Source organism: Teleopsis dalmanni, chromosome 1 (genome assembly GCF_002237135.1).
Source record: "Teleopsis dalmanni isolate 2A chromosome 1, ASM223713v2, whole genome shotgun sequence".
Classification (NCBI taxonomy): Eukaryota; Metazoa; Arthropoda; class Insecta; order Diptera; family Diopsidae; genus Teleopsis; species Teleopsis dalmanni.
This window is the reverse complement of record NC_051846.1, coordinates 154,268,910-154,340,998: the sequence shown is the minus strand read 5'-3', so window position 1 is coordinate 154,340,998 and position 72,089 is coordinate 154,268,910. Positions and strand designations below refer to the sequence as shown.

At 30.0% G+C, this 72,089-nt stretch overlaps 3 protein-coding genes across 4 annotated transcripts in view; 2 read left to right on the top strand and 1 right to left on the bottom strand.

Annotated features, from left to right (window-relative positions):
• The window catches only part of LOC119666480, a 4,515-nt gene extending 3,920 nt beyond the window's left edge, over positions 1–595 (top strand). The window contains exon 3 of the mRNA XM_038075758.1: positions 1–595. This exon is cut by the window's left edge and continues 2,159 nt beyond it. Coding sequence (XP_037931686.1) covers positions 1–451 — 451 coding nt within the window. The 3' untranslated portion in view covers positions 452–595.
• Positions 596–2,281: 1,686 nt separating this feature from the next.
• Positions 2,282–3,383, bottom strand: LOC119668360. The gene is made up of 4 exons (XM_038077840.1): positions 3,288–3,383; positions 3,129–3,209; positions 2,747–3,075; positions 2,282–2,676 (listed from the first exon to the last, which is right to left on the bottom strand). Exons 1-3 carry the CDS (start codon positions 3,306–3,308, stop codon positions 2,797–2,799), a joined length of 381 nt encoding a protein of 126 aa, XP_037933768.1. The 5' UTR covers positions 3,309–3,383; the 3' UTR covers positions 2,282–2,676; positions 2,747–2,796.
• Positions 3,384–28,939: 25,556 nt separating this feature from the next.
• On the top strand, positions 28,940–61,225 carry LOC119669437 (microtubule-associated protein futsch-like). Of its 2 annotated transcripts, none has more exons than XM_038079328.1 (7): positions 28,940–29,038; positions 43,400–43,572; positions 43,965–44,187; positions 44,253–44,411; positions 44,473–55,893; positions 55,961–60,220; positions 60,304–61,225. In XM_038079328.1, exons 2-7 carry the CDS (start codon positions 43,483–43,485, stop codon positions 60,471–60,473), a joined length of 16,323 nt encoding a protein of 5,440 aa, XP_037935256.1. In that variant the 5' UTR covers positions 28,940–29,038; positions 43,400–43,482; the 3' UTR covers positions 60,474–61,225. The 2 variants fall into 2 exon arrangements, with proteins under 2 accessions (XP_037935256.1, XP_037935255.1); XM_038079327.1 differs by lacking the exon at positions 28,940–29,038 and having other exon boundaries at positions 43,414–43,572; positions 55,961–58,531; positions 58,589–60,220.
• The last annotated feature ends 10,864 nt before the right edge of the window (positions 61,226–72,089 follow it).

Sequence of the window (72,089 nt, the reverse complement as noted above, 5' to 3'; positions counted from 1 at the left end):
ACCAAATGAGAATTCCGGACATGCTGTGGTCTGCTACCCAACGGGCTACTCACTGTATTTGGGTGTGGTGCTACCAGTAACTGTTATTATAATATCAAATTTAATTATTTTTATTATTATCATTTATAATATCATAAGGGGACCTGAGGGCTCAATACGGCATACCGATAAAAAATTAGCTATATCGCAACTGCGATTGTCAGTGTTATTGTTCTTCTTGTTGGGTTTCACTTGGATTTTTGGACTGCTGACAGCCATGAAGGCGGGCATTTTGTTTTCATATCTATTTTGCTTAACTGCAACTATACAAGGCTTCGTGCTATTCATTTATTTCATAGTACTTGATCCTGTCACAAGGCAGATGTGGAGTAATTATTTCCGCAGAGTTTTCGGCATGAAAGCGCAATATGAAAGTTCGACTTATATGAGGGAAGCTACACCAAGCTTTTAGAATTTATTTACTGTAAAATAATATTGTTTTTTTAACTCTGTAAAGAAAAATATTTATTGTTTAATCTTAATATTTATTATTTTATTATATTTCATTTTTATATTGTGTACTTTAGAAGCAAGTCATTAAAGTAATTATTATTTTTTGCTGTTATAAATTTTTTTATTCTATAAAATATGGTAAAATATGGACCGAACCATTAAAACCAAATATTATCCGAAGCATTTAAAAATTATATTGTATATATAATCCATTTTTTTTTTGTTAAGATACACAATTTTGATAAGTCATCGCCAATGTGTTTATTAATTGTAATTTATATATAAACAACTTAAATAAATAATTTTATATTTTTGCTAAATAATTATATGTTTAATAAATAATAAATTTATTTAACTAATGTAAACTAGTGGGAAATATGTTTCTGTTAAATGATTCCTTTAAGATTCAATAAAATATTGGACGAAATTCGGTTTAATAAATTTATGTATTTAAATATATATACGTCTATAATTTTTTTATGAAGAAAATATTACTTATAGAACTTCTAATTGATCAGTATTGAGAATTAATTTAAAATATTGGAAACAAATAACGTGTTATTTAAAATTTTATTTATTTAATCTTATTTCGGTTTTAATTTATATTTAATTTGTATTCATAGTACTTGTCAGGAAACTTAAATAAAATAAAAAATGTATATCTAAAATTGGTTTTATTGGAAATATAGAGGATTTTTTTAAGAGCTATTGGATTTTAAATTGAAAAAAAAAATATAGTTTGATAAAAGTGTCAAATATCTATTATTTGAAATAAAGTTTAATGAAATTCGTGCCAAAAAATATTTTTAGTCAATTAACTGTAACGGAAACAGTTAGAGATTTAAATTTTTTTGTAACTTTTTCCAACACTTAATGCTGTGTATATGTTTTTAATGCTGTGATTGTTTTTAAGTTTGTTGTGATTAACTTTTACGCTTAGTACATTAACTGTAAATACATGCACAAAAAATTTAAAAAAAATTGTAGATTACAGGTTTCAGAAACCTCATTTCAATATAGACAATATAGCCATTAAATAACTGCTATAATAATGCGTAGATTTCTGTGTGAATATTATATATAGCACAGTTTCGTTAAAAACAAAAGACGTTCAAATGATGTTGACTAGATATGAAAAAATCATTCTTCATCGCTTTATTCCAGACATAGTCCCGATTTCGCAGTTTTATACAAGTTTGATTCAATCATAGCATTAGTTTAAATACCAGAACTAGTGGTATGTTTACATCGGTTGCTAATAGATTATTCATAATGTTGGTTTTTAGAAAAAATTAAGATTATACTCGTATATTAAAATTCGTTAATAATTAATTAAATATAATTAAGTTTAAATGACGCCGATGACTATATTTTAAATAAAAAGCACTTTCAATTAAAAAACATTTAATTAATTAAATTTAATTAAGTTTAAATAATTATATTAGATGATTATATTTTGAATAAAAAAATATTTTCAGCTTGCAGAGTCCAAAGCTGTCTTTCAAAGGCAATGAAATGCAAAAGTTTTATTAATCCATAAAATAACTATTGATTATTTTATTTGTTTTTAAATTGTATTTATAAACATTAGACATAAATTACATAAAACTTGGCCCAAAATGTAGCTTTCATTCAATTACAAGGCAAAAAAATAAATAGTTCAAACATCTCTATCATTGCTTAGAAGATCTGCTATTTAAGCCTACTCCGAACCACAACATCTAAATAACTATATTATATTAATAAAATTAAATATATTTCTGTGATTATAGAATATAATGACTTAACGAATCCAATTAGTTTGTGCCTCAATAAACCGAAAGTTAGTATAAAATATCGTTTAGAGTAAGAGTGAAAGAAATTTCACAGCCGTTACATGCTTCGAGAGCGTTTTGAGTGGTTTACAGATCTTTCATTTCATTTCATCAATTGAGTATGTAAAGACTTGTTTAAATGTTCCATTTTTGTTGATTTGTCAACTTTTAAAATTGATAGAATTAAATTTTTTGTATTCCCATATCCGATATTGTCATCGTCTTGAAAAATCAGGTCCCGTCATATCATGTAGCAGGTGCGATAAAAAATGCTTCTACATCTAGTATAGAATACTGTGTATACTATATCTGTCTTTATCTATATCAGAAATGTTTTTTTGCTGCTTCTTTTCAACACAAAGTTTAATAGCTAAAAATTGTAGAATAAAAAAAAATTTTTGCATTAAATTTCAAGATGTATCAAAACTTCCTTGACTTACACAACAGATTAAAAAATCTTTTAAAAAATTGCAATTGCAGATACAAGCCACTAATGTCTAATTTGTGGGGTTTTGTTTCTGTATGCAGTAAACATCAAAATTCCAATAGTACTTCCTATAACCGCAATGTATTTAAAATTAGTTTTTTTAACCACTTTTTGTACAAAATTTTGAATCGCTTGAATGCGTTGTCTTAGTTTGTTAGGGTTTCGTCTATGCGGAATAGGTAAGAACACGTTGTTTATGAGATTTGCTCTATTCTCATTTTCCCATAACTCCCCTTGCGTTACTCTTATATTATTCAACGCATTTATATGGGCTACTAAGTCCTGGGAAGAAATTATTTTTTTATTAATGAAATTGTATCTCATAAGTGACTTACCGGTCTTCGATTTTGTAGAACCCTCAAAAAGTTGTCGACGTCAAAGTTGTCTTCATTTGGTCTATATAACTGAATATTCTCCTGTGGTAAATTGTGTTTAGTTAATTAAATTATAAGTTTAGTTATAGTTACTATCTTAGTTAATAAAAACAAACTTACACCAGCGATTGAATGAGACATCTTTAAATAAATTAAGTTGACAAAATATATATATAGGTATGTATATATATAAATAACGGAAATTTTGTAATTGGGCCAAATATTTATGTAGTTACACTAATGATATATTTTTTACTAACATATATTGTCAATTTTTTTTTATGAGTTTATTATTTTAAAGATAATATTTTATATATATAAAAAAGAATCAGAGATTACTTAGTTTTGAAAATATTTAAATTTCATTCATACAAACCAATCATTACATCCTTGTAGATAGTTTTATAAAATACTAGCTGACCCGGCGAACGTTGTTTCCCCTTGCAATTAATTTTGCTGGCGTTCGTTGCCTTGCTCTTGACTTTCATTAGCACGTGTAATTGTATCCTGGTTTCTTACATCTTCATTGTTTTCTGCCGATCTATTTAACCGACGGTTCTGGAGTAATTGTGAATTCCGAGTCCGTCGACCAATATTTCCTCCTCGTCCACGAAGACGTGGCATTGTTTTTTGTACGATATTTATATCTTTATATATATAATTCTTCTTTTTTGTGTGTTGAATTTTTGAATTTCGCTGGATTTACCAGGAATACCACCACATAACTTAAGATTAAAAATTGGCTCACCTATAATTATGCTGCGGAATTTAAATGCACTTAAGCTATGTAAGGGCAGTTTTACAATTCATTTTAGAGATTTTAAAGTTTTTAAACAAATCAAAGTAAGCATGAATAAATTTTAAATTTTTAATATAAATGTATATGGATAGCAAAAAATAAAAAATTGATTGAAAAGACATTATCCAGTGGGCCAAATTGTGAATCTAAACCTTCCTTGAATCCACTTGAACACACACAAAAAATTTCATCAAAATCGGTTCAGCCGTTTAGGAGGAGTTCACTGTCAACACACGTACAGAAGAATTATATATATAAGATAAACCTATCAGCATTAAGGAATATTCGCAGAGGTTTTGATTAATTTCTTTATGAAATCTGTGAGGTACTATACTTCATAACTGAAGACTTTAGTCAATATTGGTTGTGAAATAAATTAAATGAATTAAATATTCTTTTATTTTCTATATTAGATTATTACCTCCAACTGGTTAGTGAACTCTTTTATTTAATTTTCAATCGTTGACGTGTCTTATAATGGTGTTAATTATATGTAGCACTGCCCCCACTTCTACGGAAGACACTTATAGCATGTATAGATATCAGAGTGTACCATTTACAAATGGTAAAATGCTTTAGATAAATCTTAGATCCTGTTCAAGTTCATAGATGCATGTGAAGAAATAATAGTAGAATCATTAAGACAGCACTTCTTGAATGGGTAGCATGTCAAATGCAAATCCTCCATTAGAGTAGATTAGATTTTGAAACGGTTGGGAATTATGTGGCCGAGTCACTGCATTCTTTGAGGAATATTATGACAAACCCACTTTAGTTTGTTTACCATAAGAACGTAGCAGTGCAAATTGTTATTATGTCCATTGGAGAAATGTTGCCTAATTCCGTAATAAATGGGTAAGCAGTTGATAAGTACCAAAGTTTGAGTCTGGTGAGACTATCACAGTGACATAGAATGTTTTCTGCTGTTTCCTCTTCATTGTGACCAAATCTGTAGCTATTGTCGCTTCTATATTCGATAGATTCGATAGATGTTTTTGGACTCCGTAATCTCCAGTGAGAAATCCTGTGACAAGTCGGATGTTTTTTCAGCATTAGCACCTTCCTAGTTCTTATTTTTGGTCGATTTGGCATGAATTCTTTAACTTGTCTGCAGGCAATTATATTATCCCAATCAGTCTGAGCTACTTTTTCCATCCATTCAGTACTTTTAAGTTTGAAAAAACTCCATGAAGGACCGAAATATGAATCTTAAATCGCAAACCGTGTTTAATACCTTTTTTGCGAAACACAGACTTTAATACTGTTCAGCAAGGAACTATTGCTAGTCTATACTTTTTTAGCCAAAAGTATGTGATCCAGTTTAGATTAACAAATTTTATTTTAAATATTAATTTTTAAAGTCGAATATGTCGCATCTCATGACTGCATAGTACTTGCAGTCCAACAAATTATGTACGGACAATAAACTAATTAAATAAATATTCTAATAATTTCTAAAAATCGCTGATGATGAGTATTGGAAATAATCGAAACCGTGCTGTATGGTCAGCCAAATTTCAATAAATTAATTAAAATTTTTGTTGTTGTTTCTTCATTACTAATTTAAGTTTAATTGTTAAAAAAAACAAGCCTTAAAATATAATGAAGAAATTTGATAAATGTTTTTTTTTAATAAATGAATGATTTTTAATATATTATACAGTTTTTTTGTGTGATATGAGTAATACTGTATGTCAAGGCGCTTTCACGGACAAGACATACTACCCTCACATTGTTGGTGCCAACCTGACAGATTAGTCCAACACAAGTCTTCGGAATGGCTATCTAAGAATGATAGTCTCCGGGACAGTAACTTAGTCTTTAGCAATCCAATCTCTATTCTAAATCTTTGTACTTTAGATTTAAAAGATAACGCTGATTCTGCAATTATTGAAGTAGAAGTCAAATATCTTTATGCATTTCATATTGTATTTTTTATCATACGAATATTCTATTTAAAAGAAAAACTTGAAAAAATTGAAATTTATGTGGAACTTTCACCTTCATTATAGGAAATGCATCAATAAATTTATTATTGCATCTAAGCTCTTAAAGTACGGATTTATTGTCGCATATGTTGGCTTCGTCCTTCTCAAATTTTCGATTTCATGCAGTCACACTTATAGATTTTATCTTTGAATTGCATTATTATTATGCATTTTTATTGAATTTGTTTTTTGCAATGATTTTTTTTGATATATTCCAATAATCTTTTTCCAATCTCTGCAATAAAGCACGTAATCAAAATTTTTTCCTCCGCAATATTTTCGATTCCATTTTACAATTTTTCACCTTTTGTGTTGCAAACCAACTTTTATTTGAATTTCCGTTTTAGCAATTTTTCATCGCAATTGCACATCCTTTTTTTGTTTGACTCTGAGCAATTTTTTACACAGTTTATTAAAGTTCATCCTTCGAGCAGTTCGTTCTCGTATTGTCGAACATGCAATTTGAATGTCATTTTGAATAATCCGAGCGCGTTTCAAAACGATTTATCTGATGTTTCATTAATCGCGCTGAGGGTGTTTTCATATGCAAATGAATAATTTAAATTGGTATTTGTTTTGTTCGAAATTGTTTTAAATCTGTTGGCCAGAGATAAATGTTTATGCTAATTCAAATGATTTACTTAGACAATTAAGTTTGAAATATTTGAATTCCAATTTTCATTTGTATCTCAAAGATTGCTCACATATATGAAGGGAAAATATAAATAAAGATAATGTTTTAAAATAATAAATTAGGTCTCATATGGAGTTTAATACAAATTGTTATATGGATATATATAAGAATATCAGTATTAACATATAGTTAAAGAAGAAATCTAACTGACATACGAAGGGATGTTTGTAATTGAGTTCTTCCAGTCCCTTACGACCTTTATGGTCGTATCTTATAATAGTTTTGTTCTTTCTTATAATAGTTCTTATAACATTAATTTTTTACCTATGCATTTCAATATATTGTTTTTCTTGAAGATTTTAAATAATTTTTTTTATGTTTCAAATTTTTGTTTTACGTTTTAATTATTTATTAAATAATTAAAACAAAAAGTTTTTAACAACAATTTAGGAATATAATAAATTGAATTATAGTAAAAACAATCGAATATAGAAAAATATTTTGTGAAATTTAAATTCATATAATTAAGCAAGTTTTTAAAATATAATTAGAAAATATTGGCCCAAAATAATATAAGTCAAGAGTAAGAATTCTAACAGAAACTGATAATATTTTCTGCATTAAAATATTTAACAAAATTTAATTAATTATAGTTAACACAACAAAGTACAAAAAAATCATTTATTTTCTTGATTAATTTTATAAAATCTTAATATTATATTTAAAAATTGAACTAAAAACATACAATATCCAAAATATATTAAATTAAATAGATATGTATATATATTATATATATAGTAATATATAATTGATAATTTTAATATGTTAAATATATATTTATTAAACTAAAATATAAAATATATTTGATACATTTTATAAAATAAAATATAAAATTTTTTTCTAAAAGTAGTGAACTACAACAACAAAAATTCTTTTATATTTTTTTAATAAATTGAATGTTTAGCTAACCACACAGCTGTTTCGAGTATTGCCATGTACCCATCATTAATAGTCTGGGAAAAAATTCTTGTATAAGTCTTGTAATTGTTCGTAAATAATTTTTTTAAAACTGCAAATACCAGGAATCGAACTCCTGCCCTGCCAAATTTGAAGCTCAGAGTCAGTGCACCTTAACCAATTGACCCAAAGCCGTGCTTGACTTTTATGTTTGTACATTTTTCTAATCTCTTATTAATTTATAATAATATTAATAATAATTATATTAGAAGGTAATCATAAACCAGCTGTAGAATAATTGAATTAATTAATTAAATTTTTTATTATTTTTAATTGCTAAATTTCAATACTATTCTGTTTGTATATCAAAACTATTTTTACAATATAATTAAAAAGTAATAATATAAACAGTGAGTAAGAATTCACGCAGAAACTGCCAGTTATTAAAAAATGACAATATTTTTAATTAAATATTTTTCTTCAAATAAAAAAAAAAGAAAAGTAAAATTTAATTAATTATAGTCAACACAAATATGTAAAAAATAATTATTTATTTTTTTAATTAATTTTATACAAATTTTTATCTTTTATTTTATTAAGTATCAACTCTTGCTGAATATGAGGGTTTTTAACGCTAAGACTGAATTTAATGAATAAATGTCATAAGCTTTAGTGTGCTTCCTCATCACCGTCATCATCGCATGTGACAGTTGACAGTTTGACAGCAAGAAAATTGCAAAAATTAAAAAATAATTTAAAAAAAAATTATTATAAAAATTATATGACGAAAAACAAAAGAAAACCCATGGCAACTCTTACCAAAAGGCTTTCGAATTAATTTCTTTTATGTTATGGAAAAAGATAAAATAGTAAAAAATCAATATATATTTTATGTAACGAAAATTATGTGCTGTGTGGTGCAATTCCCGTTAGCCAGCTCACATGTTAAATTCTTTTCGTTTAACATGTTTGCCTCAATTTATTGTGCTTCTCCTTTTTCCTTTGCCTTCCGCCATTTTCTTTACTTTTATTTGGCATGTATAGAAATGCCTCTGCTCTTATGCGAGTGATGGCTACAACATGGCAAAATGGCAGACAATGAGTCGGCCACACATATGTCGCGATACCGCACTATGTCGTTTACTCGTGTATGGCTGTGTATGGGTGTGCATAGGTATGTGTGTCAATGGATAGATAAACGCTGAAAGTTGCCAAAACCACAGAAGACTGAGGAAAGGCATTTTAATTATCTTTATTTTGGAAAAACATTTAAAATTGCAAAACAGAAAACCACGTATATTTTAGGTCATTTAATTTTGTGATGTGGCATTAGCGCCGCATGTCGAAAATTTAATAGACAAATAAAATGCAATAAGGATGTGTTCAGCTGCTTTAATAAACGAATTGAGAATGATTAAATGAGTACACATTTAAGTACGAAATAAATGGACATAATGTCAATACTTTTAATGGACCATAACACAAAATAAATGCGGACAATAGGCAGAGATTAATGGTATACATTGTCGCAATATAGTAAGCTTTCGAAATGAAGCAGAACTAAACCAAATTTTTAATGTGATGGTAAAATGAATAAGATTTTTTTTATATACTTATTATAGACAATAATGTTACGTTTAAACCACATTTATGGAAAAATAAATATATTTATTACGATCTAAATCTGGAGTAACTATTTCAATCGAATTTCACTTTAAGTACAGTTTTTATTTTCGATTGATCCACATTCAGTGCAATGTATAACACTCAAGATTAATTTATAACACTCTAGATATTTTGCCACAATAACAAGACTACCTTGAAACACTACTACAATAATGATACATTACTCTAAAAATAATCGATTGGGCAACAAAATTTGACAGATCGAAAGTTAATCTGGATTGAATCCAGATCTACCAAACGAAAACGCCATTAACATTTCTAACCAAATGCTAATAATGACATTTTTGTTATTTGCTGTCACATTTTATACTTCCCAGCATGGTACAATATTTCTAATACCAACACTCAAGGACTGCACATCAAGCTGAATGGGTTATACCGCACTTAAGTAAAATTGACGTTTAAAACAGCTTTTTTATAACAGTTTTAGCATAGTTTAATAATTTTAGTGAATTGAGACTTTCACTAAAATCTCTTGAAGCCACTACAAGCACAATATTTTTTCTTTGTCATTTTTTAATATTTTGTATTTTACATTTACTTAGTTATTTTGTTATTTTATTATTTTATGTATTTCAAGTAAATATGTAAAAAGTTTATTTGTAACTTTACACATACACAACCATACAGTGTTCACATATACAAATTTTCAATTTATAGAGTTCATCAATTGCAGCGTGTATTAAAAATTAATGCAGCAAAATTAATCCTCAAAAATTAATCAAATGTGGCATGGACCAATAAGCTGCTTATATTGATTTACAACCTTTCCTGGTAGTTACTTCACTAGAAGTCTGGAATAAGAAATCTATTCATAAGATTTTAAACAAAGTGTTTAGCTTCCTATTCCATATATTTTAGAGAAATTTTAGCTTTCTGATTAAACTATGTTAAGTTTTTAAATTAAGTAAAAACCAGGGTTTTTTGAAAAGTTTTATTTTCTGTTACTTATAACTTGCTTAAGGTGTTTCCGTTTGGCGCATCGGTCTACCTTTATGAATTTTTCCTTCAATTATCGTTTCAAATACCTTTTTCGCTGGAGCATCATAATCCCTTCTCATGACATGACCAAACTAGCAAAGCCTTGTAATGTTAATTCCGTGAATAAAATCAATAACATGATAAAGTTCGTCGCTAACTCGTAGGGGACCAAAGATCTTACGAAGGACTTTAGTCTTAAAAAACTCACTGTGCTGCTTCATTATTTTATGAAAGTTTTCATGATTATGCGCTAAATAGAAAAAAGATAGAATAAGTCACCTATAAAGCTTAAGTTTTGTCTAATAAGACAATTGCATACTAAGCCAATAGTAACACCTTTTGTCAATGGTGATTTTTAGTCAGATCTCCTGGTTCATATCGTTGTTATTTTTATTTTATTTTTTTTTTCAATTATTCTAATATTACTTATGAATACATAATATATATACTACTCTACCATAATATGTAATGAAAAGGCCTAAGACACTGAAACCTCTACTACCCTAGCAATGTATCATATTATCCATTGAGAATATTATCAATTTTTAATCATAAATTAAATTGATTCAGATACTTAATAAAATAACTAAAATTTAGTAATATTATTATTTTAGGTATTTATAACAGTTAAAAAGTAATAATTGTAGTTAGTTTACAACTTTCATGTATTTAGGATATTATCTTTCAAACTCAACGAATGTATTAATGCTTATATGACTATTCATTTCTGTTGACAATTCATAGATCCTTTAGAAAAATTGCGTGTAAGTCCTTTTTGCATCAATTAAAATACTTTGTTTCTTTATTTATATTTATATTCATTATATATAAATTTTAAGCAATTTTTTTATTTAACTTTAAATGAACATAATTTTGTTAAATAAATATTTAAATTCTAAATGATTTGTTTTACTTGTGCTTGGTAAACAATTTAAGGAGCTTTTATAAGTTTTGCATTATATATACATTCAATATAAACTTTTGTCTGTGATTATGCACTTTGCATCCTGCTGCTAGAGGATAAAAAAACCCCTTCTAAAACTTTTCATTTCAACTTTTCTATTAATAAAGCAATTCTCTTTTTAATTTAAAACTTTTATGGTTTCCTGGGTAAAAATTGCACTGGAAATATGGCAAAGTAATTTCTCTTTTAATTCCACACATTTTACCGCCGCTATTTTATAAAACATTTTTACTGCGGCCAGCGTATGTTTTGCATAATTGACTTAACTGTTGAGTTAACTTTAACAGTAGATTAGACAATAAAAGCATATACAATATAAAAAAATAAAATTCGGGAAAAAACCTGATATTAAAAAATACTTTATGGTCTAACAAACGCGCCTGCTATGGTCAAAGTTTCAAAACAACTTGTGAAGCGAAAAATAATACTAATTACTTTTGCTACTTTTTAGTTGAAAAAAAAAATTTTTTTTAAATATCAGTGGCGAAAATATTTAAATAATTTATTTTTAATCATTTTATGTAAATATTAAATAATTTAATTTGCATAAACAAATATATGAAAACAAAATCGAAAATAATTCATTGCATTAACATAAATTTCAAATCATTAAACGCAAAATTTCGAATTAAAGTTGCTCATACGCAGTGTGGGCCGCACTTGCTTTTATGCAGTGCTTTTATTACAAAAAGCAACAAAACTAAACACAATTTTAGCTTAAATTGCAGATTTATGTCCTGCGGAGAATTTTGTTTATATATTGTGTTATTTGGGAAATAAATAAGTATGCGTGAAAATATTATATTTATGGCAAATAAATAAGGAATATAATTTGTGGTCCTTTTTTTAATAACAGCGTTGGTTAACCAAAAATTTGATATAAAATAAAAAAAGTAGAAAAAGTAGAAACAGAAGAACAAAACAAACTTATTACTGGATAGAACAGAAATCCATTAAGAATGTGCATAAATAAACCATATTTTGTATATAGCATTCTATTGGATTTATATAAAGTATGTTCTATAAATTCGTTGTCATATGCAGGATATTGCATATATTTTTATGAAACACAATAAACAAAGAGAATACCGAAACTGAAATTTATATGCGCATAGGATTGTTGGTAGTTATATCACAGTTATCCTTGTAGATTAACATAAAGCAACTTTTATTCACAAACAACTTATGGTCAGTAATAAAAACCTGGATTTTGTTTAGCAATCAGTTGAATTCACATAAGCTTATTTGACAGTTCAATATAAATATATACAATATAAGCAATGTATATATCATATATGTATAATAAACTGTTGAATAAATGTGCAACTAAAAATTATGTTTTTTTATCAATTTTAACTTTCACTGAATTAGTTTAAATATTATTTGCAACACTTGGTTGTTGTTTGTCCAACATCAATTTAAATTTTTCAGAGTTTTATTGGCTATTTTTAAGTGTTATTTCATTTAATTGTTTTATTAACAAACTATTTAAAATTTCATATTTTTTAAATCATATTTTTTTGAATCCATTTTACACAATTACTTCATTAACTTGAAAATACAATACTATTGAAGGAATTTATAATTTACAATCACGGCAGCAGGATATGATGAATATGCATAGTTGCATCATACTGTTGCATCAGCAAGAGTTCATAATAACATATCACGTAATATGACTCTGGTTTTACATATATATGTAAGACCAGTGTTTTTTGTGAAGTATAAAATTAACTGACACATGTCAAGATATTCTTGTTGCTGTTTGGAAACAACTGCTTTTATATTAATAATGTAATAATGTACAATGTACAGCGTATGTATAAGAGTTACGGGGGTATATAACAATATATAATAACTTTTTAAAATAATATAATAATATAAGAGTTGTTCTTATTTTAAACTTCACAACAGTTCTAACTGTAGAAATTTGTTTCGCTTTATTGAGTAATTAAAGAAAGAATTCATTTATAATATGTAATCAAAAACTCAATGCCACACGGAATGGCGGTGTTATAAGAAATGATGCCAGATTTGCCTTATAATAATATTTTCAACACTAACAATTTCTCCCTTTCGAAACACTCGATAAAAAGGATTTTACTGTTGAAACCTAGTAATTTATTCTGAAAACAGTATTCAGAGTTTTTTTTATGAAAATGATTGATGCTTAAATAAATATTAGATATCTCTCCTCATAACTATAAAGAAATAGCCACTTTCAGTAGAATAGAGCTGCAATTTCTAGTAATTTACGTTACTAGTTATTTAAAATTAGAATATAGGTATTCCTAATAAGAAAGGACTACGTGGGTAGGCAAAATATTGTCTTTGCCTAGACGGCTATAAAAGTTTTAGACATATTTTATATGATTGTTCTACTTTAGATTACGTCAGAAGAAGAATAGCTATAGTATTTTTTAGGCAAGTGCTTCAGGAACTTGTACGTGAAGTGCTTATTAGATTTTACAATAAATCATTGTGTACATCTTTTTAGAACACTCAACTTGTTGTAAAGTATTGCTCTCTCTTGATTGATTCTTTTAACCTTTCACAACAGTATTCTATGCTTACGAGATCATTTCTCATGTTAATACAGATTTTGACGATATTTAAAGAGTAACGTCTTCAATGTTTGTGTGAACACTTTTCAATAAAACATTGTTTTTTAAGTAATAGAATCGTCCAAAACATTATCTTTTTTAAAATAAGGTTCCATTGCTATCAAATCTTATTAAAAAGGCATTCAATCACTGCACAATATTCAATTTTTTTTATGCTCAGAAGAAAATACTGACCCTTCAACTTTTAATGGTTATGGTAAAATGAATATCAGACCATATTGAACAAAGAATTTTAGATTATATTAAAATTTTTGCTATATGTAATATAAGTGTTATTGCAATTTTAATTCTCCAGTTAACAAATATCAATCTATTACTTTTATTGAATACCTTTATATCATCGTTTAGTGTAAACAAACCTTTAACAACAGATATTTCGACTTTCAGTAGAAAAGCTTCTGTTCTTCTGTGTATTTTATTTTTAATTTTTGAATTGTAACATCAAAACTATATAAAATAAAATCGGTTCTTGTTTTTTTTAAGTTTTTAACTTTTAATTCGAATGTTTGTTTTAGTGTATTTCTATACGTTCAAAATAATATATGACAGCAATCTGGCAACCACTGTGTGTGGACTTCCTTTTCTCTATTGGCAAGTTTTTCTTTGCGAGCAAGCGTGGTGATCGGTCGGGTCTTCGTGGCATGGCAGTTTTCTTTATTTATATACTTATTTATTCATATATAGTTATTAAGTAAATTTTTTATTATTTTTAATTGTTAATTAAACTAAATTAAATAAAGTATTGGTGTAACATAACACTTTACGTATTTTGGCATATGGCTTTTGCCTTCATCAGTAGAATTCCTAATATTGTTCTATGTTAATATCATCAGTTACATATTTACATAATTTACATATGATATCAATCTGGCAACCACTGTGTGTGGACTTCTTTTTCTCTATTGGCAAGTTTTTCTTTGCGAGCAAGCGTGGTGATCGGTCGGGTCTTCGTGGCATGACAGTTTTCTTTATTAATATATTTATTTATTCATGTAGTTATTAAGTAAATTTTTTATTATTCTTAATTGTTAATTAAACTAAATTAAATAAAGTATTGGTGTAACATAACACTTTACGTATTTCGGCATATGGCTTTTGTCTTCATCAGTAGAATTCCTAATATTGTTCTATGTTAAGATCATCAGTTACGATCATCGGTTAAAATTAATTATTTGTAGAAAAGATATACTATAGTCACAGTGTTACACTTTATGGTTAGTTTAAAAACCTGTTAACTTACAGACTAAGTTAATCTACAATTTAAGTATTCATTTTATAAATACAAGTTTTCAAAGTTTTTATTTTATACTCACAAAGTACATGAAATCTACTTATATATTAAAAAGATATATTAATGCAATAAGAATAACTTCTTTAGTGACAATATTTAAATAAGTTTAATAAAAGTTTTTTATTCTGAACTAACTTAATAAACATTTCTAAACGTTACTTAAAGCGACATTTAAATTTTGTTATAAACAAGCATTTTGATGCAATTTTATAAAGTTCACTTTCCTAAAAGTATGCAACTTTTTGCTGAGCGAAATACCATAAACATTTTCAACTTTTTAATTAAACAGAAAATAATAATGCGTCTCAGCAAAACTTTCTGAAAACCTAATTTTTAGCTAATTCTATTCCTTGTTATTTCAACAAAGAGTAAAAAACATTTTCTTTGCATAATTGCATAAAATTATTTCATTTTCTTGTTTAAACTAAATTTTAACGAACGAAAAATAACTGAAGTTTTATATACGAGTATATAAGGGTATCTGTATATATATTTATGCATATCTAGATGTATTTATGTATAATAACATACAAATTTTATGGAATAGATTTTGTTTATATTTCAATCGAAAAACTTTTACTTACCAATGCCGAAATGGTTGCATATTGTCGACTAAGTTAAGTATCCGAAACAACGAATGCTGATATTTTCATATAAGTTTTTTCAGATAAAATTATAGACAAAAAAAAAACTTTTATATTCTGTTATTCAATTCTGTAGTATTTTCAAGAGTATGAAATATTTTTCTATATTGATTTTCCCTTATAAGCTAAAAAAATAAAATTATATCAAGATACTTGCAATTATCATTTGACACTATGTACAAAAAGTTTCTTTTTCGAAAAAATTTCCTCATAATTAGTACATGTTAATTAGTGCAAGTTTTGCTAATTTCGCACAAATGATGATATCATCAAACAAGTCATGGCATGTAATTAAAACCAAAATATCCGAAATTGTACTTGACTTCTGACTACTTTAATTAATCAAATAGTAGCAGTTGAGATGAACAATTTACATCACATTTACGCTTTGCTAAATACAAAATGATTATAGAAATAAATTTTGGTCTCACCGAAAGTTTTGTGTTAAAATGACATTTGTGGTATCTAACCAATGATATGCTAGATACATTTTCTGAATATGTTCACTGCTGGTAGGGGCTTAAACTTCAAATATAATTTAAAATTATTACGAATATGACATTTATTGGTATTTAATTAAAAGATAATTAAATTGTAATAAATTCTAGCACTAAAGCAAAAAGTTTGCTAAAACTAGACTAACTCACAGACTGAACTTTGTTTTGATTGTTTGGAATATCATATAGAAAAGACACAAATAATATGATATTAAATGTTTTTTTGCGGTAGGGTGAAAGCCACAGTGTGACCCTTGGACTCTCAAAAACCATGTTTTAAGCATAAGAAGATTACAACCGCGTTAAGCAGTTGAAATCCTATTCCAGTAATAAGGATCGGTAAGGAGAGCAGATAGGTGTAGTAGTTAGGGAGGAAAGTGTTTATAGTTGAAGGGAGTGAAATTTACGCAAGCTTGCGGGAAGTCAGAGCTTAAGGTAAATTCGCCTCTCGGAATCATAAGGACACCAATTGTCACTTACTCTCTTCAATATAAGTAAGTAAGAAATGGGAGGGTGGTGGTTGTGCCTCATCGTCACAGGCAGCATTGTTGGGAGGGGTCTACTTGAATGATGTCAAAAGCTTCCCCACAGCGTATGAAATATTTCCTAGCAAGTGAGAGTAAGTACTTATCTATTTTAGTAACTTTGGTAGAGGTGATAACTAAAGAATTACGGTGGTGTTGGTCATATTGTTCGTGTAGTTTACATGATAAATTTATGGTAATTCGAAGACCCGGATCAGTTCCATCTAGTTAATAATTCCCATAATCATAAATGAAAATTTTAATTTTAAAGAAGAATTGAATGCTAAATCTGAATAAAATATAAATAGTGAACATTTTTGATAATATAGTATTTAAGATTTACTTTAAATAAATTTAATAACCATATATAGTATGCAAAGCACATACAAATGTATTTTTTTTTAAATATTTTAAAATTAGTATCATTCTGAAAATTTTAATTTTTAAATAAAATTAAGTAATGAACTCGATTCAAAAATAAAAACTTAATATTTTCGTGATATTATTTTTTTAAAATTTAAATTTTATTTTAATTTTTATTAAAAAACAGTTTAAATAAATTTAATGAAATATTTCTAAAAATAGTGCAATCGGGAAAATTGTAGTTCTTCAATAAAATATATAGATAAATTTACTGATAATTTTCGATTTTAAATAATGATATTGATATCTAGTTTATATTTAGTTAATAATAATAAACTTTAATTAAAAAAAACACTTTTTTTTTTGTTTTTTTAAATTAAGTATAGGTCAATATTATTTAAAAGTCTGAGACATGACCATGAAATACAAATTTTCAAAACGCCATGGATTTATATCTCGTAGGAAAAAAATTAAAATATATTTTTCCGAGAAACAGCTATTATTATTTAAAAAAAAATCATAATAAAAATTTCAGTTAAATCGGAGGTGGTATGGTCAAAACGCATTTCACTTAGAAAAAATTGTCCATTTACAATAAATTATATTATATATATATTATAATATGTTTTATAAAATTTTTGAAATTATTATATTTTAAAAAAAACTGATGTTTAAACTAAAAAGTTACAAAAATCTTAAATAAGGACTTAAGGCATTAAACCTTTAGTGAAATTTATTTAAGCAACGTTGAAATACTTAAAAGATAAAAGCGCTTTCATTATCTTGATTTATGGCTTGACACAATTTTCTCGAAGAAAATACAAAAAATAGCTAATGAGAGAAAAAAAACAAAGAAAAAGTTAACTCTATAATGAAAATTCTGCACTGCATCCACAATAGAGCGACTGATTGAGGTGGAAAGATAGCAGAACAAAAAACGTTAACATTAATTTGTCCCTACAAGAAAGGATATGCTGACACCATAAACAACAAGATGAATTGAAGGATGTTGATCTGGGCACACAGAATATAAGTACACAAGCGGAGCAAGAATAAAATAAAAATTAAAAACAAAAAACTTATATGTTGACAATTAAGTGAATTTATAAACAATGTGCAAGTGTAAGAAATTTTTTTAAGGATCAGAAAAAGAAATCTTCAATAAAAATAAAAAAAATATTTTTCACATACAATATTGATAATGCCAAACTGCAATATTTTATAAAAAGAAATAAAATGGTGTATGTGTCCATAGCATATGCTGCAATGATACAACAGTAACAACAGTAACGAGATATAATAAAGTATTTACAAGATATCCTTTGGCAATGCAGTAATTATCTTTTAAGCATAAAGCGCACTTGTGTGTGTGCGTGTGCATTATTTATTGAAATTAAGCACGCACGCAGTTGTACGTATTCCCCAATACACTTTATACGAGGGGTACATGCATTAAAAAATGCGTACCAGTGCTAATCAGTGAAGCCAGTTATGCATGAATACTGCATGTAACAATAGTAATAACAGCAACAACAAATGACACACACAAGTTTGTACGCACAAGTTCACGAACACAGAAGCACGAACAGAGATAAATTCACAATAATAAATGAATAAATAAAACATGCAAACACTACAAGTGCGCATACATTAAAACTTTGCATATTTACGTTAATGTATGTGTGCACTAAAAATTTAGTAGTTGGAACTACAGCACACATACTGCATGGCAGCATTAATACTAAATGAACATGTATGTGTAGCATTCACCATGGCAATGCCTGCTTGGTACTTAGTACTCGTGCATTTCTTTATTAGGCAAATAAGCGAGCAAACAATTCGCTTCTTTCAATGTTGCCGCTACTCGCTGATCTTTTATATTTTTCTAAGGGAGCATTTTTATTGTCAGAAAGCTGCATTGTTGTTTTTTACTTTTGTTTTTGAAATTTTATTTTTGCCGCTAAGTTGCATTTGTGTTGGTATAAGAATACTTAACAGAGTCTGTGCTGCTTTTTTGCAACATATTTTGTTGTTTTTGTTGTTTTTGTGCACTAACTTCGCTAACATGGCACATATGCTTCTGCTATCAGTTAACGTTGAATGTTGACGTGAATGTTGATGCTTATGACGGAAAATTCCTTTGAATTCGACTTTTTTTTCGAATGCAGTTTGTTAGTAAAACGTCTGAGTGGCTTCATTCTTTTCTCGCTGTTTGTTTGAAAATCTTCACAATTTGGCTTCTTATTATTTTAGTGCAATTGCTGAGCACTTATTTAAAGCTAAATTTAAAAATGTTTAAAGATTTTAATAATTTTTTTTATAATAAAATTTAAATATGCACAATATTTCTATAAGTATTTAAAGTGTATGAGGTTTTATTTTATTCGTATAACTGATTTTAAAAGAAATTTTGTTATTAGAGTATGTTTTATGTATAAACTTACTTAATTTTAGTTCAGTTCAGTAGCCTCCGTCAGCTAGCTAGAGCAGTAGTCTATTGTCGCTAGTTGACTGCACCAAGTGTCTTACTTAGTTGGCCATTATAGACGTTACTCGTCCCTGAGCGCGTCCAGTAACCTTTGTCAGCTAGTCCGAACAGTGGCTTGCTGTTGCCAATTGGCTATGCCGAGTGTCTTTACTTACTAATGTTTTACTTACTTACTTCGTTGGCCATTATAGACTTGAATCATCGCTTACAGCGTCTAGTACCCTCCTTCAGCTAGCACGAGCAGTGGTTTGCTATCGCCAGTTGGGTAATTCTTTACTTATTAACTTAGTTGGCCATTACAAACATGAATCGTCCCAAACCGCGTCCAGTAACCTCCGACAGCTAGACCGAGCAGAGGCTTTCTGTCTCCTTACTAGGCTTACTAACTTAGTTGGCCACTACAGACATCAATCGTCCCTGATCATATGTAGTAGCCTCCATTAGTAAGCCCGAGCAGTGACCAGGTGAAGGCACTCAGTATATAGTACTCAGTATATAGTACTGAGTGCTTTCACCTCGTTCTTCCACCGAAGAAACGTTTTTAGCCGGAATGTTTTCTTTTATTCGCATGACTTGACCAAGCCAACGTAGCCAGTACATTTTTATGCGCTTAACTATATCAATGTCGCGTAAAAGCTAGTATAGTTTATCGTTTCAGCTAATACGATACTCGTTGCTGTCGCATGAGGAACCATAGATCTTCCGAATAATTTTTCTCTCAAATATTTCTAACATTTTCCTAACACTAATGATAATTATCCAAGCTGCTGCACAATGCAGCAAGCCAGGCCTGATAAGAGACTTGTTAAGCATGATTTTTGTTTTTGGAGAGAGAGAGCGTTATATCTCAATTATCTACTTAGCCCGAAGTAATATCTGTTGACAATAATGTTTCTTCCTTACATCTCTAAACTCACGTTATTTTTGAGATCTATGCTGTTCCCCACATAAAGAAAGTCTTTCACAACTTTCAAATTGAAGTTATTAGTAGAGACTTAAGTCTCAAGGAGCATAGGAAATTTGTTTTTTGACAGAAGTACTTTGTTTTTTCCTCATTTACCACAAAATCCATTTGCTTCGCTTGTTTTTCTAAGTATGAAAAGGCCGCATTGAGAGCGTGAGCGTAAAGGCAATACAATATATATACTAGTATGTAGCATCACTACATACTAGTTGTAATTACAAAACTTGTCTGCTTAGCATTAAATAAAGTTAATAAAAAAAAATAATATTAAAGTTAGCTTCATTTATTATTAAATATTTCACTCTATATTCTGTATGTGGAAGTGTTTTTATAACACTTTCATATGCTGTACATTTTCGCCAATGAACTCTTGCATTTTATATCCTTTCACATCCTTATGCTCTACACGATTGCCGCTCATGCATATTAAAATGTTTACTTTATTGTAATTTCATTGTTTCATGTTTGTTACCTGCTGCTTTTATTCACGCCACGCCACTGTACCTGCCTTTTTTTCATCACATTAATATGCAAAGTTGAATTTATCTTAAGTTTACTTATGTATGTTACATGTGGAAGAGTGTGAACATGTCAGTCTTACCTGGAAATTGTGTTAAGGCATAAACTTCAACTTTTGCACTTATATTAAAGAAAACATTAATGTTTATGTGACATTTTTAGCACAATGTTTTCATAAACGCAACATTATTGTAAATCGTGCGATTAAATAAAAATTCGAATTACGGCCTTTACTTTATTTTATTTTAAATTTTATGAAAAATAAGTGCATTATAAATCAATAATGTAACACAATTGTTAATAATATTTTTATTATATTGTATAATAACGCAAAATTAGAATCTTATTATACTAATTAGTATTAGGAACAGAATTTATGCCTCTAGCGGACTGCTGTAAGCTCATATATATTTATTGTTGCTACTAAATTATGAATATTTTGTATAGCAAATTGAAAAAATAAAAAATAATAATAAATGAAAATCTACTACTACTTCTACTACTACTATTTAAAAGTGTTCACTCATGCGTTATTTATACGCACACAGGTATGTTATTATTGCTGCGCTTACAACAAATAAGAAAAAATGTGCATATTAACACTAGTTATTATTTAAGCGTGTTACGATACGTTATTACCATACGAGTATGCAGTCAAAACGGAACGAGCATCAGAGTACAATCAGAGTCTGATTAAGTCAGTCTAAAAATCAATATTAATAAAACTGAACCCCACATATATTGCAGTTTCTTGGACATAAATTACTTGAACAATGTTGCCAAACCAGGATCATGCTTTATATTAATATGTGTTAAATTATTTAAATTAAAAATACGAACAATAATTATTTTATATCTTATAAACAGAAACAGTTTTCATTCTATTTTTATTTTACAAAAATTCAGTTTCTGTCAAGTTAATACAAATTAATGACATTTGCTGACAAAGAGTTGCCATCTCTTTAATAATTTTTCAAATTATCCTTCAATTTAACATTATATACGTATTGAAATTTCAGAAATATTCTCAGGTCCCCTAATCTTGTGCTCACCCGTATATTGTAGCAGTGAAAGACTACATTTTTTCGAGCGAAATAAGGATTTTTTCTTTAAAAAGAATTAATACAGTGGCTTAATAAGGCTACCATACAATTATCCTTTTATTTCAACAGAAAGTAATTAATAATGAAATATGCCAGTAAGTAAACTGCCATTACTTTTTGGATGACTTAACTGTTGTATATATATTCACATGTACTAGAGAGATTGATAATTACCTGATTTCAGAACAGGTGGCAACGTTAGAACAAAATTAATTATATTTTATATATCTGACAAGTTTTAAACAACAGCTGTAAAAGTTTCGACTTCATTAGATGTTTGGTTAGCTTTTTGCAAATAGTGCACCTTGGTGATTTTTCAGTTCAATAATAAAATTGCTCGATTTAAAAGGAATAAACAATGATGCAATCAAATTGGAAATGGATTCTGTTTGCGACAACATTGCACCATCGTTAACAACAATAAAATATTGGAAAGCTGAATTTAAATGTGATCAACGTAGTCGTACGAGTGTTTTTGATGAAGACCGTTTGGGTCGTCCAAGAAAGGTCACAACTGAAATAAAAATATTAAAAAAAAACACGATATTGTGTGGAAAGTTTGAACAAAAAAAATCTTGTTTTCATATCAAAATTACATGAATTACGGTACTATTTTTTTCTTTACCCACCGTATTCTCCAGATTTAGCTCCCAGTGACTATTACCTGTTCCCAAATTTGAAAAGATGGCTCCAGGGAAAGAGGCTCACATCAAATGATGAAGTGGAATGGGAAACTTAGGTATATTTTAGAGGACTTGATAAATCGTATTATTTAAAAAGTATACAAATGTTGAAACATTTGTGAACCCTTTAAAGTACAAAGTCATCGTATATTAGCAATCAAATTGAGAGGTATTTAAAAGACTAAAATTTTTTATAATCAGTTCACTGATATAATTTTGCTTGCGATTTTGAAAGTTTATTTGGATTAGTTGGTTAAGGTGCGCTGATTCTGAGCTTCACATTTGACAGGACCCGAGTTCGATTCCTGGTACTTGCAGTCTCAAAAATAATTATTTACGAATAATTAAATACAAGAATTATTTTCTAGACCACTGATGATGGTTATTTGGCAATACTCGAAACAGCTGTATGGTCAGCCAAAAATTCAATTAATTAAAATAATATAAAAATGAATTTTTGTTGTTGTAGTTCACTACTGTTCGACAAACTTTTTTATGAAAGTTTATTTATTAAACTTTTATTTTAGATAGACGATACCTTGAAATCCTATGTATCGGTAAATACTGATTCCTTGAACCAAGAAATTGCTACAAGTATTATTAAGTCGCGTTGTTAAGTAATATTTTTACGCCTTTAAGATGCATATTGCGCCTTGTGTTCTTTGGGTTTGAATCAGTTAGCTAACGAACATTGACTCTGAGCCTTAAATTAGGCAGGGTACGAGTTCAACTTTTTGTATTTGCAGTCTCAAAAAATTATTTACGAATAATTAAATATAAGATATAATTTCAAGATGGGTATTTGGCAATACTCGAAACAGCTGCGTGGCAAACTAAAAATTTAATTTATTAAAAATAAATAAAAAAAATTTCTCCGTTAAAAAATTCACAAATAAAATAATAATTTCCTTTTAATTTTTAAATAAAAATTTTCTTAGAAATACGGCATTGTATTATTGCTCATATTTTTTATTATGTGCTACGCAAACATAATTTTATATTAATCTTTTAATTTATCCTTTCTACGAAATTTAAACACAAAAGCACTCATTTATTAATGGCAATAAAAGGATACACCAAAAGTTAATTTCCCAGTGGACTTGTGGCCAAAAGTTAATTGATGCATTATTCTGGCATACAAAGATTGTAAAATATTAAAGATTCGCTGATTATAACATAATATGCATTTTAAATATTTATATCCTCAATGCTAACGAAAGACGAAAATATCTTTACAGAAAGAAATTTTTATTAATTAAGTAAATTATGGTAAATGATAAGATGTTTTATGACCACGTATTACTTAGACAAATTTTTGAATTAAGATTTTTAGAACAATAGAACGCAGTAAAAATTAATTATTTAAATGTTACTTATTGTATTTGGAATTTAATTATTATTCATATTGTGGGTAGCCTAATTAAAATTAATGTCATGTAAATAAAAAATAAAAATTAACTTTAATTAACTTAATTTTAATTTTTTAATAGGAAACGTTTTGTATTTTTAAAGTATTTAAGTTTTGTATTTTTTGAAGCAGTGCAAAATTCTAAAAGCAACTTAATGGTGAAGCAATCCTCTTGAGGACGACATTGTTGTATAGATGAGTTTTAATGCGAGTGACTTCAAATGCTCTTTTGTGATACTATGTTCAGATACACCTTAATTTCGCAAAAATCTTAATTTCGTCTTCGTTTTAGCGGAATTAGGTTGCTTTTTCCATTCAAAATTCAGTTTTAAGGTTAGACTGAAATTAAGAAAAATTACCTTTAAATCATTGAAACGCCTGAAATTAAGGAATAGTTCAAATGCAACTATGCGTTAGATAAATTTTAACCAAAAGATAAAGTTGAGATAACGAAGAAGTAACATTTTTGACTTTAATAAAACCGGGAAATATTTGAAAGCAGTGCAAATTTTTAAATTTAAATATAGAGAAAGAACTGTAACTGTTCTTTCTCTATGGTAAAATATGGTGTTTGGAGCATGTTATGATTTCTTTAATTTGTGGCAGTATGAACATTTTCGAAATTAACTTAATTTCATTTTTACAAAATTAAGAAAATTTGGCTGCATAGTATCATGCAGTGTTAAAGACACATATTTTTTTTTAACGAGGACTCAAAAGCATCGAAAGCCTAAGTCAGTGCGAAACTTTAATCCACTAAAAACATGTCCAGACGGAGAGTTCCTCCTGGAACTGCCGTAAGGTATTATGTCAGAAAGGTGTCATGAGCATCAGCTCAAATCGTTAGTTATGTCGTCTGAGTTCATAACAGCCCTATTTCTTAAGGTGAGACCTCTCCTGTGGCGCGTTCGCTGGCACGAAGTCATTCAATGGCTCTAAGTTGAGTCATAATATTCAAAGCAACGGTCGATATTAATCACCATGTATCCGGCGAGTTAATCATCTTCAAAATTAAATTTCTCGGGCAAATGGGTTTGCCAATAGCCTCACTCATCTCTGCTCTGGCTTCGTTGACATGTGAACAAGAGAAGAGAACGTGGTTTGCATTCTCAACGACCGCTTCATAGCTCGGACAAAACGGATCTTCTTTGTATTTGAAGCGATGAAGATACTGTTTAAAGACTCCATGTCTAGTTAGGATCTGAGTGAGATGGAAATCCACGTCACCATGCGTCCTGTGGACCCACACGTCAAGATTTGGGATCAGGGTATATGTCCACCTCCCTTTCATCGAGTCATTCCATCATTGTTGCCATGTAAGCATGGTAGTGCTGCGTGCCTCATCGTTCGTCAATCTACTGTGTCAGATCTCTCAATGTTCGTAGGCCTGTAGGTCAAGCGGCAGTATACCTGCTACAATACATGCAGCATCGTCTGATACAGTGCGAAAAGCACTGATTACACGTAACACGCTTAGTCGGTATGTACTTTTTACCCCTACAACGTATAAGCTCATTCGCATAGCAGAAGTCCAGATGGTAGCTGCATACAATATTACCGTGCTGGTGACTCTTGCCAGGAGTTTACGCTTAGTGGTTCGTACACCCGAGGTATTTGCCATGAGTCGTGATAGGGCAACTGTGACTTTAGCCGCATTCTCATTTACCGCCCTTAGATGGTCTCTAAAAGTAATCCTCGTATCTATGAGAACACCCAGGTACCGTAGAGATGACTTTGAAAGACACATATATTAATTCGTATATGTTAATTGCTTCATTAAATTTTTATTGTCCACAAACACCAACGAAGTATTGTATAAATGCAAGACTTGGCAAGAAGTTTGAACTAGATATCAGTAACAGTACTACCAACTTAAAAAACAGAGTTGCCAGAATTCAGAAGTCTGCAAATTTTAAATAAAAATTTCATTTTGTCAAAGTTGTATATAAAGACATTAAATACATAAAAGTGTTAAAAGTTTAATAACTATATATAAGATTTAAAACATATTTTGTCTAGTTTTTTTATGTCTTAGACATAGATTTCGTTTTGTAAGCAATTTCTTTTATTTTTGTTCACTTCCTTTTGTACTCAACAAAGTTTCATAACGAATTCAATACGCAACTTCATATAAAGATGAAAAATTTAAGTTGCTACTGATTTATTATATCTTCTCTCCTGTGACGTAATGTAATCATGTAAGAAATATAACATTTCTTTATGAAATATTTTTCAACAAAAAATAAATTGATTATGCATGAAGTAATTTAATAAAGCCTTACGTACGTGAATGAGCAGAATATCCTAGTAAAGTCCTTTAGGAAAATATACGCAAAAGTAATTGAATTAAAATTGTCGGTAAGAATCGTCAATTTTTATTTTACGCATTTCTAAAATTTTTGTATATGATAAATGTATACTTTTCATAAGATAATTTAGTTTGTGATCATATTTAAATATATATTGCTAAACTGTATTAACGAATATTGGTGAATAATGTGTCTTTTAATTTTTAACGTTATCATAATGAATAATTATTAAACAATATTTCAAATTTTTTTTTTTACAAAGAATATTTGCATTAATATATCAATAAAAAATAGTTTTAATGTTGACCTTTCTTAATTTTAAATTATAATTATTGATATTAAGTTACACTTACAAAGTAAGCAGTGAAAAAATACTATTAGACGCGAAATGAAGAATATTAAGTTTAATGGCATCTAACCAGATATTTAAGAGCATAAAATACATGATAGTTGTTGGAATTAAGAATAATTATATATTAATATTTTTCCTCAATGTTGCATTTAAAATATCTTTAAAACTTCTTCGTATTTGCATTCACTGAACATACTTTTGTTTAAATTTTATCAAGACAATATACAATTTTAAAGCAAATAATTAATGCAAATCAAAATCAGAAATTTAAAACGTTTTTATAATTACTAAAATAAGTCTTTTGTATGTACATATTTGAAACATTCAGTTCTAGGTCAGTGTATTTCAGTTTAAAACATATTGCGGACTGGGAACATATTTAATGTGCTTTACTATGATAAGTGAAATAATTAATGTGTTTTGAAATGTTCGTTACTAACGTATTCATTCGTAGAAAATAATATCAGTAATTTACAGGTGGTTAAAAAACTCTGTTTCAGACTTATTAATATAATCAATGAATACAACTGCTCTAGAATTCTCAGTGTAGCCTGCCTTTTCTTAGTTTATATATAGCAAGTATATTCCGCAGTAATGAGCAGTATAGCCTGCAATAATTTATTACTTTTTCATTTATTTCTTATTCGTAATTATCTTTTTCTTTTAGTTAAATATTTTAATTCAATTTTTTTTTCTGTGAATAAATAATTTCTAATTTTAAATTTGATGTACTATAACAAGAAATCGATTTCAAATGGAAAAGGCAATAATAGTGAGAAAATTTTATGTACAACTATTAATATTATATGTGAAATATATTATAATATATATGTTTAAATATATATATATATGTAAATATATATACATATATATATATATATATATTCAATTATCTTTGTTCTTTGAAAACATTTATTTTTTTATTGTCTATATGTAATTTTTAATAGCTAAATATCGAGTCTTGTCCAAATACAGAATAGCGTATTAACGCACTAAACCAGCGGTATACAAAAACTACGTTCCTCAAATTTGGAAGTTTGTTCATTTCTTTTTATTAATAAATGAACTACATATATCCTTAATATTAAATATTATATTAAAATGAAATTGTCTAATTATTATTACAATATATGACGTTTTCTTTTCTAAGCAAATCACAAAAGAACACAGGCTTATTTCAAAAATAACATATGAAACAACAACACTGCTCGCTTATTTAGTACAACCTTTTTGAAACCGCTTAACTAATAAGCAGCTCAAATTACATGGTTGCCAAGACTACAAACTCGTCTATTGTGAACGATTTTTGGAAGTACATATGAAATTTCCAGTTCACTGTCAACGAATGATTTCGTTAATTATTCGTATTTCGTGTCGACATTGTTTGTAACAAATACGTTTTTTTTTTATTTATTATTTTACTGTTAAAAGGCATGAAAATTATATTTTATATACAATTATGTAAAAAAAATATTCTCATCAATAATTTCCAAAAATTATTATTCATTTTCGAAATTTTAACTTCAAATTTTATTACGCGTTTTGCATATGTAAGCCTAACATATTTTCCGTTTTGTCCAGAGTTGCCATCGAAAGTAGTGCTTATTTTATTTGTTCTTTTGCGATTTGCTTACAAAAGAAAAGGCCTATTATTATTATTATTTTTTAACACGAAGCTAAACATATTTAGTAATAAATAAATATAATATTACAATATTTAATATATAATTAATATATTAATTATATTAAGTCATTTTAAACTAAACTAAATTAAATAAAATTTATTTAAATGCACAAAATAATATAATATAACTTAATATTATTATAATATCCTTTAAAAAAAAGAAACTGTTAACAGCTCCCCCTTCATTAAAAATTATTTCACATTAAAAACTAAAAAACGAAAATGACATTAAAAAAGACATAAAAATATTTGCTGCTGTCAACATTTTTATTTGAAAAAAAACTCATTGTTTAAACGTTGTCATTTGCAGGTTTCCTCTCATGGGATGTATCCGATTGTCATGTCGATTTGGAAGAGGAACTCAATACAATTACACAACAAGCACCCGAGGGAGAGGAAGCTCGTTATGGTAAGTGAAAATAAATCTTAACACGTTTCACACTTTTTAGATTTTTTCTTTTTGATTTAATTCCTGTTGCAATGATGTATGAAGAGAAACGCTTTAAGCTAAAATAAAGATTATTAAAAGTTGAAATATTGTGGGAAAAATATTTCAAAGTTAATCAAAGATACGTGATATCATAATTTAACTAAACTCGTACTTTTACTTATCGAACATGAATGGGTAATTTTTATTTAATAGTGAAAAAAAATTTAAATACTATATATAAATTAAAATTTACTGAACGATGATTATTAACTGGAAGATATTAATCATGTTATCTATAGGTGTATTCTTTTGACATAAATGTTTCAATAAAACACGTATCGCTTAAAAATTAGTCCACTTTCCTGAAACTGCTTAAAAAACAAGACATTCGCATTACAATGGTGCTAAATCTTAAAACTGATCTATTGTGAATGAGTTTTGGACGAAAATGGAAAATTCCAGTCAATTGACAGACGAGTTTGTTTATTATTTATGAATGTTGCGAGTGTTTAGAGTAAATTGAAATATTTTGAATAAGTTAGATTTTTTAATAATTGTAATTTTAGTAATTGTGAAGAAGTCATTGGTTAATTATTTATTAAGAAATTGTTAATTTATGTTCCTTAAAAAATGCAATATATGAATAAATACAAACCACAATCGTTATAATAAAAGCAAAAAATTTGTAAAACAGTTGTATGAAAAATAAACAGTGTCAAATATTGCTAATTCAGCATTATCTAGTGATGTTAGAAGTTTGAAAATTATATAAACGAATTTATTGACAATCTCGTATTACCTTCTGAAAAGCTGGACCTATCAAGAATTCCAAATATTTGGTCAAGTGTCGTTCTTGTATTCTCCTTATTTCACTATTTTTCTCCGTTATCATAGATAAACATGTATTTATCAATTACAAATTTGTTTAAATTTTTTTTACTTCTCATATGTTTACTGATTTAAACAGTGATGCCAAGTTTTTCTTAAGCAACCATAAGTTGTTCTATTGGAGCACTCATGTCAAAAGAATACATCTTATGAAAGCAGAAATTATGACAAAAAACGCTTACAAACATAATTACAATTTTATGAAATGCAAGATACTATTGATAGAGTTCCATTTTTCCCAATTTTCCAAGATTTATTAGAAAGCTTGTGGTAAACAGGTTACAGTGCACCATTTAGCAGTTACCGTCTGTCCGATCATCAGAAGAATAACAGTTAAGAAATTTTTGCAGATAAAATACATTGACAATATTACAAATGAGATGAGTTAGCACGTCCTATGTTTCATATCATCAACTATTAGTTTATATCTAGGTCTGGAATCAATCTACATTACCTGTTACAATTATATAGAACGAACCTCCAATTTTTAAATTTTTGAAAAATATGTTGAGGAAAATCCACATGATAGCTAATATTCGGGATACAGCAATGGCATTTAAGCAATAAAATAATTAATAATTATTATATTTGTCAATTTTGAATCTTCATTAGTTATAGATTTCGGTTATCCTGTGTAAAGTTTACATTACCACACAAATATATCCTATTTGAAATTTTCGAAAGCACTTCGAGACAATCACAAGCGATGGTACATTCTCTCCATATGCTCTGTAGCACTCGTCAAATATTCTGCTGCCTTAAAATGATGCCAAAATCAGTAAAGAATGGAAAACAGAATTTCTTGTTATAATGGCAATGCTATTTGTATCGACTCTTTGCTAAAGAGTTTTCAGTATCTTGTTTCCAAACTTCTTATAAAACATTGCAATGCTATGCCAAATCAGATGATGGTTTTGATGATTGTTTAAATTGTCAAAAATTTATTCCACGTTACCAACTAAGCAAAATGTTTTTATTACCTCCGTATGCTTTTATATTGATAGTAACTATTCATTCAAGCTTGTAGGTCATCTACAATATACATATATACTTCTATACCAATAGTTCGCAACCTTTTTTTTTGACCAAACACACTATGATATTGTTTTTAATATGAACCACAAAGTTTAAGAATAAAAACTGTATCATTATTTTAATATGCTATATGCATCTCTGGTAATGTATAATAAATTTTAGAAGTGCATAGGTGCATTATATAGGCTATAAAATAGATGTATTATTATTTGAAATTATTTGTGCTTATTTTCTAATAAGGGTGGTCTCAGTGGACAAATATAAGCTATGTACCAATAACTGTCCGCAGACCACCGGTTAGGAACCACTGTTCTAAGCGGCATGATCTATAGTTCCTATCTGTAGGTACTATCGGTAGACTCTTCGGCGCTGCTATAATTTTTTTTTTATTGTGTTACGAAGATTCACTAAATTTTTTTTCCTATTTGATGGAGGTATTGTGATGATGGTTGTTGATACCATTTAAGAATAATTGTTTATGATATTATTTTTATGTTTTTTTTAATAGTTTATGTTTAAAGTGGAAAACTGGTACATATACTTATTAGTTTATAAATATATCTTCCCCAAGATTTTTAATAAAAACTAAAAATAGGTTTATTGTGAGGTCAAGGCCACTATTGTATATATATATATATATATTATATAGTACAATATAAAATTTAAAATTCATTTTTATTTTAAATATTATTAAATTTTAATTTTTTTTGGTTTTTTTTTTGCTCTGAAACGATGTGTTGAGGTTAAAATATTGAATTCATGTTGGCGTGAAAAATTTCACCAAAACACATGTGCACAAGTGGAGCATATTACTCACACACACACGCATAAAATGCTTTATAAACGCACACACATGCAACGATTTAGCATATGTTAATTTCAATGGTTAGTTGTCGTTTGCTGATGGCGCGGTCATATTTAAAACATAGCAACGACATTTTATGGTTTACAGCACATTTAAGCGGATTTGCTGCTGGGTTGGATGAGCAGCAGGAGGAAGCATGTTTAAAAATTTATTCTTTATTTTTCTGTATTTTTTCTTAAAATTTTATTTTATGTAAAAACATTTTTAATGTACTTGACATGAGTTGCAACTGTCAAGCACGCGTTTTGCTATATTCGCTCCTACATTTTTCCAAGTGTATTAAATTACCTACAAGCTAATAAGCCACTTAAGTCACTTGTTTGCCATTTTGCTCTAATGTGCTGCCACGCTACTCAAAAAATGAAGCACAAACAAAATCCAGAACTTTCGCAAAAGAACTCAAGAGGTGCTTCGTTTTGTGCTTTTTCAAGCAAATAATTTATTCAAATTATGGAGAGCCTATTTAATTAGCACTGCTAAAATATTCACTTTTCACATTCATGTGACCAAAATTCTTTTTAAAATTTATTTATGGAAAATATATAACTTGGGTGTGTGAAATAGTTTAAAAATCTAATTAAAACCAGTTTAAATTGCAATATACGCTCCGACTATTACTTGCAGAAATATACTATAATCCAATGCATCCATTGAATCACTGTAGGCTAAACGAAACTTCATCTATTCTGGGCACCTGAGTGTAGAGTGCATGACTGTCTTATAATTACAACCCTTATTACAAATATATGTATTTATCATTTGTATTTTTGAATAATACATATACATTATGGTGAATATGTATCATTCACCAACGGAGTGTATTTTACATATAAACATATCTATAAATATAAAAGTTTAATAATAGCAATAAACTAATCTCACGACCATTGGAAAACTTGCTTACTTGGTTGACGCATACAAATTTTTGTCTAAAAGTGTTTATCTCCTACCAGTTTTTTTACTCTGGTATTGTTAACACTTGTGGGGTGTATGACACTTAACTAACATTTAGTAAATTTTCTTACTGTTTAAAAAACGATACACTACACCATCCCGTTTTGTGCGATAGGTAGAAAGCACCGAAAATCACAATGTGAGACTTGAACCCACTACAATCACCTTAAAGTTGCGTTCAAAGGATGCAACCCCATTCCAATCAACGGATGCAATCCAATAATGAAGGGCAGAGAAGAGAGTAGGTAGGCTTAGTATTTAGCAAGCTAAATTTATTAAAGCCAGAAAGCACGGTGGTACTTGTTTAGAAAAGGATGTCTTAAAATGTGAAGGGGGTGGAGTTGGCGCAGAATTTGGGAGTGCGTAGCTAGGTGTAAGATCTACGCTCGGGATTATAGTGGGCCTGGTAGTAGAACGGAATGAGTGGCGGATGAACTAGCTTATCTGAAATACAGTGAGTAATGATATGGAGGGGGGGGGGATCGGGGTTAAGCCTTATGGTCTCAAGCAGCACGGTTGGGAGAATGTATACCTGGAGGACGTCTAGAAAATACCGACAATGTGTAAAAGGTCTCCTAGCGTGTGAGAGTAGATACTTGTCTATTTGCGTAACCTTTTCAGAGCTGAAGATGAACGAGTTGTGGAAGTTTTTGCCACATAAGAGAAGCTTGTAGTTCCAATAAAAACAACTACTAAATAAGAACTAGTGTTTTCATGAAATACAAAAGTTTTTTTTTCATCAATCTACAACAAAAATAATTAACTTCGAATTTCCAAATTTGCATGACAGCACTCATTCATTTAGAGTTCTTAGTCAGTGTATTTGTGTAAGGTGTATTGGTCTATTTGTTATTCTACCTGACTTACTTTCTGATGACTCTCTGTGAATTAATCATAAACTGTCTGTTTGTGCGCCTCTCTGTTTGCATATTTATCTGTTTGTCACTATCAATTTATCTATCAAAAAATAATTTGGTAACATCATCATTTTCCGAGTTTAGAGCGTTTTTATGAAACAACTGCTGTTAATGAATTTATGTTCTCCAAATTATTTTAACATATAAATTATGTTGAAATATTACAAACTTGACAATATATGTCGAAAAAAGTTGAAAGTAAATAGTAATTAATTGATTTGTAATAGAGCTATGTATTCGTATGACTGGGGCATTGATACTTCATAAGAGGTGGAAAGCATATTATTTTATTTTGTGATAAACATGATAATTTTCTAATTATTAAAATTGCAAAATAATTAATTTCAAACCCATAAATACTTCCGGTTTATTTTTTAATATTATATATCTCCCATTCATTTGCAAATATCATATTGCGCCATGAATCCTTAATTTTAATTATTGAATATTATTTAATTAAAGTGTCAATTGATAGCACTTAAGCTACAATGCCATAATTATCAACACTTAAACGCAGCCAAGCAAAAGAACAAATTCCATGCAATCGTAATGAATGTGAAGTCCTTTTGAACGTACAATTCTGGGAAAACTATTCAAACGTGTGGGTGTCGTCGGTTTTGTCGAGAAGTATGCTTTTATCTTTTCATTCATATGTTTTAGTGTATGTATGCATGCAAATGTGTTTGTATTTGTAGGTATTTTGGGGTTGAGAATAAGGATATCCTCGGCTTTCACAAATTCGTTCATAAATTGAAAATGAAAATGAGAAAAACATGAAAGTGGCATACGTACGTGTGCTGATAAGTGATAATAATTGACAGATGTCATAAGGATTTTCAAGGATTTTTCGGTTGGCTTGTTAAATTGACATTAAACAGTAAAATGGTGTACAATTTTACATAATAATAAAGATAAAAATAATTTTTTCTGACATTAATTCAAGTTTTGTGCTTATAAATAGTCATTTCAACCATTTATAATATTTATTTCGCTAGAATATAAAGTTCAAGGTTTATATTTTTGGTTTCAATTGTATTTAATTAAATTAGTGGTTTTTTTTGTAATAATTTCAATTCCCACTACTAAATAAAATGTAGCTTAATAGGAATAAAAATATGTTCAATGTTTCATGTTTTATGTTTTTGTATAATAACTTGATAACAATAAAGTATTCAACATGTTATAATTAAAATAAAACTATATGAATATTACATTAAATGTTTTTAGCATGTCGTTAAATATTTAAATATTTTTACCAAATAAATTTATATAAACATATGTATATCAAAGTGAAAAATGAGTGGAGAGTATTATTTTTTCTTTTATGAAAATGATTTATTAGGCTTAAAAATGAAAATATAAAAATAGGTTAAAAAAAAAAATATAAACTATAAAACACACTCACTTTAAAATAAATACATTGAACAATTTAATGGTGGACTGACATTTCTTTTGTTTCCGCCTTCAATCGCAGAATCCTCGTCAGCAGCAATCAGTGGCGTAACTACAGGGAAGCAACTGGAAGCAACGCTTTCGGGCCCCCGAATTTAGGGGGCCCCACTATAAATTTTTGTATTCATTGTATTTATTTTTAATAAATTCTCAAAAGTGGGACGAAACGTTTTTTGTTGGATTAACTTCATATTGCATTTTATAAAAGATACGTAAATTTTAAATTTAAAGTACATAATATGTATGTACTTCAAATAAAATATTAAACCTATTTATAAAATAAAAAAGTTTTTCTAAGAAAAATATGTGTCTTAATCGAGAGACTTATATGGAAGCTATATCTAGATTTAAACCTATTTGAAAATAATTTTGTACGTTGTCTTTTGCAAATATCAGTACTGTATACACCAAATTCCATTTGAATACCTTTATTAAAAACGGAGAAACCTCATATCTGATTGTTAAGTTTATATCACAGATACAAGAAATAGACGTCCAATTTCAATCAAACCAAATGGCTCCCGAAAAGTATGTGTGTAAAGTTTCGTTCGAAGAGTTCAAAAGCTGAGAGAGTAGTTTGAACTGAAAAAGTATATATATATTGTACTGATATATACTTAATGATATTTCCGACGTTTCCTTTAAAGCGTTACGAAAATCTTGACAAACCTTATATATCCTTTTCACATTTTTTCGTGTAAAGAGTATAAAAAGAGGGGCCCCTTAGTATGTTGGTAGGGGCCCCTTAGTTAGAATTTGCTTACAGGCCTAAAAAATGTAGTTACGCCACTGGCAGCAATGTCAGTTATTTTATTTAATTTATGCTACTTTTCTTTTTTTGGCAGCACTGAACATGCCCTTTCGTTACTGATTTTTGCATATTCATTATTCATGCATCAAAAGTCGACAATAAAATTGTTTCTCCAGCAACAAGCAAAACTGAAGAACGTTTTAATTCAATTTTTCGTTAAAAATGCTTTAAAATAAAAAAAACACTTCAAAGATGTGAATTTGCATGAAAAACGGCTCAAGTGTTTGCTTTTAAGAACTCACCTCAGAAAAATTTTTCCTCTTAAGATTTTCCATTTTATCACCTAGTGAAAAGTTTTATTTGGTAAGAGAAGTAAAAAAATTTAAGTTCATGAAACAGACATGAAGTATTTAAAAGTAAATAAAAAAAACATTAATTTTAATTTCTTATTTTATTTAAATTTTTTTTGCTGCAAACGGTTTTCAGTATTTAATGAAAGTTTAATTCTCAAATAAAAAAATAAGTAATTAAAATAATTTACATTATAAATGTTTAATAAATTTGCATAGCTTCTTTGCACCCAAAAAAGGCGCTTTACATATAGTAAGTTAAAAAATATGCATAACAGATGTCTTTGAAACAAAATAGCTTTGAAACAAAAATAGGCAAGCTCAAAGATTAACTTTCAATTCGTTGAACTTGTGTTTCCAAACAAAGCTGTAGTTTATAAGCTCGTTCTAATTTAAAGCACGGTAAGTGCTTTGGTTGGTGTCACTAATTAAATAAAATAAGTGACAATAAAACCTGGTACTTGAGCATTGAAAGTTTGTGCAGCCTTGGCTTCTTGTGTATAAACACGATTAGTCATCGCTTCTAATTTGACAGGCACTAGTTCTAAGCCTGGCACTTGCAGTCCAAACAAATTATATACGGACTATAAACTAATTAAATAAAAATTCGATTATTTCCAAAAGACCACTGATGAAGAGTACTTGGCAATACTCGAAACAGCGTTGTATGGTCAGCCAAATTTCAATAAATTAAATAAAAAATTTTTGTCTTGCTTTCCTTTTTTGCTATTCGAATCGGTCTAACTTTTAAATAGTTTCTTTCGTCATAAAAAGACACGCCATTATCGGCAAGAAAAAATTTAGTTTAATAAATTTGTTTACATTTACTAATATCATATTTAGACTGCCAAATTTTCTTAATTTCGTAAAAATAAAATTAAGTTAATTTCGAATGTCTTCATACTGCGCCATGTTAACGAAATCATATATTTTTTGTTTACATATCGTCACTGACATTTATTTAAAAAAAAAATGTCACTTTTTACGCATAGATGCATTTGAAATGTCCCTTAATTTTAGCCTTCGTTTCAACGAAATTAAGAGCATTTTCCTTAATTGTGTTCTTACCTTAAAGCAGAAATTTGTATGGAAAAAACAACTTAATTTCGCTGTAAAAAAGATGAAATTAAGGTTTTTACAAAATTAAGGTTTGTCTGAACATAGTATTAAACATTCTGCAACTGTCAAATCCACTATTCTGCTACTATCAATGTAATAGCCGTACCTCATATTTTCTTCAACTGTTCCCGAATTTGACAAAAGATACATTAGTTATTTACATAAGTTCGCATCAAGAATATTTATTAGTTCCATATTTTTTTCAACTATCTCTAAATTTGTCAAAAGATATATAAGTTCAGACCAAGATAAGTTCTTAAATCTATATTTTCTTCAACCAATCCTGATTTCAACAAAAGATATGTTAGTTCACACGAAGACAAGTTCATAACTCATTGTATGGCCTTTAGTAAGTATACTTAGGCAACATATTGGATGGCACAATAAACTTCATTTCGACAAAAGATATACCTATAAGTTCACACCAAGATAAGTTCTGAACTTACTATATGCTCTTTAGTGAGTATAATTTGGCAACATATTGATTTCGCGCAATAGATCTACTAGTCGCAGTGGATATAGATATTTTTCATAATTTTTAAGTTTATAAATCACATAAAATATAAAATATTATATTATAAACAACATAATCTATAGTTGATGAGAATACTTCAATAAAAATGTCACTAAAAATCTTTCAATAATATATTTACATATAAAACTTGTGCCTGAAAAATGGTAGATAATATAATAAAAAACAGGACAGAGAAATAAAGAAAGCACTTTAGTTTCTTTATTCGAAATCGAATGTTGGAAAAATATGAGAAAACAACACGCATAAAAATTCCGCAATAACACTTTACTATTGTCAATGTAAAATGAAAATTTCTTAAAAGTATTCCATTTTTCCTTCTCCAATTTATTTTTCTCACACAAAACTTCAGATACAAAAGTCGTATGAATAAATTTTCTTTTCGTGAAAGCTGCTGGCTACCATTGTTGCGCTGAAAAATATGCAAAGTTTTATGTTTAAAAAAACTACATACGTTAAGTCGCACGCATACTTACCAAACGGTAGAAGCCTTGAAATCGTATCGAAATTCACAGCTATCGTCACATGCAAATGAGAAAAGAAATTTGAATTCGTATGCCCGTCCAGGGATGAATGTTGACGGCTTAGAAAAGTGTCCATGGACACATTTGTTCGTTATGCATTTTTTTTATATTTTTATATTTATTTTCTAATATGCAGCATTCCTTTGTGTTGCTTTGAAATGTGTGAAGTGCAAGCAAATATCAACAGCAAGGCAGATACCATCTTCATACTTGCGAGCTAATAAGCTTGTAGGAGTAAATATTTTATTATTTTATAATATGTTTTATTTATTATTATATTGTAAAAGGATTTTTTTTTGACTCTCTCCAATGAAAAGTTAATTGCATACATTTAGGAGCAAAAAAAATTATAACCAAAAATTTGTTTATTTTGCCACAATTAATATGCCAACCCTAAAATACACATATTTTTGGTTTTAATATAAAATTAATGCCGGAGAAGGAGATCGAAAAAATGTAGACAATTTTAAGGTACAAATATATAGTATAAGCACAAAACTATTTAACCGTAATAAAATATAATAACAATTAAAATCAACAGACATTTCGGAGGCCAAAAACAATAATATTTTATAAAAAATATAGTATATATATGATAATTAGTTCTTCGTTAGATATAGAAACGTATAATTAAAAGTCTGTCATTTTTTTAATTATACTTTCTCACTTTAATGATGAATTCACTTATTTGCATAAAATTAAAACATTTTTTATTGTCACAAAAGAAAATTGTGTGCCTCAAAAAATTTAACAAAAGATTTCCTCAAAGCTTCGACATTTTTATTTAAAGTTTTTTTTTATAACAAAAGATAAATCCTAAGTAATTTATAATTTTAATGACTTCTGCAATTAAGCAAAAAAATACTTAGATAATGATATTTTCTGCAAATAATTAAACTGAAAAATGTAAGAATAATAGAAGCTTATAAATAAAGAAAAATGTTCAATGCAAATTAAAAGAAAAAAGTTTATTCGAAATAAAAATAGAAAAATAATTACAAATAAAATACAGTGAATAAATTGTTAAATCTACGGTAAATATCTAAAAATATTTACTTTTATAATTACGCCATTTTGAACGCCACTTCTCACCTCAATTGCGTTCAGAATGACTGTTAAGGTTGAGATTATAATCGTTAAATGACACAACTTAGCAGAGATTCTAAAATGAAATGCACTGAAATAAAAGCAAATAAAGCCACTACTGTCATTGTTACTTAAAATGACAATTGAAATGCATTTGAATTGCTGTGCAGTGTTGCACTAATCCGAGAAGATAATGAAAATTGTGAATAAAAATCAGAAAAGTAAAAATGCAAATATTTTGCATAAAGGACCCTACAAGACATTAACCGCAGCTCTGTTTGTTGCCATAGTTGAGGTCTTTCAGAAGTAGAAATCATAAATAGGCTTTATTTGCATAATGGGAGTCATTGAAAATATATGAAAAAAATATCATTTATCATTAATTTATATAATGAAATTATTTATTGAAAGTGTCACACCATGTATAAATAGTCCTACTAAATATTATTTACATTAATTGTGAAGTAAACTCTATCACGACACTTATTTAAACAGTGTGTAGCTTATATATGTTAATGGGTAAAGATAAGGAAAACTCAAACAGCCAGATAAAAAGCCAAATAAAACTTAATAATAAAAAACACCTCTATAGATATTTTTCATATTTTTTTACAATTTTATTATTTCTTTTTTCTATTACATTAAAATTATACGAAAATGAAATAAAAACAAAAATTAATTTATCTCAAAATATATGAGTATTATAAGTTCTAAAAACTGTTCCAAATATTTATAATTTTTTATGGTCATGTTATGCATACACTCATGCTCATATTAAATATTAAATTGTGTGTGCTTTTAGTGAGACTAATTGGTTTGACGTTAACAGTGATAGACTAAAGTTTAATTGAATGTTAAGCATGTTAATGAGACTTTCTACTTTCTCATGTAATTCAGCACAGATTTACTTACTAACATATGTCAAATTATACATTTATTTTATATTTAAATAGAATAGTATTAATAGAATCAAATAGTACTAACACTACGAAATTGACGATTGAGATTTGACTGCCGGCATAACATAAGTTCAACGCCACGACACAAGAAAGCTCAAACCTGACCTGAGCATTCGTCATTTGACTGTCTAGATTTATTATATATTTAACTTATCTCCAATAATTTTGTTAGTAATTTACTTATTCTTAAAAGAAAACATGAATAAATATGAAGAGTACGTAACAAATAAACAGACAATATTTTAAAAATCTACTTTTTTATTATAAAGACTTCAACCATTTGCGTTAATCCTTTTAAATTCAGTGAATAAATAAATATGCTTTATAAATATGCTTCACCAGGTGAAATGATTTTATTAAAAAAAATTATAAATAAAACTAATCGTATTTATTTGAATAACATTTGTTTTATATATTCAAGAGTGTTCGTCGTTTTTAATTAAAATTAAAAACAGTTTTTGTTTTTATTTTAAAATGAATTTTACCAATCTGACTGTTGTCCATTTTTTTCAATCATTTGTTGTCATTTATCTTTGTTATGAAATTTCGAGGTTACATTTCTGTAAAACTGACACCGGTGCTTTCATAACATAGGTCACTTTTGATGTCACGAAATTGGAATAATTCAAAAAATAAAGATTACACGGCTTCGCTGGTTTGGTTATTGTGTGAGAATAAATGAAGATACTCCAGCGAAAAAGGTATTTGAAGTAGTAGTTGGAGGATGAAGACGTAGAGATAGACTGTGCCAATTGCACTTAATGTACAAGACTGAAGAAGTTGCGCACGCATCAGTGGTGTCTGGAGGGATATGCTGCGTCAGGTGGAAACCCCGTAACGAATTGTTATGACCAATTAAGTAAAAATAATTACAGAATCACAGAATTTCAGAAGTTTAAGTTTTTCTAGAATATTTTTCATGTTATACAAAAATGGGTTTTAAAATTTCAAATTTAAGCTGTCTAGTTAATTCCTTTGTTATACTCAAATTGTTAACAAAGGAAGGTTATTGGTTATTGCGCTCTACTTATTATGATATAGTTAGTCGCTTAGTAGTAATCTTACTTACTGCTTTTGTACATTAATAAAAAACAATAATAAAAATAAATGGACTTAATGCAAACCTTTTTTTTGACTTGAATGTGTCGCCCATCTATTTTTATGGCCCTGGGTCTTGGCTATTCATTTTGACTTTGCTTTATTTTCTAATAACTATCACACCTGTCGAATATTTCAATCCCTTTGTCAACGTTTGGAAATATTCAATTAATTATTCTAAGTGCAGTACCTGATACCATGACTATACTTTTTAACATTTTTTTTTATAATGTTCATTTTATTTAGGATAGCTTTCATTAAAAGTGTTGATCAGTTAACATCGCGTCTTAATGCGACGAATGACTTTATTTAGTCAATGAACGTTATAGATATATTTGACTAGCTGAGTCTTGAAATAAGTTTGATTCATTTGGATGAGTTTATGGAGCGGATATTAATTCTAAAATGAGTGTAGAGTAAAGATTTTTTCAATTACTGGTAAAATATATATTGCTTATCAATTTCTGCGAGAAAAAACAAAAGTCGCTTCTCAAACAAATATAATTTGTGAATGTAAGCAATTTTATAAATAGAAAACTGGAAATAATAAAATTATAATAAAATTGTTGATTTTTTCTTGAAGAAAATTTACTTGTAAAACAAGGTTTGCACGTTGTAAGGATGAAACTAAAATTGATTTTCATAATCTCTGATAAATTATTTTTTGTTCTTGTTATTGACGGTCCTTAATTATTAAATTTATTTTATAATTTTATATTCCTTTTTATAAAATTTAAATACCTTGAAAGCATTGAAAAAATTTTTAAAATTTCACAACGCAAGTACTCTCAAGAGGAAGTCATAATAGCGATACTTAAGTTATGCAAATTAAGCTTAAAGGCTCTCAATGGTATTGTGATAATCTAAATGAGTGAAGGGAAACTATAAAGTTAATGTGCTATAGATTAAGGATATTAATTCATTTTTTTAATAAGTACAAAATTGAGGAGGAAGTTAATATCCTTAGAAGGAAAATTATTGATTAAAATTATTTTATAAAACTAATTTCCACAATTTAAATCTATTAAGTTTGTATTAAAATTTTTACACATAAAAAGAATTCATAAAAATGTTATACTATTACATTGAAATGTTTAAAAAATTATTGTGTATCTTTTATATTCAATTTGTGTTAATGATAAACAGAACAGTATTTAACAATTAAAAATAAAAACACGATTAATTAATTTAATTATTCTACAGCTGGTTCTATAGCTAATATAAACACAGCAAGTGCATTTGTTAATAAAACATTCACAGTCAATTAAAAAACTCCAGAAAAATGTGCGAATACAAAAGTCAAGTACGGATTTGGGTCAGTTGGTTAAGGAGCGCTGACTCTGAGCTATAAATCTGGCAGGACACATGTTCGATTCCTGGTACTTGGAGTCTTAAACCAAATTATTTACGAGTAATTAAATAAAAGAATTATTTCCAAGACCATTGATGATGGTATTTGGTAATACTCGAAACAGCTGTATGGTCAGCTGAAAATTCAATTAATTAAAAATAATATAACATAAAATGAATTTCGAAAGACCTCTTCATAACAAATATCTTTCATATTCAATTTGTTTTAATGATAATAACAGTATATACAATATAAATTAATGCATATAATATCACAAAATACCACTCTAGTGGTGAAGTCTCAAATTGATATATCTAGAAGCTTGTTATATATATTTTGTCAAAATTGGCTTATATTTTTTGTTTTTATACAAAATAAATTAATGAAGATCTACTACTGCAATCATAACGTATATCATAACTAAAAAAGAAATTAATAATATATCAACTAAAATTTCAGGCGAACGACTCATACAATATGCCAGTGAAAATCTAGTCACAGAAGTCCTTATACATCCTCAATATAACACACTAATACAATGTATGCGCAACTTGCTTAGTAGCTTCACGAGACATCGCCATATTATACATGCTGGCTACACATTCTCAGGCAATGGTTCCTGGATACTACAGGTAAGTGCAAAAGGATAATGCTTAGGAATAGGGTGACTTTGGGTTTGAGCTACCAACTCTACAAGATCGAAATGTTTGATGTCTGATACCGAATTAGTGTCTAATTAAAAGGTAATGAAACTTCATCTCGTATTTTGCGTGTCTACCCGCTTTTGGTCGCAGCCAGATGGGAGATACTAGGATAGATTTTTTCAACCCGGTTATCGGGATTTTCTAAAATTTTGTTTGATAATTACTTTAATAATAATTAAAATTTATTAGAATAGTTAATTTTGCATGTATATTGATTATTATATCAACATCAAATTATAAACGCAGATTATTTTATAAATGTGTTATTATCAATAATTTTTGTTTGTCTATAATTTAATCATTATTAAACAATATTTTAGGATGGAACATTTTCTGTTAGTGATTTTTCCGAAGCATTTCAAGAACATGAAGTACAAAGAGTTATACGTGCATACGCGGATACAATTACAATGAATATACACTGTGCTGACGCTGGACTATGGCACACATTGCCAGATAAAAATTTTGCCCGTTTGTGTAGAATAAGAATTAATCCAACTGACGTTTTGGATACCAGTAATGAGAGCATAAATGCTTTTATTGGTTAGTAAAATAAAACAATTAAATTAAGTAGAAGAAATCTTATAACTATTTTTAATTTTTTTTAGATTATTTAGCTCCAATGGTGATTCCAACCTCATTGCGTGACTTACTAGAAACGTCAGACGTTGTTGGTAATATACGTTTTACACATCCTACTTTGTATGTCTTCCCTGGTGGACAAGGCGATGCCGCACTATTTGGCATTAATGGTTTTAATATGTTAGGTGCATATCCGCTGATATAACCCAAATACAATAAAAATTTTAAAAAATATTTTTTTTACAGTCGATGGAGGTTTTAATCGTAAAGCATGCTTTTGGGACTTTGCTCGGCATTTGGATCGGTTAGATGCAGTGCTTATGACACGCCTCAATAACAGCAATATTCAAGGATTAGGTGCTGTAGTTGAACGAAAACGTGACTCTCATGTTTATCCACAAATTGGTCACTTCTTTTGCAACATACCAGATCGCAAAGGCGGACTACCTAGTCCAGATGGTGATAAAGATCGAGATCCTCTCTTGGTTGATTTATTCGAGCGTGGTCATAACTTAATTAGCGATTTAAGATCCTTAGACCTAAAACCACAAAACTGCTATCGTAATCAGGAGCCAATAAATTTATATCATAAAGTTGGGCATGGCACACTAGATATGTATGTAATAAGCCCTTCAAAGGATTCAAGGGAAGTGAAAGATTTCTTGCAAAGATGGAATTCAGGTGATCAACGGTTGTTTGCGACTCGCGAGTCACGAGATTTTAATTTCCCGCTTCAAAATATAGTGTCAATTTGTGCTCTTTTAGTTTGGCAACCAGCAAATCCTGATGACACAATTACACGCATTCTATTCCCTGGTAGCACACCAGACTACAAAATCCAGGAAGGATTAGAAAAACTGAAGCATTTAGAATTTATGAAACATTCAACCTGCACTGCCAAATCCATTGCACCAACTATACAAACTGTAATTACAACAAGAAAGACTTTTAAATCATCTATAAGTGGAGTTCCTCTAGAACCAGTTGGACACGCACCAAAAATAGGTAGATTCGTTCCAGTTGCAGCAGCAGCCGTAGCTGTGCAGCAGGATAACAAAATGAAGGAAGCTGTCTCTGCAGTTATTACAGAGGAAACAAAAATTTCAGAAAAAATTGAATGTGGAGAAAAAGTTACATACGGAAATAAAGAAGACTCTATAGACACAGATGAACCAGCAGCAGAAACTGGTGATGAAGGAGTAGAACAAATTATTGAAACCTCTAGTAAAGATGGTGAGGAAGATAACAAATTAACTGAAGCAACAGAGAAAAAAGTAGAAGTTATTATTGTCAAACCTCAACCTCAAATAGAATCAACCAAAGAAATGACTGATAGTTCGGATAACATAAAAATAATGAAGGCGAAAAAAGAAAAAAGTGAAAAACCAAGGGCTGAAGTTAAACCAGTAGTGCGTTCACGTATTGATACCAAGCCGCCGAAGTCGATGGAGCGCAAAGTAATCAAAAAAGATTTGTCTGCTGATAAAAAGAGCTCCCCAACCGCAACCCCACGCAAGCAAGAAAGTACAACAACAGCTTCGAAAGTAACTACTCGTGATGTTAAATCTAAAGTTACTTCTAGAATTTCGAAGTCAAGTCCGAGTAGTACACCAGCTAAAAGCGCTAAGGAAGCAAACAATAGAAAAGTTCTCGAGTCCAAACAACAAGCATCACGCCAGATATCTACAGTTAGTAGAAAGGAAACATCTCGAACTGTCACCTCAAATATAGAAAAAAAAGAAACGAAATCAACACAACAGGTTCAAACTCGAAAGCCGATTTCTAGACGCCCCCGTGGAGCATCACCTTCAAAGAAGGCTCCAGGAAGCCCAATTAAATCTGCGAAGCCAAAAGTAGAACTGAAAAAATCACGAATTGATAAAGGTGGTACCACAGATTCTAGCTTAGTATCAACTCCTTCTGCTGACGAAGTGACTGCAGCAAAAAAAATGCAAGACTTAAGTGCATCTCAAGAACTTGATGCTGAAAAACAACGAGAACTTGATGATCTGAAGGAAGAACAAGAAGTTGTACGTGAAATTGAAGCGGTGTTTAATCGTGATGAAATGAAAAGACAAAAACAGTTACAAGCAGGACTTCGTGAAGTATCTAAGCAAGATAGTACAACAGAAGCAGAAGAAGAAGAAGAATACTTAATAATTGAAAAAGAAGAAATAGATCAGTATACAGAAGATTCCGCATTAGAACAAGAAAGCAGCATAACAAAGGAAGAGGAAATTCAAAAACATCAGAGAGACTCTCAAGAATCAGAAAAAAAACGCAAAAAGAGCGCCGAAGAAGAAATTGAAGCAGCAATAGCTAAAGTTGAAGCTGAAGAAAGAAAAGCCAGGTTAGAGGGTATTACTCTTGCCAAAGATGTTTCTGTTAACCTTATGGAATCAATTACTTCAAAAGACGAATATGGTGATAGTCAAATTCCTGCTGATGAATCAAAAATTATAGCTGAGGTGCAGGAAATAATATTAACTGCAAAAGAGATTGTTAAATCACGAGTGGATGAACACACCGGAAAGACTGAAGATGAATTACTTTCGTCACCAACACCAGAAGAAAAATTGAGTAGTGCCAAAAAGACTTCAGACACAAAAGATGACCAATTAGAAGCACCTGATATTGTTCCAGTTAATTTACAAGAAAGTCTTCCCGAAGAGAAATTTTCCGCTACTATTGAGTCTGGAGCAACAACTGCACCAACACTCCCAGAAGATGAACGCATTCCCTTAGATGAAATCAAAGAAGACTTAGTTGTTGAAGAAAAATATATCAAGGAAAAAACAAAAGAGTTTGAACCAATCGCGGTATCATCAATAGTTCAGACTAAAGCCATATCAACCACTACCAAAATATTTGAAGAAAAACCAGGTATTACAGAGGGCTTAGAAAGAGTGTTGCCTATTAAAATGACATTTGAAGCTCAACAAAATTTGATGAGAGATATTGTTAAAACTCCAGACGAAGTAGCAGATCTTCCCATGCATGAAGAAGCTGATTTAGGAGTTTATGAAAAAGATACACAAGAAACCACAAAAACCACTTTACAGAAAGAAAATTTCATAAAGGAGGAAAAGGAGGTTGAAGATAATGAAAAGGATGACAGTGGAAAACTCAAAGATATAAAACACATTCCTGAACATGTAATGATACCACAGACCACTGAAATGGAACCTCTAGATCTGGTATTAAAAGTAGAAGAACTACATGACAAAGACAAGAAAGAGAAACCATCTCCTGAGATCGAAAAAGTTGAAGGAGTAAAAGAAACGTCGGAAGTAAAAGATGAAAACGTCACTACTGCTGTAGTTATACAGACAGACAAATATATTTCAACAGTAGCAGACAAAACACCTATTAAAAAACAACTTGGTACACCAGAAGAGAAAGAAGTAAGTGATATAACATCTGAAGATGAGCTCCCGGTACAGCAAACAGAACCATCTATGTTGCCTAAGCAGAAGGAACACGAAGAAACAGTTTCAGTCGAAAGCCCAGCTACTATTGAAGAGGCTATAGAAGTTGAAGATGACAAAAACATAGTTATAACAAACGAATTGAAAGAAAAAGCAGCTAAAGAGAAGACACGAATTACTGAAGAAATTTCTGAAAAGAAATCAACTTTAGACACTTTCAAAGAAACAAAACAAGAAACAGTAAAAATAATTTCAGAAATGAAAATCGGTGATAAGAAAAACCTTATACAAAGCACTAAAGAAGAAAAATCTCCAGTTTCAAAAGAACCATCCCGTCCAGTATCAGTTGCAGAAAGCATTACAGATAAGCCAGAACAACATGGAAGTTTTCAAGATGAAAAAGTTGTTAAAGAGGACTCTCGTCGCGTCTCGTTAGCAAGTACTGGTAAGCCTGATGTTGAGGAAATTCCAAGTGAGAAGGATGAAAAATCTCGAGTTCCCTCTAAAGAGCCATCTCGACCTGAATCAGTAACAGAGAGTGAAAAGCGGGAAGAAACTACTGCCGATGAATCTCGTCGTGTATCTACAATCAGTGTAGATAAGCTTGAAATCGATAAAGTACCAAGTGTGAAAGATGATAAATCTCCCGTTGCTTCGAAAGAAACATCTCGACCAGTATCTGTTGCAGAAAGTATTACAGATAAACTAGAAAAACCAGATGATATTCAATCTGAAAAAGGAGATAAAGAGGACTCGCGTCGAGTCTCGTTGGCAAGTACTGGTAAACCTGATGTTGAGAAAATTCCAAGTGAAAAGGATGAAAAATCTCCAGTTGCCTCTAAGGAGCCATCTAGACCAGAATCTGTAACGGAAGGTGAAAAACGGGAAGCAACTACCGATGAATCCCGTCGAGGATCAGTGTTGCAGGGTGAAAAACGGGAAGAAACTACTGCCGATGAATCTCGTCGTGTGTCTACAACTGGCATCGAAATGGTTGAAATCGAAAAAGTACCAAGTGTGAAAGATGACAAATCTCCCGTTGCTTCGAAAGAACCATCTCGACCAGCATCCGCTGCAGAAAGCATTACAGATAAACCAGAAAAACCAGAAGATATTCAATCTGAAAAAGGAGATAAAGAGGACTCGCGTCGAGTCTCGTTGGCAAGTACTGGTAAACCTGATGTTGAGAAAATTCCAAGTGAAAAGGATGAAAAATCTCCAGTTGCCTCTAAGGAGCCATCTAGACCAGAATCTGTAACGGAAGGTGAAAAACGGGAAGCAACTACCGATGAATCCCGTCGAGGATCAGTGTTGCAGGGTGAAAAACGGGAAGAAACTACTGCCGATGAATCTCGTCGTGTGTCTACAACTGGCATCGAAATGGTTGAAATCGAAAAAGTACCAAGTGTGAAAGATGACAAATCTCCCGTTGCTTCGAAAGAACCATCTCGACCAGCATCCGCTGCAGAAAGCATTACAGATAAACCAGAAAAACCAGAAGATATTGCAGCTGATAAAGGTGTTAAAGAGGACTCGCGTCGTGTCTCGTTAGCAAGTACTGGTAGGCCTGATGTTGAGAAAATTCTAAGTGAGAAGGATGAAAAATCTCCAGTTGCCTCTAAAGAGCCATCTCGACCTGAATCAGTAACAGAGAGTGAAAAACGGGAAGAAACTACTGCCGATGAATCTCGTCGTGTATCTACAATCAGAGTAGATAAGTTTGAAATCGATAAAGTACCAAGTGTGAAAGATGAAAAATCTCCCGTTGCTTCGAAAGAACCATCTCGACCAGTATCCGCTGCAGAAAGCATTACAGATAAATCAGAAAAACCACAAGATATTCAAGCTGAAAAATCTGTTGAAAAGGACTCTCGTCGCGACTCGTTATCAAGTACTGGTAAGCCTGATGTTGAGAAAATTCTAAGTGAGAAGGATGAAAAATCTCCAGTTGCCTCTAAAGAGCCATCTCGACCTGAATCAGTAACAGAGAGTGAAAAGCGGGAAGAAACTACTGCCGATGAATCTCGTCGTGTATCTACAATCAGAGTAGATAAGCTTGAAATCGATAAAGTACCAAGTGTGAAAGATGATAAATCTCCCGTTGCTTCGAAAGAAACATCTCGACCAGCATCAGTTGCAGAAAGCATTGCAGATAAGTCGGAAAAACCAGATGATATTCAATCTGAAAAAGAAGTTAAAGAGGACTCACGTCGAATCTCGTTGGCAAGTACTGGTAAGCCTGATGTTGAGAAAATTCCAAGTGAGAAGGATGAAAAATCTCCAGATGCCTCCAAGGAGCCATCTAGACCAGAATCAGTACTGGAGGACGAAAAACGCACAGAAACTATTGCCGATGAATCTCGTCGTGTATCTACAATCAGTGTCGATAAGTTTGAAATCGATAAAGTACCAAGTGTAAAAGATGATAAATCTCCCGTCACTTCGAAAGAACCATCTCGACCAGCATCAGTCGCAGAAAGTATTACAGATAAACCAGAAAAACCAGAAGATGTTCAAGATGTAAAAGCTGTTAAAGAGGACTCTACAATCAGTGTCGATAAGGTTGAAATCGATAAAGTACCAAGTGTGAAAGGTGACAAATCTCCCATTGCTTCGAAAGAACCATCTCGACCAGCATCCGCTGCAGAAAGTATTACAGATAAGCCAGAGAAACCACAAGATATTCAAGCTGAAAAATCTGTTGAAAAGGACTCACGTCGCGTCTCGTTGGCAAGTACTGATGAGCCTGATGTTGTGAAAATTCCAAGTGAGAAGTATGAAAAATCTCCAGTTGCCTCTAAGGAGCCATCTAGACCCGAATCAGTAACGGAGAGTGAAAAACGGGAAGAAACTACTCCCGATGAATCTCGTCGTCTGTCTACAACAAGTGGCGATAAGGTTGAAATCGAAAAAGTACCAAGTGTGAAAGATGACAAATCTCCCGTTGCTTCGAAAGAACCATCTCGACCAGCATCAGTTGCAGAAAGTATCACAGATAAGCCAGAAAAGCCGGAAGATATTCAAGCTCAAAAAGCTGTTGCAGACGAATCTCGTCGTGTGTCGTTAGCTAGTACTGGCAAACCTGATGTTGAAAAACTTCCAAGTGAAAAGGATGAAAAATCTCCAGTTGCCTCTAAAGAGCCATCTCAACCCGAATCAGTAACAGAGAGTGAAAAACGGGAAGAAACTACTGTCGATGAATCTCGTCGTCTGTCTACAATCAGTATCGATAAGGTTGAAATCGATAAAGTACCAAGTGTGAAAGATGAAAAATCTCCCGTTGCTTCGAAAGAACCATCTCGACCAGCATCCGCTGCAGGAAGCATTACAGATAAACCAGAAAAACCAGAAGATATTGCAGCTGATAAAGGTGTTAAAGAGGACTCGCGTCGTGTCTCGTTAGCAAGTACTGGTAGGCCTGATGTTGAAAAACTTCCAAGTGAGAAGGATGAAAAATCTCCAGATGCCTCTAAGGAGCCATCTAGACCAGAATCAGTACTGGAGGACGAAAAACGCACAGAAACTATTGCCGATGAATCTCGTCGTGTATCTACAATCAGTGTCGATAAGTTTGAAATCGATAAAGTACCAAGTGTGAAAGATGACAAATCTCCCGTTGCTTCGAAAGAACCATCCCGACCAGCATCTGTTGCAGAAAGCATTACAGACAAGTCTGAAAAACCGGAAGATACTCCAGCTGAAAAAGGTGTTAAAGAGGACTCGCGTCGAATCTCGTTAGCAAGTACTGGTAAGCCTGATGATGAGAAAATTCCAAGTGAGAAGGATGAAAAATCTCCAGTTGCCTCTAAGGAGCCATCTCGACCTGAATCAGTAACGGAGGGTGAAAAACGAGAAGAATCTACTGTCGATGAATCTCGTCGTGTGTCTACAATCAGTGTAGATAAGCTTGAAATCGATAAAATACCAAGTGTGAAAGATGACAAATCTCCCGTTGCTTCGAAAGAACCATCTCGACCAGCATCAGTTGCAGAAAGCATTGCAGATAACTCGGAAAAACCGAATGACATTCAAGCTGAAAAAGCTGTTGCAGATGATTCGCGTCGCGTCTCGTTAGCAAGTACTGGTAAACCTGATGTTGAGAAAATTCCAAGTGAAAAGGATGAAAAATCTCCAGTTGCTTCGAAAGAACCATCTCGACCTGAATCAGTAACAGAGAGTGAAAAGCAGGAAGAAACTACTGCCGATGAATCTCGTCGTGTATCTACAACCAGTGTACATAAGCTTGAAATCGATAAAGTACCAAGTGTGAAAGATGACAAATCTCCCGTTGCTTCGAAAGAACCATCTCGACCAGCATCAGTTGCAGAAAGTATTACAGATAAGCCTGAAAAACCAGAAGATATTCAATCTGAAAAAGCTGTTGAGAAAATTTCAAGTGAAAAGGATGAAAAGTCTCCAATTGCCTCTAAGGAGACATCTAGACCAGAATCAGTAACGGAAGGTGAAAAACGGGAAGCTACTACCGATGAGTCTCGTCCTGAATTAGTAACGGAGAGTGAAAAGCGGGAACAAGCTACTGCCGTTGAATCACGTCTTGTGTCCACAATAAGTGGCGATAAGTTTGAAATCGATAAAGTACCAAGTGTGAAAGATGACAAATCTCCCGTTGCTTCGAAAGAACCATCTCGACCAGCATCAGTTGCAGAAAGTATTACAGATAAGCCAGAAAAGCCGGAAGATATTCAAGCTGAAAAAGCTGTTGCAGACGACTCTCGTCGCGTCTCGTTAGCAAGTACTGGTAAGCCTGATGTTGAGAAAATTCCAAGTGAAAAGGATGAAAAATCTCCAGTTGCTTCGAAAGAACTATCTCGACCCGAATCAGTAACAGAGAGTGAAAAGCGGGAAGAAACTACTGCCGATGAATCTCGTCGTGTATCTACAATCAGTATAGATAAGGTTGAAATCGATAAAGTACCAAGTGTGAAAGATGATAAATCTCCCGTTGCTTCGAAAGAAACATCTCGACCAGCATCTGTTGCAGAAAGTATTACAGATAAACTAGAAAAACCAGATGATATTCAATCTGAAAAAGCAGTTAAAGAGGACTCGCGTCGAGTCTCGTTGGCAAGTACTGGTAAACCTGATATTGAGAAAATTCCAAGTGGAAAGGATGAAAAATCTCCAGTTGCCTCTAAGGAGCCATCTAGACCAGAATCTGTAACGGAAGGTGAAAAACGGGAAGCAACTACCGATGAATCTCGACCTGAATCAGTAACGCAGGATGAAGGACGAGAACAAACTGCTGCCGATGAATCTCGTCGTCTGTCTACAACAACTGGCGATAAGGTTGAAATCGAAAAAGTACCAAGTGTGAAAGATGATAAATCTCCCGTTGCTTCGAAAGAAACATCTCGACCAGCATCAGTTGCAGAAAATATTACAGGTAAGCCAGAAAAGGCGGATGACATTCAAGCTGAAAAAGCTGTTGCTGACGATTCTCGTCGTATCTCGTTGGCAAGTACTGGTAAACCTGATGTTGAGAAAATTCCAAGTGAGAAGGATGAAAAATCTCCAGTTGCCTCTAAAGAGCCATCTCGACCTGAATCAGTAACAGAGAGTGAAAAGCAGGAAGAAACTACTGCCGATGAATCTCGTCGTGTATCTACAATCAGTGTCGATAAGGTTGAAATCGATAAAGTACCAAGTGTGAAAGATGATAAATCTCCCGTTGCTCCGAAAGAAACATCTCGACCAGCATCAGTTGCAGAAAGTATTACAGATAAACTAGAAAAACCAGATGATATTCAATCTGAAAAAGGAGATAAAGAGGACTCGCGTCGAGTCTCGTTGGCAAGTACTGGTAAACCTGATGTTGAGAAAATTCCAAGTGAAAAGGATGAAAAATCTCCAGTTGCCTCTAAGGAGCCATCTAGACCAGAATCTGTAACGGAAGGTGAAAAACGGGAAGCAACTACCGATGAATCTCGACCTGAATCCGTAACGCAGGATGAAAGACGAGAACAAACTGCTGCCGATGAATCTCGTCGTGTGTCTACAATCAGTGTCGATAAGGTTGAAATCGATAAAGTACCAAGTGTGAAAGATGACAAATCTCCCGTTGCTTCGAAAGAACCATCTCGACCAACATCCGCTGCAGAAAGTATTACAGATAAGCCTGAAAAACCAGAAGATATCGAAGCTAAAAAAATTGTTGAAGACGACTCCCGTCGCGTCTCGTTAGCTAGTACTGATAAACTTGATGTTGAGAAAATTCCAAGTGAAAAGGATGAAAAATCTCCAGTTGCCTCTAAGGAGCCATCTCGACCTGAATCAGTAACAGAGAGTGAAAAACGGGAACAAACTACTGCCGATGAATCTCGTCGTCTGTCTACAATCAGTGCAGATAAGGTTGAAATCGATAAAGTACCAAGTGTGAAAGATGACAAATCTCCCGTTGCTTCGAAAGAACCATCTCGACCAGCATCAGTTGCAGAAAGTATTACAGATAAGCCAGAAAAGCCGGAAGATATTCAAGCTGAAAAATCTGTTGAAATGGACTCTCGTCGCGTCTCGTTAGCAAGTACTGGTAAGCCTGATGTTGAGAAAATTCCAAGTGAAAAGGATGAAAAATCTCCAGTTGCTTCGAAAGAACCATCTCGACCCGAATCAGCAACAGAGAGTGAAAAGCGGGAAGAAACTACTGCCGATGAATCTCGTCGTGTATCTACAATCAGTGTAGATAAGCTTGAAATCGATAAAGTACCAAGTGTGAAAGATGATAAATCTCCCGTTGCTTCGAAAGAACCATCTCGACCAGCATCCGCTGCAGAAAGCATTACAGATAAACCAGAAAAACCAGAAGATATTGCAGCTGATAAAGGTGTTAAAGAGGACTCGCGTCGTGTCTCGTTAGCAAGTACTGGTAAGCCTGATGATGAGAAACTTCCAAGTGAGAAGGATGAAAAATCTCCAGTTGCCTCCAAGGAGCCATCTCGACCCGAATCAGTAACTGAGAGTGAAAAGCGGGAAGAAACTATTGCCAATGAATCTCATCGTGTGTCTGTAATCAGTATCGATAAGGTTGAAATCGATAAAGTACCAAGTGTGAAAGATGACAAATCTCCCGTTGCTTCGAAAGAACCATCTCGACCAGCTTCAGTGGCAGAAAGTATTACAGATAAACCAGAAAAACCACAAGATATTCAAGCTGAAAAATCTGTTGAAATGGACTCACATCGCGTCTCGTTAGCAAGTATTGGTAAACCTGTTGAGAAACTTCCAAGTGAGAAGGATGAAAAATCTCCAGTTACGTCTAAGGAGCCATCTCGACCTGAATCAGTAACGGAGACTGAAAAGCGGGAAGAAACCACTGCCGATGAATCCCGTCGTGTGTCCACAATCAGTGTCGATAAGGTTGAAATCGATAAAGTACCAAGTGTAAAAGATGACAAATCTCCCGTTGCTTCGAAAGAACCGTCTCGACCAGCATCAGTTGCAGAAAGTATTACAGATAAGCCAGAGAAACCAGAAGATATCGAAGCTAAGAAAACTGTTGAAGACGACTCCCGTCGCGTTTCCTTAGCAAGTACTGGTAAACCTGATGTTGATAAAATTAAAAGTGAAAAGGATGAAAAATCTCCAGTTGCCTCTAAGGAGCCATCTAGACCAGAATCAGTGACGGAGGGTGAAAGGCAGGAAGTCTCTATCGCCGAAGAATCTCGTCGTGTGTCGTCAATTAGTGTAGATAAGTTTGAAATCGATAAAGTACCAAGTGTGAAAGATGACAAATCTCCCGTTGCTTCGAAAGAACCATCTCGACCTACATCAGTTGCAGAAAGCATTACAGACAAGCCTGAAGAACCAGAGGATATTCAAGATGAAAAATCTGTTGAAAGGGGCTCTCGTCGCGACTCGTTAGCAAGTACTGGTAAGCCTGATGTTGAGAAAATTCCAAGTGAGAAGGATGAAAAATCTGCAGTTGTCTCCAAGGAGCCATCTAGACCACAATCTGTAACGGAGAGTGAAAAGCGGGAAGAAACTACTGCCGTAGAATCTCGTCGTGTATCTACAACCAGTGTCGATAACGTTGAAATCGTTGAAGTACCAAGTGTGAAAGATGGCAAATCTCCCGTTGCTTCGAAAGAACCATCTCGACCAGCATCAGTTGCTGAAAGTGTTACAGATAAACCAGAAAAGCCAGAAGTTATTCAATCTGAAAAAATTTTTGAAGAAGACTCTCATCGCGTGTTTTTAGATATGTCGGCAGCTATGTCGGAAGGTGAAATTAATATATTGTTAATATTGATATACGAAATATTTTTAAATTATTATTTAATTTATTGCAGATACACACAAAATTTCTGGGGATGATACTGTAATACTACAAACACTTTCAACCCCAATTGATGAAGCTTGTTTTGATTTAAGCAATTTAAAATTGAAAGAACTATCATTAGACTTAAACACATCGGAACTCAGTCAAGAGATATGTACTACTTCTAGTCCAGTGGATATAGCCGATAAAGATTTTAAATTAAAGGAACCTCTTTGTCAGCCCAGTATGCCTAGTTCAGTTTTGCCGGCTGAACTTTCTAGGGTTTGTACTTCAGATACAGTTTCTTCTCCAGTAGATGAAGCAGATAAGTTGACTACAGTCATTGATGCTATAATTGATGTTAAAGCTAGTCTATCTAAAGGATCAAATATCGATTTAGTTGATAGTACAAATAAAATACAAGATGTGAAAGCAAGTGCAGAAGTAATTGCAGATATGTCTAAGAAATTGGATGACTTAAAAGATAGTACAAGTAAATTAACTGATCAATCTTTTACTCATTTGACGGATTTGAGTACAGAATTAGTGGAGGATGAAACTGTCTCTGTAACGGATGATTTGACAAGGGAACTTAAAGCTAATATATCAGAAATCATTGCTGCAGCTTCTGCACCTCATAGTACAAAGGAAACAGTGCTCGAAGTGGTGGAAAACTTATGGAAAAGGTCAGAAAATGTAACTAGTAAAATATCTGATAATTTCGAAAACCTTAAAACAGAAATTGAAAACGCTGATATAATTAGCACCGAAAAAGCAAAAACTTCATCTCCCTCTAAAGAAGAAGTTCTACAACCTCTCTCGCAATCTATCGATATTAGCGGATATTCCACTGAATTGCGAGAAACTCATATTACAACTGTAGATTCACCTGAATTAAAAGTTTCTGTTTGTGACCGGGATGAATCTGTTCTGCATGACATAAAGGAGGAAGATGAAGAGCACAGATCGTCTCCTCCAAGAGAGAATATTTTAATGCCTCAACCACAACGTCCAGTGTCCCCTCGTGAGGAAGAGGTAGCAAAAATTGTTGCAGATGTTGCAAAAGTTCTAAAATCAGAAAAAGATATCACAGAAATAATACCAGACTTCGATGTGAAACAATTAGAAGACAAATTGAAAGCTACCGATAAACAAACTAGCAGTGCATGTCAAGATGGAAAAATTGACTCATATTTCGTAGAAGAAATCGAATCAGAACAGATAAATATAACAAATGAGTTGGAACAAAGGCAAGATAAAGATATAAAAACTGATATTGAATCCGAAAAATCATCACCAGACCCTAAATCTGGACCAATATCGATTGAAGAAAAGGACAAAACAGAAGAATCAGAAAAAGTGCAACTTAAAGAAACAGAAACAAAAATTAAAACTGAGCAACCTTTACTGAAAAAAGACATTGCAAAAGAAGAAATCATTAATACAAAAAATATTGATTCAATTTCTATCATTGACTCTAATTTCTTATCGTCTGCATTAGATAGTCATACAAGACATTTAGAAAGCATAGTAAAAACAATAAGTCAAACAGATAGTGATATAAAGAGTGAAATAGTTTTAAGTGCAGAACATCAATTACATGAAAAATCCCCATCACCTCCCAGACAACTTTCTAGACCCGATTCTGTTACTGATGAAAAACAGGAATCCCTAAGTGAATCAATGCCATCTGTTATAGAAACTGTTACAAACACAAACACATTTGCAAAGTCCATACACTCAGAATTAATTGATTCTAATTCAACTTCTGATGAAAAACTTGCACAACATTCTGACAGTATGGTTGAGAAGTCAAAAGAATGCTTAACAGAGAAGACAGTATCTAAATCGGAAGAATTATCGAAATCAAAATTTGAAACAGTGGAAAGTGTAACAAAGGCCGAGTTAAGCGAAGCAAAAACATTAACTGAGTTAATGAGTTCAAGTGTAACACCTGTTGTTAGTAAAATAGCTGATGTCAAGGAGTCAGTGAATGAATTTTTAACTCAGGAGAAAGTAGTATCTTCGAAAGAAAGTTTAACAACGGAAACTAAAATTAAATCTAGCGAGGAAAGTATTACAAAAACCTCAAGTTCTGATTTATATGTTGCAAAAACAGACGACTCACGACGTGAGTCCATGCTTAGTCAAACAAGTGAGGGACGTCTTACGCTTAGTGATCAGGACGATGATGACGATGATGAATTGACAAATATACGTGGCGGTAGATCAAAATCAATTGCAACAATAATGATGACCAGCATTTACAAGCCTTCAGAAGATGTGCATAAAATTGAAACGTTCGAAGAAGAAACAGAAGAAGAAGGAGAAAAAACAAGAATATCAAAAACATTAACTTTAACAAAAATAAGCGCTGCCGAATCTTCTAAAGTTGTAACGAAAGACCATAATTTATCTCTTACACAGAGTCATGAAGATGAAGCTGCTGACCGTAAAACTCCTCCAACAGCACCGGTCAGTCCAGGAGTAAAATCATTTACAACAACAGGTATTGTAAGTACAACAACAACGACTGTAAGTGATGCTGGAGGGAGCAGTACAACATCAATAACAGGCCCACTTTCTCCTAAGGACATAAGTGGTAAGTCAAGTCCCGGATTACTAACTTCTGAAAGTCAATCAATTCCCACACCCATAGGACGAGAATCAGCCACCGATACTCCAGAATCATCACCAAAACCTACATCACCATTTCCACGTGTAACAAAAGATGATATTAAAGCATCCACAGATCTTAAGACCGAATCAAGCTCAAGCTTAACCGAAACGATGTGCGAACAAACTGTTTCTCAAACTGAAATGAAGTCTGAGGTATTCCCGGAATTACATGAAATACGAGGTATTGAAAAAACGTCAGCTCTAAGTGGAAGTACTGAGAAAGTAATTACCACAACCATCACTACAGTTACAAAAGTTATATCTGCAGATGGCAAAGAAATTGTTACTGAGGAAAAAACTGTCACAACTACCGATTCATCTGAACCAGATGGTGAAAAAGTAACTGTAACAACAACTCGTACTACAAGCGAAAGTGATAAAAGTGATCCCATTCTTCCCAAAGAGGTAGCAATGCTTCGAGGTATACATCGATCATCAACTCCTGGTAGTGACGATGTTATGAGTGATGATGATATGCCTGCCTCACCCCGTAGTGTAACATCATCACATGGTGCTAGCTACGAGTTGCAGCGCTCTAGTTCTGGAATAAGTAAACGATCCGATTTTGATGTTGACGACAGTCAAGATGATATACCACCACAATATGGTAGTGAGGAACATTCTGCTGCACGTTCTATTTCTAGTTATACGCACAAAATACCTGATCCTATGAGCACATCATTCTACGGAACATTGCCTGACACATTTGATACTAAACCATCGCAGCCAATACCAATACAAGGAAAAGCCACACATACAGTTACAACACGCACATTGACAGAATCACTTCCTAGCCAATCATCCGGGAGTGCAGATAGTACTAGCCAGCCGTGGATAAGAGGCCAAATTATGTCTGAAACTTCAAGCAAAACAGGTGATCACAAATTTCTTGAAGAAGCCGATTTGGATTTTGAAAAAGCACTTGAGGAACATGTACAAGTACGTGGAGCTGAAGTCATGTCATCAGTTACAGCTAAATACTCATATTCTCCATCTAAGGCGGAGGAAGTAGAACAAACAGTTGCTAGTGTTGAGAAACCTAAATTTCCACTAAGTGATGTACAAAAATCGAAAGCTGGTGAAACAAGTTTTTCAACAACTAAAGTTGAAACGAGCAACGATGGTAAGACTACAATAACAACAACTACGACTGTTTCGTCTACAGCAACCACTGATGTCAGTGCTACAAGCACTTCCACAACAGAGACCACGACTATCTCCGCAACAAGTGCTAGCACCAGTGGTCAAACCAAAGATCCACTAAAAGAATGGGGCAAGCCTTTAGGATTGCCTTCACCTGCACCAATAACAACAGATGGTGACATACGTACTACACCAAAGAAAGAAAGACGTTTAGTTGCAACAAAAACGCGCTTAAATAATGAAAAAAATCTCCGTAGAAGAGCTGAATCACCTAACAAAGCTAAAAAGCCAGCACCAGTCTACGTTGATCTTACTTATGTACCGCACAATGGAAATTCATATTATTCACATGTGGAGTTCTTTAAACGAGTAAGAGCACGTTATTATGTATTTTCTGGTACGGAGCCGAGTCGTCAAGTTTATGATGCATTGCTCGAAGCGAAACAAACGTGGGAGGATAAGGACTTAGGTAATAATGAGAAAATAATTATAAAAATAAAAACGTATTACAATAAGAAAAATGTTTAACATTTCTTTTCCAATTTCTTGCAGAAGTTACAATTATACCAACTTATGACACCGATGTGCTGGGCTACTGGGTAGCCGAAAACGAAGAACTCTTAGCTAAGTATCGCATCGACTTGTCTCCATCCGCTTCACGTTGCACAATTAACTTACAGGATCACGAAACCTCTTGCTCCGCCTACCGCTTAGAATTCTAGGCCACGGGGATGTTTATTGCATTTGCTGAAGAATAACTTTATAAAAACAAAACTATTAGATAACAAATATGAAATAAAAATACTTTCACTAAATCATTCAAATATTTTGACTAAGAATATATACAAGACCAGCACAGCAAACAGTTAAAACGCATCTGAGCCTTTTGCAAGGAACAAACTGCCCGCAACATTTGCAGTAATATTGCATTGAAGTGCAATATTAAAATGTTGCAACTGGCTTAATGCGTTAGCATCTCAAGATCACATGATCTTGTTGTGTGATGTAGCTAAAAATATTGAAAAAATGCAAAACTTAAGAATTTGTGTTAACAATTTGAGATTTAAATATTTTAAATTACAAAAAAAAAACCAAAAAAAAAACAAAAAAAAATTTAATCAAAACAAATAAATAATAAAAACTATTGTGACTCGCAAGTGCTTTAAGCTTTCAGAAGTCGAAATTATGCAAATTGGATGGAGCTGCGGTGCAACATACGTTCAAATACAGGCGTGTGTCTGCCACCTTTTGTTATATATTTCATTAATTTGCATAATTTCCTATGCCAAACAAAGGAGGGCTTTCTAATTTTCACTCTTTTTTCTATGCCAAATGCATAAAAAAGTGTTTCTAAAATAAATAAGCACAGAATAAAAAACCTCCCACGCTCTCTGAATATGGACTTTCATTAAATTGGATTGAATAAATTGTCCTTAAACGAGGAGGTAAGTTACGAAAATTATTATTTTTAATGCCAAAGAATTTAAATTATAATTTTTTAATCTGTTCCTTAATAAAATCTTTTTTCTGTAATTCTAAAATCAAAAATTGAATTTTTTGAAATTAAATTAAATTTAAAAGAAAGATACTATAATTAATAAAAAGGACTTACAAAAGAACTGAATTAAAGTTATACCAAAATGCAGCATTTAATACAGTAATACCAAACGACTGGAATATCAATGTTATTGCTATTTAAGATTAAATAATTATAATTATTTAACTTCTACTTACTTAATTAACAGTTAGAAAATTAATTAATTGATCAGAAAACATATTTATCATTTAGCAAAGGTTTTTAATATAAGAAAATTAACTTTGTTATTGACTATGGCCAGTGTCAGTTCCTTCTGTAAGTCCTATTAACTAATACTACATTTGTGTACGAAACAAGTATTTGCATATAATTGTATTCATGTATTAGTGCAGTATTATTAGTTCATTAATATTAGTAAAAGTGTGAAAATATATATTTACAAACGATGTATAATAATATATTATATATTAAAATCGTATGCATGTTAAATAAATTAAAATCATGTATTAATTATATTTTTTTGATGGTTAAAGTATATATTAAGTGAAAAAAGAGCACATAAATTAATTACATATGAGAGATAAAACATGTATTGAGATCTAGTACATAATATATATACATTTATAAAAAGCATATATTAACCGATCAATTTCAGAGAAATATAAATAAAATTAAATACTGTTTTAAAATTTTTTCTTAACAAAAATATAATAACAATGACATAATACATAAATAAAGATATATAAATATATTATATGTTGTTTCATCAAGAAAAGAATATTTATATATGAAAATAAACTGTTAATTGTCTAAACTAAATATACAAAACGTTTAAATGTGCCTCCTTTGAAGCAAAATAATTAATTAATTATTTATTAAAATAATAATTATTTTCTTCAAGTTATAATGTAATCATTAAGTTTCTATTTACTTTCGTTGAGATATTTGCAAAATTAATTATCTTAAATTTATTGAGATTTTTTTTAAATTACAACAAAAAGTTTAATAATGTGTTACTATATTGAAAATATTGCTATGCAAGACATTTTTGAGAAGAGCTTAAAGATTTAAAACAAAAAAATTATTATTAGCTAGGAAGTTGAGAGGAGAGCAGTTGAAAAAAATCCACATTTAAGTATTTTAATTTTTCTTTAAAGAATTATTAATTTAAAGTGAAAGGTTTTGATGCTTAAAAAACAATAATTCATAATTTTTTTTAACTTAATTGCGCTACAAACTAAGTCACTCCTATACGGATCATTATGGATATTTCTACCGCTATATAATATAGACAACATTTAAATAACTAAATTAAACGAAATACTACCAAATGATTTTATTCATGTTCTTTGATTGCAAACACTAAAGTACACAGTTCACTTAAGAATTGAGCAAAACATGATCAACACTATTCGAAAGGAATTCTAATAAGAGTATATAAATCGCGACAACTGTTAGAAAACTTAAATTATATTAAATTTGGAATATAATTTTTCTTTAAAAAATTTAATGAGATTTTTGATAATAAGCATTCATAATTCACCAAAAGTGTTGTAGATATTATTGAGCAATAATTAAAAAGAAGTTATTTCTAAATACATATTATATATCTCCGAGTATAATCCTTCAATATACTTGTAGCTATATAATTAATTTTAGCAATGAAGACTATTTTGCTTAGATAATTCGCTTAGTGGAATATATATTTTATCTTAATTTCCATGTAGTAATAATCTATTCATATAGATTATATTATATTATATTATATTCATAGATTCATTTAGATACATTTATCGATTATACGATTTTGAAATTTTTTAATTACTACAAAAATTTTATTGCTTAACATATCACTCGCCCTAGACAATATTAGAAATATTATTTACTAAACTTTTATACAGTTCCCATACATTAATACCACGTATTCATAGAGAAAATATTGATGTCCATAATCAAGATATTATATATTATTTTCATTAATATTAAACATAACATCAAAACCCATTTTCAACAACCATATTTTACTTTCACTATTGGTCATCAATTAATAACGTATTTAATTCTTTCATAATTTATTAAATCTAATTATGTATTTTTGTGTTTTACCAAGAATTGCAGCCATTTTTATACAAATAATTAATAATCATATCGTATGAAGTGAAGAAGTTTTGACGTTATTTCATAGCAACAGACAAAAAAGTAATTCTTCTTCACTTTGTTTTTAGCGTAAACCCTAACCCCTAACCACTTTAGATTAACCATTATTAATTGATGCTTCTTGGAAATTTTACAACGAGCTGACATTTAATCAAATGAAAATAAGAATTTATAATAAAATTTATAACATTTTATTACCTATAATCTGTGGTGATATTTCAATCATTGTTGAGAAACAAGTTTTATTTTAAAAGTAATACTCTTAAAATAAATGATTAGGTATATTTGTATTCCTTAACGGAACCAACAGAAATAATATATGAAAATCTGTTTATATAATATACTTACATATGTTACTTCTAATAGATGATGTTAGTATGAGACTAGAAATAGGAAAAATAGTGATATCGTTATATACGTTCTGTCACCACACAAAATTTCTTCAATCAAAGCGGTAGATTATATCCACGAGTGACTTAAGAAATACATATGCATACCTGAGATTCGCAATATTTTATTAGAATCAAAGAACGTTAATTTAAAAACGCTTTAAAGTATATTTTTAATTAAAATGATTATTTTTAATTATATAAAATTTAATTTTATACGATAATTAATTAAATTATTTTTCAAACATATATTTAAATTTAAATAATTTAAAAGTATTAAAAGTTTTGCTATTGTAATATAATAATATAATAAAATTATCGTAAATAATTAAATTTTATATAATAGAAATGATTAATTTGAATTAAAAAAAATATTTAAAAAGTTTTTTAAATTAACAATAAAATATTAATTTAATTTTTAAATTAAACTTTTTTAAAAGTTAAGTAAAATAACATAAGCATACATCAACTAAAAGGGTATATTTTCATTCTAAATTAGATAAAACTGAAATAATATTTTCAATTCAGTGAATTAAATATTTTAAATAGAGAATAAAAGTTTTTAATTTTTATAATTTAAGTTTTTTTTTATTTTCTGCATTGTTTTTTTTTGGTTTGACGAACAAAACTTCAATTATTATACAAATGTTCTAGAAAATTAAACAGCTTGAAAATGTTGCAATAGGTGTGTTGCACATAATTTGGTGTTATACATAATTATATTATGTATAAATTTATACGAACAAACCGAATTTATTTAAACAATAAATCCAAATATTCGAATTCGACTATATACAAGCTGTATGAGCACCGATCATAATGTTCGAACTCGTTGAAGCTCTACTGTAACAGCTGTCGGCTGGTTTATGTAGCTTATATTATGTTATCTCAAAGAAAATGATAACAGTTGTAGCTTATTTCTCTTCTCTTTTCTATTCTCTCTAATTCTGTTTCTAACCGTCACAGTCCTTTATAGTCCTTTGTGGTACAGTATTTCCACAACAATGCGCTCCATTTTCTTCGTACTGATACAGTGGATCTCTTTTTACTTTAAGATCGTTTACTGCGTTATCTAAACTATTTTCCTCATTTTGCCCACAGTTTTAACATAGAACCAACGCCTAGTTAAAGTTTGGTATCTAGATATCAGTGTGGTATCAATCAAGAAATATTCACTCACAAACATTTTTTTGCAAAAAACTCAATATCTGTGATTAATAATTATAAAAACTGGATTTGAAAAACTAGCTAAACATATTTAGTCTCATTAAGTTAATAATAAATACGTAACTATATTGAATTTTCTTCAATATTTTTCCTGTCTTTTAAGCAAATAATATTCTAATTATTATTATTATAAAATATAGAATTTAGCGCTGTTCACATACAATAATTATATGTGTCATATACATTGTATATAATCGATTATTTGAAATATTCGAATATGAGTAAAAAAAAATTTGAACTAATCATTTTGAATCTATTCGAATTTCGGATTATTAAATGCAAATCAGAATATTCATATTTGTCACATAAATTGGAATATTTAATAATACGTATAATTCTGATAAAAATTCTATATATTATGGATAATTATAAAATGTTGCTTTGCGTATAAGTTACTTAAATAATTTTATTATTATCTAAAAAAAGCTTAATAAAATCGCTTTTTGATTCAAACATTCATTCATCTGAAATGTAGATATATTTCATAAACTTCTTCTTTACGTAAAACAACTGTAATTGCATAGAATATTTGTTCCGGTAGCGATTAAAAGTAATAATGTATTTATAGCCAGTACATTTATTTACAATCCATTATGTTCAAGTCCGATCGATATTCAAGCAACTAACATTTTTGGAGTGTATGCACTAATACTGAAATGTGACTTATTGAAGTACTCTAAAGCATTTTGATTAGACACTTGTTTATTTAAACAAATATCAGAAAAAAAAAATAAATAACTAAATATGTCATTTGGCCTAAAAATTTCTTTAGAAATGCTCTATATAAACGTTTTCAATTTCAAGAATATAAATAACTATTTACGTATATGAGGAAATAATTAAAAACAAAAAGTAATGCAGTAAAGCACTTGCGTTTTCAACTTCAAGAAAATAAAAACATATTTACATGTATGCATAAAAATTAAAAAAAAGTAATTCAGTAAAGCACTTGCGGGCGTCCAGAAGATATAAGTTCTTAGAAAGATACTTCCTTGATAGTTTATCAAACTGTTCATCGGTGAAAATGAAAGACCTATTAAATTACCTAAATTCGGCGGAATGTATTTAATCTCTACTCTTCTGTACTTGGGTTCTTAAGCCATATGGAAGTTATCTAATGGCCTGCCACTGCAATCAATCAACCAAAGCACGTGCGTCTTTGTGTTCTGGAGACGTATAGTATAAACAGTATCTGTGAATTACTATTTCAAGCCATATTCGGTCTCAAGAGTTTTTATGAGAATTTTATTTTAAAAGTGAAATTACTTTTATTTACACTATCTAACCCTTTTAGTTGAAATGCTATGTTGACTTAGAAACACTTGAAAATTTTTTTATATAAACTAACATATATTATGTATATTTTTTGAATTTGTTCCATCAGTGAAAATGAGAGAATTATGTTGATATATTTGATTTGTAGACATGAGTTAATTTATAAAAAAAATTGAATAGAAAAATATGTAGACAGTAAAATTCTTAAGTTGATGAGAATTCAATATTTTAGTGCAGTTTGGATATGGTCAAATTTAGTATTAGAAGCAAAAAGTAGTAGACAAAAGCAAAGGATTTTGAATGGTAAAGTGGAAGCAAAATATATAAATTATTTTTTATAACTTTCTATTTTTTTAATTATTTTCTAATAGCGAACTAGAATAACAAATTGCTAGAGACAAAGAGAAATCAATTTCAAATATTACGCAATTACAATATATATAGCATTAAAAACAGTCCGTATTTATAGATCAAGGCAAAGAAAATTAATAAAAAAGAAAATATTTTAAAATTCTACACAAAAAAAAAAATTAAACATAAAAAACAAAATAAATAAGTAAAAATAATCTAAAATATAACTCAATAAAGGAAATGCATACAATATTTAATAAATGCACCAAATTTTACAAATTTATTAAAACAAAATAATTTGAAAACAAAAAAAAAACTCAGTAATTATGGCTATAAACCAATACATAAACTAAAAGCAGCTAAAATCTAAACAAATAAGAAAAAAATTTTAAAAACATTAAAGTTTAGGCAATAAGAAAAAATTCATATATTAAGCAATTTAAAGCAGCTTTAAAATTTATTTAAACTTTTGCTTTTTTATGATAAATTTTTAAAATATTAGTTTTTTCGTTAAGCAAAAGCTGGCAACCGTCCAGTCCAGTTAATAAGCCGCAAATATTTAACTTTTTGGCGCAAGCACTTAATGTGATAAATTTTTTTAAATTTATATTTTACAATATATTAGTTTTGCAGACAAAATATACAAACGTTGCAGAGAGTTAAAAATATGTATGTTGATCAAGCAAACAGAGCTGGACAGGGATTTACAAAATATATTACTGATATATATTGAAAAATATTTAATTGAAATTTATTAATATTTTGCAGCAGCATATTTAATAATAAATTATTAATTTCATATAAAAAAATGCTCATGAAGAAAATCAACTTTTAATTTAAATAAACTTAAATTTTAAAAAAATAAACCGAAAATATATTTTGTAATGCATAAGTACTTAAAAATTATTTAACAACTTATAATAACAAATATTGAGAATATTGAGAAAAATTGATTTATTAAATTTGCATGTGTAGCAATTTAACAAAAATGTATCTCTTATATCATTAACTTGAAAAATAACATACTAAAGTACTCTGAGAAAAAAAAATTAAATGTTGTTAAAGAAAATTTAAAATTCTTAGTAACTTTTAGCTGCATTACTTAAGTATTATTAAGTGTTTACTTACAAAAAAAAAAAAATTCCAAAATATATAATTTCAATATAAATAAATAAAAATAAGTTACAAATTTAATTTGGTAAATGATATAATGATATTATATTTGATGAAAACATCTTAACATCTTAATGAAGCTTTAAGCGAACTATATGGAATCTGTTGCAAATTAAACCCCATAATAAACTCTAAATTAATAGATAAAATTTAGAAATAAAATGTTTAAACATAAAAAACTTTCCAAAAGAAAATAAACAACAAAGAAAATTGCATTAAAAAGTTTAAATATTTATTATTTTATGACCAACATTATTATTAGGTCTGTTCCACGAGCTACTCGTAATAACACACAAGTGCCTACCATCAGCAATTTTTCGAGTAAATGAGAGCATTTGAGAGAACGCAACATCTCTGTCGAAATTTGAATATCCCAGTAGAAAACGGATCGATCCGTCATCGAAGACGTCTTCAAGACATGGATACATACATGAAGACCGATCGATCCAAATGTATGACGGTCTTCGAAGACACTTTCATACAAATTAGCCAAATGTCTTCAATGAATTTTTGTGTACATGTCTCGAAGACCGTCTCGAAGACCATGTCTTGCATAACGGACGCATTCGACAGAAAGTTGTGCGCTCTTAGTGCAGTGCTCATATAATTTTTTCACCCTTTTTTTTATTTCTACTCTTTTATTGCGCTCTTTAAATTTTAAATGAATTTCAATTTTCTCTTTAAATAAGTAGAAAGAAATTGTTGTATTTTGTACTTTTATTTATTTTATATAATAATTTCTTAAATTACATTCAAAATTAAAAGTTTTAAAAATAAATTATAAATTTTATTATAAATTTTATTAAGATATTAATAATAAACTAGTAAAAACTAGTAAACATAATTAAAATTAATTTAAATAATTAACTTAATATAACTTAGCATATCTAAAATTAACTAACACTAATATAAAATAATTTATAGCATTTCGCTATCATCAATTGTTGAAGTTTTATATGTTTTCAAAAGCGTTGAAGAGGATTTTGGTACAATTAAACCTTCTGATCTTAAGAGTTCTAAAATATCATTACCACAACGCCTGTTAATCCTGTGTCTTTTAAATATAACAGCTAATTTTTCACAAGTGTTTTTAGTTTTTTTATTTTCAACATCCTTTGTTTCGTTTCTTAAACAACTTTCACTGGAATTATTGTCTTCAATATTAATATCAATATATTTTCCAGGAACTAAGTCAATATTTAATTTGTTTTGATTTAATTTATTTTTTTTAATATTTCATAGTTTAATGATTTTGTTTCTTTATTCATTTTGATTTTTTTAATATTTATTTCACAAATGTTTATTTACTACACTTCAAAATTATTGCGTCACTTCATTTATAAAACATAGCGTCATCTGAGGCAAAATTCAAATACGTTGCTATGAACACTAAAAATGAGAGAGAAAGCAAAGAAAGAGTATTTATATTCATGTTTTGAGCAATTGTTTTTCAAATTTGCTTGAACATGCGGACGCGGTATCAAAGACCGTCTTGAAGACAATGTCTTCGAAGACCACTTTTTCTACTGGGATCCTACACAGACTTTACTCGTACATGTTATTTCAAGTAAAATTTGTGTTGATGTGTGAATCAGCTGTTTTGGTGTGAATTTAAATTTTTGTGTTTATTTGCGCGGCACTGGTGTCCCTACTAGACTTTACACAAAGCTATTCCATGAAAATTTATGTAAAAAGCATAATTTGGCACATTGTTTGTATTACGCTCTCAGTTTGTACTTTACTTCTGTTTTTTACGCAGTAGTTTTACTATGAGTAGCTGGTGGAGCAGACCTTAACATATTATTGTGTTGGACTGGACTAATTTTAAATTTAAAATAATAAGAATAAAATAAAATAGGTTCACAAAATTTTTTTCAAATTTAATTTGTAACAATAGCAAAAAGTAATTGACCGCTTAGTCCAATAGAACACAATAAAAAGAAATTTAATAATATATATATGTATAAAGGTTTTTTTGATAGGCTTTAGGTCAAATTTTAATTTAATTTTTAAGTAATATTAAAATAAATAAAACAGTTTTTATTATTTTAAAGCAAATAAATTCTATACCTATTTATATAAAAATTTCGATCTACAACTTTAAGCCCGACAAAAAACCAATATACATATATAGACAATTAAGCTCTAATAATAATATTTATAAGAATATTAAGAATGAAATGTAGAAAAGTGAATAATTACAAAAATATATTAAACATTAAGCAACGAATATATATACAACAGTTATTAGAAGAAATCATTATTTGAAAGTATTTGAATGTAATTAATATATATAATTAATTTAAACAAATAAATAGAAATGCAATTATAAGGGTCTCAACTCTGTGATTTAGCTAACAGATGAAACTGATTTTAAGTTAAATAACTTCTAGAAAGTGTGATCTGCCCAAACAAACCATCTATTAAACTATATAAACTCAATCAACAAACTCAAAGCACTAATTTAATTTTAAACCTTAGTGTCTATCGGATCTTTGTTTTAAATAAGATGATATTTGATCCTTATACGACATTAGAGCTAGCTGTAATCAAATGCTGATCCGCAACGCTCGTGTTGATCAAGGTATGCGAAACATCAAACACGTTTAATGCTTTAACCGTCAATATACATCTCGAAATTAATTTGGTTTGCTTTTTTTCTGGCACATAGACCAGAAAATTGTTTTGTGGTTAAAATATTAAAATGTGCTTTGCACTCCCATTTACTTTACTTTACTTGGAGTTTATTTAAACTTACATTAGTGGTATACTCCTGGTCTTCAAGTTACCTGAATGGGGTCTCTTCAATATTCTGTCCCCCACTCATGGCAGCGAGATATATTTAATCAATTACCGATATAAAGAAGAGAAATAATAAAACGAGTTTTAATATTTTATTAAAAAATATGAAATACAATACTTGAGTTAATCTCACAACAATGGAAAAGAAACAAGTTTTCATTGATTATTTACTTCTCGGTTTAATACGAAACCATTGGTTAGTGTCACTGATAAAAAAAATGTATGAGATGAAGTATAATTTTATGTCCTATGTAACCGAAATGAGAAGACTAAGTTTTCATACAACCGATTTTTGAAATTCCATAAATAGTTTGATATAATAGAAATACACTAAAAGTATTGACTTATAGATAATAAATAATATATAATAATGCTACATGAATTATTTAAAGAACTCATTAAACTAATGAAACTTATAATACGAACTTTAATAGTAGCGAAGAATAATAATCATTCATGCAGAGATGAGAAACACTAAATTTAAATATTAAACTTTTAATATCAAATTAAATTTGTAACTTAAAAAAAAAATTATAATTCAAAGTTTAAAAATGAAACAATGAAGAATGAAGTAAGCACTTGCATTTTAAAAACATAAAGTGTTGAACTCATTAAAATTTTTTCTTAAAATATATTAATTAATTTTTAAATGATAAAAAAAATATTTAAATTAGTGGTTCAAAGAGTATAGTATTCGAACTATTTAAAGCCTCGAGGGGTTCGCTCGAATATTTTCGAACATTATGCTGTATTCGAGCATTTGCTGTTGTGTGTATTTCTATACAATAAAAAAAAAATTATGAAAAAAAACATAGAATAAATTTGCTGACTCGAGTTTTTCGATTATACCGAAATGTTATATCCAAATGTTCGAATTCATGTGTACTGGCTTTGTTGTAGTAGCGTAATGTTCGCAAAATTTGAAACACTAATTTTAATCCCATTTAAATTTGCCTTTTTGCAATTATTTTACAAAATATAAAATACGTTGAATAGCTTTAATTAATTTGTTTTGAAATATTTCAATTGCCTTAAAATTTGTTTGTTGAGAGTCTTTGTTATCATAGCAGCTTTTAAAATAATAATATTTAGATTTAAAATATGAAATATATATATATAAATATATATATATAAATATATATATATAAATAGAATTTTATTCTTAAAACTTATACAAAAAGAAAATTAAATGAATTAATTAAATAAAAATATATGTTATAATTGAATGTCGAAAACAAAACAAATATATATATACATATACTTTAAATTAAAAATATATATATTCCAAAATGAGAAATTCATTATGCTTATCTCCAAAATAAAAATTAAAACATCTAAATTATTTAATAAAAGTAATATGTCAAAAATACAAAAAAAGACTTTTGTTGTTTTTTTTTTCGTAGTTTTTCACAACTTAATTTGAATAT

Excerpts from the sequence above, each read along its gene's own strand:
- LOC119668360 (XM_038077840.1), bottom strand. The coding sequence starts at position 3,308 with ATGTCTCATTCAATCGCTGGT. Across the intron at positions 3,210-3,287 it reads TGTCTCATTCAATCGCTGGT|GAGAATATTCAGTTATATAG; the intron begins GTAAGTTTGTTT and ends AATTTACCACAG. Across the intron at positions 3,076-3,128 it reads TTCTACAAAATCGAAGACCG|GACTTAGTAGCCCATATAAA; the intron begins GTAAGTCACTTA and ends ATTTCTTCCCAG.
- LOC119669437 (XM_038079328.1), top strand. The coding sequence starts at position 43,483 with ATGCGCAACTTGCTTAGTAGCTTCACGAGACATCGCCATATTATACAT. Across the intron at positions 44,188-44,252 it reads GAGCATAAATGCTTTTATTG|ATTATTTAGCTCCAATGGTG; the intron begins GTTAGTAAAATA and ends AATTTTTTTTAG. Across the intron at positions 44,412-44,472 it reads TAATGGTTTTAATATGTTAG|TCGATGGAGGTTTTAATCGT; the intron begins GTGCATATCCGC and ends TTTTTTTTACAG.